The 68,890-nt window shown below is 43.3% G+C and overlaps 6 protein-coding genes and 1 non-coding gene across 14 annotated transcripts; 6 read left to right on the top strand and 1 right to left on the bottom strand.

The window, feature by feature from the left end:
* The first annotated feature begins 6,079 nt into the window (after positions 1–6,079).
* On the top strand, positions 6,080–10,947 carry LOC121175835 (interferon gamma-like). The gene is made up of 4 exons (XM_041029654.1): positions 6,080–6,596; positions 7,432–7,503; positions 9,370–9,657; positions 9,922–10,947. Exons 1-4 carry the CDS (start codon positions 6,477–6,479, stop codon positions 10,066–10,068), a joined length of 627 nt encoding a protein of 208 aa, XP_040885588.1. The 5' UTR covers positions 6,080–6,476; the 3' UTR covers positions 10,069–10,947.
* Positions 10,948–23,702: 12,755 nt separating this feature from the next.
* Positions 23,703–35,931, bottom strand: dyrk2 (dual-specificity tyrosine-(Y)-phosphorylation regulated kinase 2). 2 transcript variants are annotated; one of them, XM_041030124.1, is made up of 7 exons: positions 35,810–35,931; positions 30,373–30,476; positions 28,376–28,718; positions 28,081–28,244; positions 27,423–27,812; positions 27,233–27,323; positions 23,703–27,053 (listed from the first exon to the last, which is right to left on the bottom strand). In XM_041030124.1, exons 3-7 carry the CDS (start codon positions 28,698–28,700, stop codon positions 26,404–26,406), a joined length of 1,620 nt encoding a protein of 539 aa, XP_040886058.1. In that variant the 5' UTR covers positions 28,701–28,718; positions 30,373–30,476; positions 35,810–35,931; the 3' UTR covers positions 23,703–26,403. The 2 variants fall into 2 exon arrangements, with proteins under 2 accessions (XP_040886058.1, XP_040886057.1); XM_041030123.1 differs by lacking the exon at positions 35,810–35,931 and adding an exon at positions 35,221–35,296.
* A 743-nt stretch (positions 35,932–36,674) lies between these two features.
* Positions 36,675–40,535, top strand: LOC121176303 (F-box only protein 15-like). Of its 2 annotated transcripts, none has more exons than XM_041030352.1 (10): positions 36,675–36,898; positions 36,988–37,035; positions 37,526–37,630; positions 37,726–37,962; positions 38,091–38,291; positions 38,385–38,511; positions 38,710–38,792; positions 38,940–39,085; positions 39,244–39,368; positions 39,870–40,535. In XM_041030352.1, the coding sequence occupies exons 1-10, from the start codon at positions 36,681–36,683 to the stop codon at positions 40,140–40,142; spliced, it is 1,563 nt and encodes a 520-aa protein (XP_040886286.1). In that variant the 5' UTR covers positions 36,675–36,680; the 3' UTR covers positions 40,143–40,535. The 2 variants fall into 2 exon arrangements, with proteins under 2 accessions (XP_040886286.1, XP_040886287.1); XM_041030353.1 differs by having other exon boundaries at positions 38,388–38,511.
* A 1,015-nt stretch (positions 40,536–41,550) lies between these two features.
* Positions 41,551–49,771, top strand: tspan9b (tetraspanin 9b). Its single transcript, XM_041030528.1, has 8 exons — positions 41,551–41,823; positions 46,606–46,668; positions 46,775–46,894; positions 47,081–47,155; positions 47,274–47,369; positions 47,946–48,056; positions 48,165–48,248; positions 48,360–49,771. Exons 1-8 carry the CDS (start codon positions 41,767–41,769, stop codon positions 48,438–48,440), a joined length of 687 nt encoding a protein of 228 aa, XP_040886462.1. The 5' UTR covers positions 41,551–41,766; the 3' UTR covers positions 48,441–49,771.
* Positions 49,772–49,912: 141 nt separating this feature from the next.
* On the top strand, positions 49,913–49,984 carry trnae-uuc. Its single transcript has one exon. It is a non-coding gene; the product is annotated as a tRNA-Glu (tRNA).
* Positions 49,985–50,412: 428 nt separating this feature from the next.
* LOC121175848 (tetraspanin-10-like) lies at positions 50,413–56,952 on the top strand. 5 transcript variants are annotated; one of them, XM_041029687.1, is made up of 10 exons: positions 50,413–50,657; positions 52,033–52,235; positions 53,770–53,835; positions 54,182–54,307; positions 54,381–54,455; positions 54,820–54,915; positions 55,200–55,285; positions 55,427–55,520; positions 55,657–55,740; positions 55,974–56,952. In XM_041029687.1, exons 3-10 carry the CDS (start codon positions 53,785–53,787, stop codon positions 56,094–56,096), a joined length of 735 nt encoding a protein of 244 aa, XP_040885621.1. In that variant the 5' UTR covers positions 50,413–50,657; positions 52,033–52,235; positions 53,770–53,784; the 3' UTR covers positions 56,097–56,952. The 5 variants fall into 5 exon arrangements, with proteins under 5 accessions (XP_040885621.1, XP_040885620.1, XP_040885618.1 ...); XM_041029686.1 differs by lacking the exon at positions 52,033–52,235; XM_041029684.1 differs by lacking the exons at positions 50,413–50,657; positions 52,033–52,235 and adding an exon at positions 52,324–52,705.
* Positions 56,953–61,678: 4,726 nt separating this feature from the next.
* Positions 61,679–66,866, top strand: LOC121176500 (tetraspanin-7-like). 2 transcript variants are annotated; one of them, XM_041030568.1, is made up of 9 exons: positions 61,679–61,866; positions 63,041–63,097; positions 63,473–63,592; positions 63,756–63,830; positions 64,273–64,368; positions 64,661–64,792; positions 64,927–64,959; positions 65,057–65,140; positions 65,534–66,866. In XM_041030568.1, exons 1-9 carry the CDS (start codon positions 61,807–61,809, stop codon positions 65,624–65,626), a joined length of 750 nt encoding a protein of 249 aa, XP_040886502.1. In that variant the 5' UTR covers positions 61,679–61,806; the 3' UTR covers positions 65,627–66,866. The 2 variants fall into 2 exon arrangements, with proteins under 2 accessions (XP_040886502.1, XP_040886503.1); XM_041030569.1 differs by having other exon boundaries at positions 61,793–61,866; positions 63,427–63,592.
* The last annotated feature ends 2,024 nt before the right edge of the window (positions 66,867–68,890 follow it).

The following is a 68,890-nucleotide window of genomic DNA, read 5'->3' on the forward strand; positions in this document are numbered from 1 at the left end:
GTCTGTGGTTACACTTCTGGTTTGAGTCAGTAACGCCCACTCAAACCATCCACACCTACAGGTATGTTAATCCGCCTCGGACCGAACAGCTCAGAGCCGCGTCGCCAACACCACTGAAACTTATCACTTTAAGAACACAGGCAGAGTAAAAGGCTTCTTGTCTGAGGGAGATACAGAAAAGACAAGAAGTAAGAAGTTCTCCAACCTCCACCCTCTGACACCACTTCAGTAAAGTTTGTTTAGCTTCAGGTGTTTAGGTTCAGAAACAGCCTGATCAGGTTTGGGGGAGGATCAGGGTTTGGGTTAAAGCCAGTGCTTTGTTACAGTCAGCGAACCTTCATGGTCACTGATACATCAATAAACATGTGCTTAAGACAGTGATAGTGGTTATATGTGTTAAAGTCCTTCTGTTAAAGGACAGGGACAGTGAAATGTGTCTCTGAAAGGATTTAAATGATATTTTAAACCACAGTTTTTGTCAGGTGTGATGTGTGAAGGGGTTTCCCCTCAGAATAAATCAGAGATGGGACTTTTCTCACTCAGACAGAAACGGTGACGACAGCTGAAGAAAAAGGTCCATGTTGCTCCAAAGTTTAGAAAAACTGAATCATCGTCCTCGCAGACGAACATGGACAACGTGAGGTTCAGAGAAACCAGTCTGTGCTCCCCCTTTGAGTCAGTGTGCATTCCTCTGTGCTCCACACCTGGAAGCCAACGCATTCAAAAAACAGCTTCAGTCTATTCTGTCCACAGCAGCTCAGAGTCTGTCGTCCATCATGAGACTCAGCTGAAGCAGATACGTGAACATCCTCACGCTGACGTCATCAACCCATCGCTGAAAGCCTTCACAGGGTCCAGATCTCAACCTGACTGAAGAGCAGAGGGACGTTTGGCCTGATGTGTTGGACAAAGCTCTGCTCCACCATCTGCAAGACGCCAACTGAGTCACAGTCCAGAGTCACAGTCCAGAGTCCAGAGTCAGAGTCCAGAGTCCAGAGTTCAGGGTCCAGAGTCACAGTCCAGAGTCCAGAGTCAGAGTCCAGAGTTCAGGGTCCAGAGTCACAGTCCAGAGTCCAGAGTCAGAGTCCAGAGTTCAGAGTCCAGAGTCACAGTCCAGAGTCCAGAGTCAGAGTTCAGAGTCCAGAGTCAGAGTCCAGAGTTCAGGGTCCAGAGTCACAGTCCAGAGTCCAGAGTCAGAGTCCAGAGTTCAGAGTCCAGAGTCACAGTCCAGAGTCCAGAGTCAGAGTTCAGAGTCCAGAGTCAGAGTTCAGAGTCCAGAGTCACAGTCTAGAGTCACAGTCCAGAGTCCAGAGTCACAGTCCAGAGTTCAGGGTCCAGAGTTCAGAGTCCAGAGTCAGAGTCCAGAGTCCAGAGTCACAGTCTAGAGTCACAGTCCAGAGTCCAGAGTTCAGAGTCACAGTCCAGAGTCCAGGGTCCAGAGTACAAGGCTTCTTGTCTGGAGCTGAAAAATTGTGTTTTTCTATTCGTTATTCTCTGTGTGATGTTAACTGACAAATAAAAATGATTCGCGAACACTGTGGAAAATATATTCCTCATATCCACCGCGTTAGTTCACGCAGAGCTCTGATGTCGCGCTCCTATTGGTTGATTGCAGCCAGGTACGCGATGATTGGCTCACTCACAACAGCCGTATCATTCAGGTGTATGTCGCGGTCATTGTGACCTGTAGCTGCAGCTGCGTTTTTCAGCCCTGACCTGAGAAAGGAGTAAGAGGGTCGGCGTCCTCTGCTGCCCGTGGACAGACCGTGGACAGCCCGTGGACAGACCGTGGACAGCCCGTGGACACCCCGTCTCCGGTTTATGACTCCAGTCGGGCGGAAGCCGAGTGTACCTGTGTTTTCCTGTCGGACCGAGTCCGCTCCGTCAGAGGCCTGTTCACCGGATTTCAGTTCAGCGCCTGGGTCCAAGCTAAGTACCTGCCTGTGCTTTCAGTCTTTGCTGGTGATGTTGTTGTTGTTGTTGTTGTTGTTGTTTTGGTTTATATGGGCTGTGTTTCATTGGCAGAGTCAGTAACGTGATTACATGGTGCTGGCTATTTCCTGGTTGAGCCTCAGGTTGCGTTGCTGGTGGATGTTGCTGTTGTTGTGGGCGACGTTGCTGTTGTTGCTGTTGGTGGTGTTGTTGGTGTTGTTGTGCTGGTTGCTGCTCACTTTTCTTTTATGCTGTTGAATTTCTGTGTTTTCATTTGCATGTTGTGGCGTCTGTACTGCAGACCTGCAGGGCCCCGCAGCAGACCTGCAGGCCCCGCAGCAGACCTGCAGGCCCCCGCAGACCGGCGGGGCTGCACTAAACCTCCACACAAAACTAAATGAAACAGTGATCCGAGCCGCGGGAGTCACTGTAGAATAAAAAGTATAATTACAAAATCAAAGTTTTAAACCACAGTAAACCTGACGAATAGCATGAACTCTGTTCACAGTCTATAAGAAGGTTTTATTTTTAAATAACAGGAAGCTCAGCAGAGATTCAGGGCTTCTGCAGAAATTCAGGTAAAAGACCATTAACGTTCACTCTGATATCTGGAAAGAAACGGCTGCGAATTCCTCCAAACAGAGACAAACTTCACCTGTCAAACCTCTTCCTGTGTTTGTGTCTGTGTGTGTGAGCAGGGGATACCCACACACACCCACACACACACGTATATCTTTAACACCTGAACGTCAACAACAAAATCCACCTGTCTCTCTTCCTGTTTCCTGCATTGCTTTGTGTCTTTCGTGCTGAGGTCGACACTTGATTCGACTTCCTGTCTGAGCTCGACGCCGGCAGCCAGGCGCTGGGCAGGTCAGAGGTCACCGTGTGCCTGTGGCATTCCTGACAGAGTGAGCGGTGAGGATGTTTGGATCCTCTCAGTTTGTAACTGTGGACTGAAGCAACCGAAGCCAAAACACAAACACAGTGTGAACTCTGATTGGATCACCTGAGACTCGTGTTCAGACCAGGTCAGAACAGGGCCTCTGTTCTGCCTTGTGGGACTTGTACGTCCTGCAGAGGTCTCTCGTGCTCTCGGGTCACAGGTCTGCAGTTTGCTGTGAACTGTGAAACTGTTGCACAGATGGTTGTGGATTATTTAAAGCAGCTGATAAACTGTACGGTTAAACGGAGCAGGTCAGCGCTGGAGGACGGCTTTTCAGTGCTCCGTGACGTTTACGTTAAAGTCTGTGGATCTGTAGTGATCACATCGAGCTTTTTACTGTTCGACCTTCTTGAAAAATATTTAGGCTGAATGACATTTGTCTGTGGGTCATTCCCATTAAGCTCCTGAGCATCACTACATCACCACAGCTGCTTCTCATTTACAATAAAAGATTCTCTCTGATGCTCAGACCTTCCTCTGGTTTCACTTTTCTTTTGTGCGTTTCCTGTGATGCAGTTTGCTGCAGGTCTCTGCTCACCTCTGTGTGCTGTGCTGATGTTTTCAGTGTTAATGCTACTCAGGAATTACTCTGTGTGTTTCCAGATAATTCTCTCACTGTGTGTGTGTGTGTGTGTGTGTGTGTGTGTGTGTGTGTGTATAAAAAAGGCGTGTAGTTGAAAAGAAAAAACATTTTGTCAGTTTCCTTTCAACTAAATGAGGCACAGCTCAGTCTGTGCATCACTCACTTCAAACACCTCACGCCCAGGCGGGGTATCTGCATCATGACATTATTTCCTGTCTTCATATTGCCCGTCCATATCCAGTTACACCATCTAGTACGATATTATCTACGATACTATGCTGGGTCTTTGAGGTTTTTGCATCATACAAAGTGTGAAATGCTTTGTCAGGAATCTTTATTCTCACAAACCGTCGCAGCCTTGCAGAGAAGCTCGACCCCTCCACCCTCCACCACCCGAGTATACTCTTGTAAACTGCTCATAAAGTGGATGCTAACGTGATGAACAGTGGATAATGTATATTTTCATATCACTGATTCTTGTCCAGCTGTTACAGGTGTTCATCCCATACAGGTGCTTTTAGCTGACGTGCAGCTGTTTCAGTTATTCATTCATTTCATTTCATTTCGTGACTCAGCTTCGTGCTTGTCCTAAATTTACTTGAAACTGGATTCATCGTGTTTGGCTGTTAATTTTCCTCCGTAACATGAACATGTTGGTCTGTTTTTCTTTAAAATCAGTTGGAGACACATGTCCACATGTTTCAGGCTCAGATTACAGAAAACATCAGACAGCTCACAGACATTTATCAGTGCCACCGGGTGACGATGGTCCCGTACAAGCACTGAGAAGTTGCGCTCAGTAAATCAATAACTGGAGTTTATCTCCTCCAGTTAAACGAAGGTAAAACAACCAGAAATCAGGGCTGAAGACTTTATTCTTTGCTGCTGCGTTGAGTTGAGTTGAACGCGGACTCTTTGGTTGCCTCTTGCACAGGCCTGCACTGTTGTTCAGTTTTAGCTTGTTTGATCTTCTACTTTATGTTAATCTTTTAAATCCTATTTGTCTTTATCTTTTATATGATCCGACGTTTCTTTTCTTAATGCCTTCTGAGTTTTGAGTTGTCTCTCCTCATGGATAAAATCAGTGGTGGAAGTAAATGTTCGGATCATGTGAAAGTAACTTACCGCCCTATAACAATACTCCAAGTTCTGCACTGTGTAAAAAAGAACAAAATGCACTTAAAATATAAAAGTACTGATGGTGCAGAATGTTGTAGTATTATGCTTTTATTTGATGGTAACTGTGAAAGCTGTGCTTCATTAGTCAAATGGCTTCAGCTGGACCACAAGCGGAGTTACGTGCAGCAGAAACAGGTTCTGTGCAAAACCTGTCGCGCTGAAGCTGAAAGTGTGAAAATGATGCTCAGGCCCGAAGAAGCGAACAGACAATTCCAGCATGTTTTACCAGCGTCACTCCGGATGATAAGAGCAGCCGAAGACTCCGGGACTTCAGCCAGGTTTCCATCCCACAGCTGTCCGTGTGAGTGGAAAGAAAAAGTGCTAACAGAGCTGAAAGATGTGGAGTATTATGCCACAGCTGCTGATATGTGGTCACGCACAGCGACCGAGCCGTATCTTAGTCTGACTGTGCATTTCGTAAATCCCAACTCTGAGTATGAAAGTCTCTGCCTGCAGACAGCAGACTTTCCCACTGACCACACCGGAGAGAATATTTATTATTTATTTATTTATTTCCCCCCCCATACATAACAGTTTTTTTTTTCACTACTTTAAGACAGTCAAAGATGCTGTTTTAGTTCATTTGTAGTAACTGCCGTTGGTCAAGGACTTTATAGAATGTACCTGCATGTTTCTTCTTAACAAACACATTTGAAATCGGTTCTTAACGTTAGTTTTCATTCTTGCATTAGAGTAATGGCATTTAATGTTTTAATGGTATGATTTAGTTTTCTGTCATGTCTGTAAATGTTACTATACATGGTGAATATTGCACTGAAGCTTGATTCGGAAAAAATTGTGAATCAAATCGTAATCACAATATCTGCCAGAAAAACAAAATCTAAAATTGTTCAGCCCTAATTTAGAGCAGCTTTACTTTAAAAGATAAAAATGATAAAACTTCACCCACTGGTTTTCAGAGAACGTCACACTCTGATGAAACCACAGATGAAGCAGATTCTCAGTTTTTTAACTGAATCTTTTCCTTGACGTTCGTGCAGTTTTATTTGACAGACTCATCGTTCCGTCCTGATTCCAGCTGTGAAACCATATATTTGTGAAATGTTTTTAAAGATTTGCGTCTTCAGAGAAAACCAGTGAGCTGACCGTGTCCCCGATGGTTTGAAAAATACGTAACACCAACAGAAACCTTTGGAGTTCCCAGTGAAACCACAGGTGATTGCTCAGGGTTTGTAATGGTTTCCACTGCAGTTCTACTGGATCTGATGATTTCCGACGCAGGCTGCAGCCTAACCGCTTCAGGTGGCGTTCTTTCCAATAAGTTCTACTCAAACCTAGATATGCTCCACTGGTTTGCGCGCGAACGTAGTCTTCTATCAGAAAACATTAGATTTCCCACTATGACCAGTAAAGCCATTAATTCGAATAAAGCCACTGTGGGATGTGAATTTCAGCAGTGTGCTGATGTTTTGTGTTTGACATGCATGAGTGGGAGACCCCTCACCCACTTCTATGAAGTTTGGTGATTTAAAGGAAACTGCACAACCACACTTTTCACACCTAGATCATTGCTGCTTCGCGCTCTCTCTCTCCCCCATGTGTGTCTATGTCTCTCTGTCACTTGCCTTGCTCTCTCTCTCTGAGTTATAAATAAAAGCTTTCATGACAAGTCAAACAGTTTGAGCAAACTTCAGGGCAAGAGACACAGGGCTGTCAGTCAGTCAGAGCATCAGTCACAGAGGTCTGCGCTCGGCCAGTTCTCCGACTTCGGCTTCACAGCGACAGGGATTGAGAACCGGCACTCATACCAGGCACGGACCGGCTTGGGAATCGAACCGACAACTTGCGCGTAACATTATTTCAAGCGGTGCCACGATGGTTGCAGCGGCGAAGGTGGCGGTCTGTCTGGCCGTCTGGCTTTCTGTGTGTCAGGTCAGAGGCTCCCACATCTCAGACGGGATGAACAGAACCATCCAGAACCTCCTGCAGCACTATGTGAGTACTACTGACACTGCAGGTGCTGCTTCAGCTGGTGCTGCTGAGGCTCGTGCGTCTGTATTGTTCTCTGTAACACCACAGACACTGCTACTGGATTTCTGTTTCCTGCTCTTGTTTCTTTCTCACTCTGATGCTCTCACCACAAACACGCAGACAAACACACACATGCGCACACACTTGGTTGCACTTACTGTGTGGACTGCTGTGGTGTTGTGTGTGTGTACATTAGCCCATTAACCACTATATGTTTTACTCTCAATTCCTTATTTAGTAAACTTAATGTAAATTCTTTTATAGTCATACGGTAACTCACTGAACAGCAGGCCTTGATGGTGGTGCATTCAAGGACACATTGACATGAGATTTAAACGGAGTGTCCTTGAACGCATCAACAAGATAGTTCTCATATAGAATTCTGGGAAACTACAACTGTAAGAAAAGTTGTGTTCATTTTTTTCACAGCTTGTTCGATTGTGTTTTGTTTGATATTTAATTAAATAGCTCATCAACAACAGCTGACTCAGATAAGCCTCAGATGTCAGGCTGTCCTTGAATGCACCACCAACAGGGAGAGTTTGCAGTCCAGTTTAGGAAAGTGTGAATGTTCCATATTTAGTTCAGATTCAGTTTTCTAGTGAAATACTGGAGCTCATCAACGATACTTTACGCCTCTGAAATCTCACGTCTCATTGTTCTTGGCTGTTCTTGAATGCACCACCGGTTCAGTTTTTGAACCGGTGTCATAGAGTTAATGTGATTTGAATTTATTCAGCTAAAACCTGAAGGAACTTGATGTTTTCTGAAAAACCTTTGTCTCTGTTGTTTTTTGCAGAGGATTTCACAGAAAGACAGATTTAACGGGAAGCCCGTGTTCTCCAAGGAGCCATTGTCTGGCAGAATTGAGGTAAATAAAAATCCAAATTTCTCTTCTGCTCGTCTACAGATAGGAACATGAAGTCTCTGTGGTCAGGTAGTGTTAGGGTTGTCCTGAGTTGGGCCTGTCAGGCTCACCGTTTCCAGACTCCGACCATGTTCTTCTCCAAACGGGTTCTTTCTTTCCGAGGTTTGAAGCACAGGGCTGGAGTTTGCCCGGCTCTGTCCAGGAAAACCTAAAACATCTTTACAGCTCGTTAACACACTGTATCAGGTGCATTCGGTCCTCACACAAACTGAAATGTAAAGATGAAAACGTGGATTTGGGGGCAGTTACACACTTGGTAGTTACTGTTTCTTCTGTGCAGCATCCTCAGCTATCGCACAGGTTGTGGCTCAGCCTCAGCGGTACCAAACCTGGCAACCTCACAGACTTTTGGAAGTTCCCCTCCACTCAGTTTGTAATTCTTACACTTGTGTTAGTGTAGGGAATATTCAGCGTATGTATGCATCGCTTGTGTTGAGGCTTTTGTGGGTTTTTTTCCTGCTGGCTCTGCATTGTGCAACCTTTGTGCAGCTATTATCAGACTCCAGATGAAACTTTCACTCTTCACCAATGATACAAAGCCGTATCATGTTGGTTTTGAGCACCAAGTGCCAACTCAGCAAAGTCGAACCGCTAAACACCGACCTGAGAATCTTTACAGGCTGCAGCCTTTCACTTGCTGCTCTTTGTGTGGTTTACAGTGTAATATCTAGGGAAGATGAGATCGAGGGACAGACACTGCAAATTAGCACAGGGTATAAATGCCCCGGTGTGGAGGCCTGGTTCATGCTACAGATTAATGAACATAAAATAGAATAAAGAAATAGGATAGAAACTGGTTTAGCTTTAGAAGTGATAGATGTTTATTTGGTTTTCTGAGTGAGTTTCAAAGAAATTTCATGTCATGATGAATTTTTCTGATATTTTCTGCCACGAACAGGTTTTTGTGTAGAAAGTGTTATTTAGCATTGACTCAAAGGCCAGACACCACACACCCCTCTGGGTTTTCCCATTGTGTTTTGCTCTCACCACAGCAGCACAGGTGTTTCATTACACTTCATCGTTTTTGAATTTGTTCCAGTCCAGACACCTCATGTGACTCATCAGAGCTGAAACACCATTTTAGGAAATAATTAGCCATTCTAATGTAAAGGACAGTATCTGCTGTGCCTCAGGAAATTCAGATTGTTGCTGAGCGGACGGACGTTACCGGGCTTCACACGTTTCATTTCATTTCACAAGGTTCTGACAAAAATCAGCACAGACTGATGAATATTTATCAAGCGAGTCTTTAGAATGGGGAATAAAATGAAACGTCAGACTTTCTTGACCTGTGACCTGTTTGAGTTCTTGCATCCAAATGAGCATCAAACCTGACAGCACTGTTGGAATATGACTTTCATGTTTCACCGTCACTGAGTGGTATTCCCCTTTAAGGCCTACTCTTCATTTGTACTCTTAATTTAACTGTTGTGTGGGGGACCACAGAGTTTTTCCACTGTGTGAAACATTTTCAGCGCACCAGGGCTGGTATGAGTCTGCCAAGCCAGAGACGTCCAGCTTACGTTTAATTTAAATGACTGAACCACCGTGTTCATGTGTGAATGTGTTCTTTCAAATTTCATTTCCTGCTTTTTCAGGCAGGCTTTGGTTTCATGTCATTTCTCCAAAAAGCATCTTGCAGAGACTCAACATTTACAGCAGAAAGCTGCATCTGTGGCGCGGACAGATTCAGGATATGTAGCTCAAACATGCAGAAACCATCAGTGTTGTTTCAGAAGTTTAAATCAATTTAAACATCACCCACCAGAAACAATGTTTTATTTCATTACCTCTGCATTTCTCCCTCAGGCTAAGATGGTGATTTTTGGTGGCATTTTGGAGACGTACGAAAAGCTGATCAACCGGATGTTGAAGCAGCTGCCTACCCCGAGCCCCCAGACAGCCGGGAGCGTAGAGGGCCTCACCTCTGCCATCACCGCGGCCCCCGGCACGGCCAGCGATGCCAAGTCGGCATCTGGCATGAGTGTCAGGTCGGAGCTCAGCTTCATCCTGGAGAAGGTCCAGGAGCTGAAGAAAAACTATTACCAGGAGGAAGACAAGCTTCTGAAGGGACTGCAGACCATCAGGCACATCCAGGTAGAGAGACATAGACTCACACTGAGAGAGAGAGAGTGAAGTTTATGGAAGGTCGATGCAGCAGCTGAAGTCACAAACGCTCCGCAGGTCTTATGTAGTTCAAAGCTTTACTGGAGGTTATACGGGGCTTTTAATGTGGCAGTGTGGTGTGTTATCCTTTTCACTGTGGCTGTTGTTGTGGGAGCAGTGTTACTGTACTAAAACTGCACCTTTTGCCTGTGTGGTCATTATGATTAGTGTAAAATTTCCGTCTTTCACCTCCAGATGGATGACCCTGTCGTCCAGAGCAAAGCATTGTGGGAGCTGCCGAAGCTTTATCTGGAGGCGAGTTCCCTGCCTGAAAGCATCAGGCAGCAGAGGAGGCGGCGGCGCCGCCAAGCACGGAGGGTGAAAACTCATCAGAGAGCCTGAGACGCCGTGAAGCACGACAATGACAGCAACAAAGCTAAAAGGCAACAACAATGATGGTAAAACAAGGATTCAGGATATTTAATGACAAATATTAATATAGACAAACTAACATGAAAGACAGGACCAAAAATATCTAAACTTAAATCAGCGTGCCTACTTTTATTTTTTTTAGATTATTAAAGAGGTTTTTTCATAGCTATTTATTACTGTGTAAGCCTAATAAATATTGTTTTGTAAAACTTTTTTAATGTTGGTGTTCGATACTTGAAAGCAGTGTGGCGGTTTGAGCCTGTGAACAGTTTTCAACAGTTCGTGGTCTTTTTTTAATCTATATAAAATCTGCAGGTGATTTAATGTCCCAGAAAATCTGTGAAGAGCTGAAACGTGGCCAAACCAAAATCCAAAAGTCCAACAGCCTCTGACCTCAGTCTGCCATAAACCGCACGGCAACAGCATTTAGTGCTGAGTGGATTCTTTTTAAAAACGTATTTATTGCAAAGCTCTCTGGGACTTGTAGTCGATTTATCTGTGAAGGTTTAATAGTGGTACCTTTGACTTTTTAAAGATGAAACTGATTTTGTTTTTGGTAAAAATAAACTGGGCTGTCGCTGCCAGGACCCTCTACTGCCTCAGAGAACTGATGATGTTTACAGTACAAAGTACACCAGAGTACTACAAGTCCTCTGGACGTTCAGGTCCAGCACTGAAGTACGATACTCTTCAAGGATTTTTGTATTTTACTGACATATTGTGATTCTCTATATTTATTTTCATATTTAAGGTGTTTATTTAATATTGATTCGTATTGTTATGACTGATGGTTGATTATTTATTATGCATTTATTGATTGGCACATGGAGACAAATGCAACAGAATAAAACCGAATGAACTTCATCTCTGCTTCACTGTTGTTTGATTCATGCGCGTTGTTATGGATTTGATGGCTGACAGTTGTTTCAGTTTTGGCAGCGTATGACTGAAGGAGTTTCATGTCCACCCAGTCACCTAGAAGTCCATTTGGTAGCTGTTCTGGAGCTTTCGCTCATACTTCATGGTCATCGTCAGCAGACGAACTTTGCAGTTACTCAAATTTCAATTGTCAGGACCTCTCGTTTTCATGGCCTTCATCTGTGGAATAAAGTCCACAAGATGTGGCTGAAACGTCCTCTTCCAGTAAGAGGACGTTGTTCTACAGTTTCAAAACCTGAAATCATTCTTGTCTTGGATGTGGGACAGGAGCCGCTTTAGGACTATGAGAGTCCAACCCAGTTTTTCAGCCTGCCTTTATTCTGTCTTTATTCCTGTTTATTGTGAAATATCTGAGAGTTTTACCTCTTTGGGTCTTGAAACAGTTGTTTGAATGAATGAATGAGAAGTTTAGAGTGGAAGCGTCTGTGGTGGAGCTGCTCACAGCTCACTGACGTCTGAAACATGGCGAGGAGCCTCCACTGGACACTGATGCTTGTTAGAGGTTGGAAACCCCGTGTTTGAGCTTTAACAGTGTGTTGTTTTATAAAACCCTGTGTGACAACTACAGGTGTCAAACGCAGAGGAGCAGAATCAGAAGAAGAAAATGGAAACACTGGAGTAAATACACCTGCTTACTTTCCACTGTTGCTTGTTGATACTGCTGCAAAGAAAAATCAGACGAAGTGTTGCTGGTCTGTGCTGCAGCTCAGAGACCATGCTCCCCCGCTGACACACAGACGGGTCGGGGTGTTTCTGCAGCTACATAAACTCAGACCCCCACCCTCCCTCCAACCCACAGCTGTGATGTCACTTCCTGTGACATCACTTCTGGTAAACGGCAGGTAGTCTTCTTTTACAGTAACTGCTGCCCTTACCCACAATGCACCCTAGGTGCTCTGAGTGTTTGTGTGTGAGGCTGTGACTTCTAAGAACCAGAGCTGTGGGGAAGCACAGTGTGTGTGTGTGTGTGTGTGTGTGTGTGTGTGTGTGTGTGTGTGTGTGTGTGTGTGTGTGTGTGTGTGTGTGTGTGTGTGTGTGTGTGTGGTCAATAAAACAGCCTTAAAGCAACAGAGGCAAATAATCCAGTTTTCATTATTTCCTCAGAGGAATCTTGGTTTTTAGTTGGTTGTTTTTGGACACAGAGAGATGTAAACTCCTCAGTGGTGATGTGAGACATCAGGACCAAAATGTGTATCCTGACTCTGAAGATTGTTCTTTATGACTCTGGCTTTAAGTTTGGACTCACTGTCCTGCTGCAGAATGAATGTGGGGACTGATGAGACGCCTCCCTGATGGTGTCCCTGATATACAGGGACACACAAACTGCAGTCACAGACTCCACCTGGGTATCAGCTGACCCTTGGACTCGACACGACTGGTCTTATTTCATATTTTCTCCTCCGTCTGTGGCTCTCAGCTCAGAGTCTGTTGTTTCCTAAATATATAGTTTTATATTGAGATAAGGTTCAGTAGTTTGGTGAAACTGTTGCTAACAGCACAGCAGCTTTGACTTCAAATGAAGAAATAATAGCAGAAAGAAGGAAGGAAGAAATAGTGGCAGTGGCTCAGACTCCTTGTGTTTCTGCTGTCGCTGGGTGAGGGTGGGGGGCGCTGAGGGGGTGGTCTGCTGCAGTAGTAAAGGGCATTTCAGCAGTAAAGCAATGGAAACCATGACAACACAGAGAGAAACACACTGGGAGTCAACTTTCAACCCCCCCCACCCCACACCTCCCACATGTTTCTGTGGTTTGTTCTGTGAGTGTGTTTCTGTGTGTGTGTTTCAGTGTGAGTCAGCATGTTGCAGATGCTATTGCAGTCGAGAGGAAATTAGCTTTTGCATGCCTTTAGATGACAGATGATTCTGCTGCTGCTGCTCGGGCTGCAGGAGGCAGGACGGAGAGTGGACGCATCAGTCCTGTGGCAGCCGCGTCGCTGCAAATACAAGTTTGTCTTGTGGGACAAAAAAGACCTGAAATGAAAGAAATGTCTGTAAGAAGACAGTTTGAACACGAGTCTGCAGCCTGACAGCAGCTAAACTAACATTCTCACAATGACAGTGCTAAGATGCTGGTGATTAGCAAGTATATTTACCATGCTCCCCATTATTTTAGCTTGTTAGCATGCTAACATTTGCTAATTAGAAGTAAACATAAAGAACAGCTGAGGATGATGGGAATGTCATCAGCTGCTGGACAAATTAGATTAGGACCCCGATGAAGAGTCAGAGGATTATTATGAAGGTCTGAACCAAATTTCATGGTAACTGAGCGAATTCACTGTGGGCCAATGGAATGACTGAGTAATACCCTCAGTGCTGGAGCCAGGCTGCTAACACAGCTAAAAGTCAAAATGAAAGTACTGCTGACATAACCCCCCCCCCCCCCCCCCGAGTTCGTCTGCCCACTCATTTGGTCCACAATTAAATATCTCAACAACTGAGGTGCAGGTGATCAGCAGTGTGATCAGCAGTGTGATCAGCAGTGTGATCAGTACTGTGCACATTTGTTGTTTGTTTTTTTCCTCACATTTTAATTTTTCGTGAAAAGGGTCAGAGAGAAACTCAGATTTACTCAGGACAAATTCAGGACGGCTTCACCTGAGGACATGGCTTTGTTCTCTGTGTTTGCCGAATCGGTAGGAAACACCAGTCTCACACAGACACATGCTCAGATCACAATCTAACCACTGAAACAAGATTAAATGATGAGGAGATAAAGTGAGAAACAGAAATACTTGAGAAATTACGCAGAAAACCAGAGCCGATATTTCAGTGCAGGCGAGCTGCAGAGCTGCTCACACCAGAGGACGGCCTGCTGTCGGCCAGCGGTGTCAGTTCAGAGGTCAATGTTCACCAAAGTGGAACATGACATGAAAAATTTTGTGGAATTGAGCAAATCCATTACTTGTAAAACAGTTGAGCAAGAATGATAAAACCCCTGCATCACTTACAGTGTCATGGCTGCACATCGTGTTCTGCATACTGATGCAAATACACACGATGAAATACATGAACAAGAGCGGCGACAGTGGCTGTCTCGTGTCATCATGTCAAACCAGTAATGGCAGATGCTGAGTCAGTTTTCCAGAATACATTATGGTTTGCATGTGGTGAATAATCCAGATCAGCTCTTTAAAAAAACCATGACACATAAAGATTAGAAACACAAAAATGGCCGTACACCTGAAAACACTGACGCTGGCGTATTTCCAGTGTCAAAGCCGCAGTTTGACAACTGTCTCTGAAAGTTGTCTCTGCGGCGATCGGGCCCTCAGGGGCCTCGAGAGTTTAATCCTTAAGAGAGCAAAGTGAAGCTCTGAATGTAGCTCAGTTCTACAGGAAGAACCTAAAGAGAAAACTGGGTTTTAATTTTTTAATTTTTTATTTTTTTGGGTGAACTGGCCCTTTAAGGACACCTGAGTTTAAATGAAAGTATTTTTTGTTTGTGAATAAAAAGATGATTAAGGCATTTTTCTCATAGTTTCAGTGAAAGTGCTGACTGTTCAAAAGAAAAAAAAAGAATCATGGTTCAGTGTCATGAGGCACATAAACACACACACACACACACACACACACACACACACACACACAGCTCATTAACATATCAGACAGAATCTCACTGTGGCATTTCCATGAAGTTACGTGTTGTTTCCTGTTGCAAAGGAAGCTCTGAGTGGGTTAACAGCAACCACACACACACACACACACACACACACACACACACACACACACACACACACACACACACACACACACACACAACACAGCTGTTTCGTATCACACTAATTTTAACAAGCAGAAATAGGAGCAGGAGACACTGCCGTTAGAGACAAAAGAAAACAAAAAATATCTTAACTCAAGGTCCACTTACAAGCTGTTATCCTGGAGCTTTCACCCTTCATCTCACTGGCTTCCTCAGTGTGTGTGTGTGTGTGTGTATACAGTGGAGCAGCCGCTCATGGAAGCAGTGTTTGTTAAGCTGCAGTTCCAGTGATGACCAGTAGATGCTGTTCTAAAGAAGCTGAGACTGTCTACGACTCTGCTGCAGACTCTCAGTCGCTAATTTTACTTCTTCTGATGTTTGTCTGTTGTGGGATTTGAGTTTAGGAAAAAGGAGTTTCAGCTGCAGCGGTTTGCTTTCCCTTGGTCGCTTCAGCTGGGATTTTCAGGCTCCAGTAACAAGCGAGCGGTAAACTCGCGAGAGGCAAACACTGTACGTTTTACTGCATCACATATCTGACATCTATACTTACTAATTAGCTTTCTGATTACAATTTTTCAGAGTTTGATTTCCTCTGAAAAACATGAGAGTGAAATGCTCCTTTATAGGTTCTGAATGTTTCTTCCACCAATGCAGGTTTTAAAACCTCCCCACAGAAACCTTACAGACTGTGGGAGCATCAGGTGGATAAATCTGATGAACTGTGGACGCTAAGAAAAAGTATCCTCACAGCTCGTTTGGTTTTAGTGTCAGACCTGAAGCCAAACAGGAGCAAGTCTTTGCTGGGAAACTAGTTGAAAGGAGTCCAATATTCTTAGATGGTGCGATAATATACTGTAAGGTATGAAATGTGACTGATAGTCCCTGCGAGAGTCACTTAGAGGCTGAACGCCCCAACGCTGAACGACTCACTGAGGATTTAACTGTTCACAGAGGCTGAGTGTAGTTTAAAAGTTTGTCCTGAGGGTGGCACCAGAGGAAAGGTCATGGGGTCATCAAAACAAAATAATGTTTGAGTAAATTTTTAAAAATATATTTGTTATATTGATATATTTGGTGAGAGCATGTTGAAACGTGGTGCTCTGGGCTGAGACACTCAGACATTTGTTGACATGAATCTTATTCCCGGTGAGAAATGACTCTGAAACACGTTTGAGACCAGACTGACCTTGATAATGAACCTGATGCTGTGTGACTGGATTGTGTGTTGTGGTGCTGTGTGTGTTGATGTGTTAACATGAAGCCTTTGCTGACATCTAGTGGACAAAGCTGCAGCCACACAGAGGCTGAATCGGGTTGTTGAACAGTTCTTGTTCTCTGTATTTGTTCTGTGTTGACCCACAGTAACCACAGCTGCTGCTGGTACCTCGACTGTTCTGAGCAATGATTCTGTTCCCTGTGATGATCCTGCTGCTCCAATGTGTTTTCCAAATATATTAATGAAAATACTAGTAGTTCAAATTAGTTGAATGCAGTTCAGCATCTTTTTAACTGTGAGCTGTCCTCGAGTGGTTTGAACAAAAGTGTCTGAAAATGATAAAACATGATGTGTTGTAATCAGTCACACAGGGTGCAGTGCTTTCAGCCAGTAGGGGGCAGCAGAGTATGAGTTTGAAACGAAGTGCTGCACTTAAACTTTTACACCTCAGCTCCTAAACATTTTCCTGCTTCCCTGCTGCAGATTCCAGTGTCTGTGAATGGATCAGTGATCTGGTCGTAACGTCTGTGAGTCCTGCAGAAGGTCGTCGTTTGGCATCAGTAATGTTTCTCTGAGCCTCGGCAGCAGTATTAATACACACTGCTTATTGTTATTCACAGCTCGATCAACAGTATTCACATCAGGGAGCGAATAACGGGCAGATCAGGCAGAGCGTGTGTGACAGACGGTTGTATGATGAAGAGAGACGCTGAAAATAAACTGACCTCCGGCCTGACAAATCTGACACCATCTGAACACACACACACACACACACACACACAGTTTTCCATTTGTCCTGAACTCAGAGACCCTCAGTGCAGATCAGTGAGCGGCTGCTCGAGTCTATATTCAATTATACAGACAGAGGGTGAGAGAGAGGGAGAGGCAGGTACAGAGACAGTTTCCATGACTAGTTTTATATTTAGAGTTTCAAACTGTCGGCAGAAGGTGAAACGTGTGACTGAGACTCAAAAAGACAAAGTAGTAACTGATGTGACAAACTCTCTGGGTTAGAATGTGCTTAAATGGGTTTAGCATGGGTTAAAACCGGTTTAGAAGGGGTCTGAATGAGATTAAAATTGGCTCTAACAGCCAGTTTTTAGACTGGGTTGTACTGTGACTGGGTTAAATCCCTTTAGGTTTAGTTTCACAACAGGATAAACAGGTTTAGATTGGGTTTAGATGGGACAAAGACTGGTAAGAATGGGTTTGTCATTGGGATATCGAATTTTTGGGTTATTGTTGGTTTAGAATTGGTTGTGGAAAAATAATAACTAATAATTAAATTAAATAATTAAATTAATGTGGTTGCGGGTTTCAATTGGGGTTAGGATGAGTTAGAGGGGTCAGAGTCTTCTGGGGTTCAGTGGTTTTATAGTGGGTTAGAATGAGTTCAGATCTCAGTTGGTGTATAGGGTTATGATGTGGAGAAAATTAAAAGACAGGGAGACAAAGATTCTTCCATTTCTAGTTAAATGGATTTAGAAAAAATTATGAAGGGATAGAAATGGGCCACACTGGGGTTTGGATGGACAAGAAAGATTTTAGAATGGGTTTTAATGAATGTGGACAGGATTATAATGGAGTATGACGGGGTATAATGGGATCTTGTTTTACAAAAGCTAAAGATGGCTTTAGATCATTGTTATAGTGCAGAGGGAACAGAATGGGTCAAACCCACTGTCAGACTGGTTTAACTGGATGTTGGAGGTTTTGGGTCGAGTTTCAGATGTACGCAGGTTTATATCAGTTTGATGATGGATTAGAATGGGCTATATGAGATGTAGCATGGGTAAGATTTGGATTAAATGGGTTTATCTTGGGTTAGAATCAGTTTAGAGTCGGTGTCCGTGGAAACAATAACCAGGTTTATCATGAATAAATGAATGTGTGTAAATGAGACCAGGTGTGAATGAAACTCATCCAGTATTAAAATGTAAAACAGCAAAGAGCAATACAGTCCCATAGTTTGGTCAAAACGTCACCAATGTAAGCCAGTCACCAGCAACCAGTTACCATGGCAACAGCCTCACAACAGGACAGTGGAGCCAGTGTAACATCTGCTGCTAATTCATCTCTGCTCTCATCAGCTGACTCGACCTCGCTCTGTCACTCTTCTCTCTCCTTTCTCTTCGTTATGTGGGTCTGTAGGTCAGGGTCCTCCTCCACCTGCTCAGGTGACAGCCAAATGCATGCTGGGAGAGCTGGTGGGGGGTGCAGAGTCAGCTCTCTGTCATCCACTGTCTGTCTCCTGACCTTCTTGACAGCCAGGGGGTCTCTTTGCCCTCAGTCAGGCTTCTCAGGCATTTCTGCGATTGTGATTAGCAAGACGCAACAAGGAATTATTGGAAGGTGTATTTTTTACACATATGATAGAGCTAAGCTGGGATTTCCCTCCAATTCCAAATCCCAGTACCATTGCTCTAAATAGCAGAAAGACAGGGGAGTCAAATCCAGAACTCAGAATCCAGAACTTCCAAGAACAGTTCAGAACTGGGTGGATGACATGGGTGAAGTTATACAGTTCAGTCTCACCACACAGTGTCAGACACAGTTTCCACAGCTTCTGGAAATAGTTTTGTGATTTCCCTTTGCTATAACAAATCTGCTCCATCTTGGCAACAGAGAGCATCATGTTGAGCCACCTCCGGAAACACAGAGACTGTGGAGACTTCCAAATATTCATCTTTTTAGCTGCAGCCATGCAGCCTGCTTTGAAAGCCTACTTTTGATGGGAGGGGAGGGGCCCCTGTCCTGTCAGAGCAACCAGATATTGCCAAAATACAGTTTGTTTGAATGTTAGTTCAACATCGTTTGGAAAACCAATTAAATACGTCCCAAAAGAAATGACCCAGTAGTGGACAGTGCCAGAGTAAGAGTGACAGTGATCCCTCAGCAGGGGCACATCTATCACACATGGAAGAAACAGATTCAAATATCTTACTAAGTTTAGTTTTAGAGTAATGTAAGACTTTGAATTAGTCTGGTCTCTGTATACTGGGCAGACCTTCCTCCTACAGTTCATCTGTCACTGGAAAGTTAACAGTGTTTTTAAATACCTTAAATTTGACAGACATCGCCATCCCTAGACCCACAGGAAGCAGGACTACGAATAAAACCAAATAAAACCAAACAAGAAATATGAATAAACAGTTTATCAGAGTTAACCACGTATGGAAATAATTTATGGTAAACAATAAATGTCATGTAGAGGCTGCTAAATGAACAGCTGCTACATTTTAAAGTATACAGCATGTGTGTGCAGCCTGTGTTGTCAGTGAAGGTGGTTTAACATTTGTACAGTAAGTGGATATTAATTTGGACCCATAATCCCTTGCAGCAAGTCACACTCTATCAGGTTACCAGTGTGTGTGTGTCCTATTTAAAACTGGATGTAACTCAGAGCTCAGCAGGAGATCATGACGGCTGCACACACACACACACACACACACGCTCTCAGGTCCATGTGTCTGAGGTGAATCTCATTTGTTTGACACTGGAAACAGCCCAGACCGAAGAGTCCAGATAAACCGTGTTCAGCGTTCACCAGCTCAGAGACGTTTACTGACTCAGCAGCAGCTCAGGACACGGTGTTACTCACGTTCATGCTGTGGTGGAGGTTTCAGCTTTGTCGTTTTGAAAAACCATGAGACCCCTCTTACTAAAATTTCATCTCAAGGTCCCTTTAGTAGCTGCTCTGGAGCTTTTGATCACGTGTACCAGATCATATTTCCTACTCACTTTAATCGCATATTTAGCTGAACACCATGACGCAGCTACGGGATGTACTCCACCCGCCTAACACAAACACCTGCTTACTCACCTGTAACTCTCCTGGTTCTCTCCCTCACTCTGATTGGCTGACCTGGCTGGGTGGGCGGAGCTAGGTAAACAATGTGGAGTTTATTTTGGAGATTAATCCAATAGTGAGAGCTGAGAAGCTGAGTCATTTCCTCTTCTCCAAACAACTGTGGACGCAAGCTGAGAGACATTTGTCACTGTTGATGCTTTGAAACTCAACTGTGAACTGTGAAAAGATTTTCAAGATACCAAATATGTGGCTTGCTCCAGAACAGATACTAAATGGACCCTGAGGTAAAAATTTGTTCACTGATTAGTCTTCATGTGTAAAATCAATGGAGTCCCGCGTTAAACAGGTAAATAAGTAAATTAGTTTTCAGTTGACTCTGAATCTAATGACCAGCTGTCAGTCAGCACACACTCTGCTGGACTGATGCATTATGAGTAGGAGCCTCTGACCACCTGCCCTTGAGCCAGGCAGCAGCTGCTCCTGCAGAGCTGCTCTGAGCAGTTAGCCCGTTAGCCACATGCTAGCTTCTATAATTAGCAGCCATGTCCTTCCTGCTAATCTCCCTGCTGCCTAATATGGAACACAGCTGCTCCAATCACATGGCTGCTCCTCGTTACCATGGCGAAATAATTATCTTGTCAATGACGGGACAGGAAGAAAAAAAGTGTGTGAAAGAGAAAATGTGAATGTATGAGAGCAGATGTGCATGGGTGACAAACTGTGTGTGTGTGTGCTGACAGACTGACATCTCTATGTAAAGAAACCAGTGGGAGCTGACAGCAGCACGAGGTCTCAGAGCCTGCATGTGTGTGCGTGCATGTGTGTGTGTTAACACCTCTGCAATGCTCAGAGCTCTGCAGACTCTCTGGTAAATATTCATGCTTTAATCAGAGCATCAGATGAAGTAGCAACATATTTGTGTTTGTTGGAGATCATGGCCACAACAGTCCACTTAAAGTTATAATTTGATAAAACATTTATTTTTTTATGTGTACACACACACTCTTTTGCACTTTTACATTTAATACTTTAAGAAAACTGAAAAGTAAGTTTCATGACAATCCATCCAATATTTGCCCTTATTTTTCAGTTTGAGCTAAAGCTGTGGAGTCAGGGTTTAAAATCATGTCAAACTCACTCACTGGTTGAGCTGCATGACTGAAATTCTTTTAAATCAATGTTATTTTTACTGAGCATCCTGTGTGTCTGTGTGTGTTCATTAGTGTTGGATGTAGCACCTTCTGTTCTGTGTACTAAACAGTGCTATTTACTGTGCGTGAGAGAGAGTGAGTGCTGGTTGCCATGACAGCATCCCTTGCCGTTTCCTGTCTCTTTGTCACAGAGCTGTGATGTCACATCCTCCTCCTTGACAACACCGCATTCATTAGCACCCCCATGTTGTCATGGTATCCCTGATCTCATCCTCCAACATCCTCAGAGCCCATTTCAACTCGGTCCCTCTGTGTGCAGATGTTTGATGGAATTTGATATATTTCTGCCTTGGATGGGAGAAGGAGAGAAAGTAAAATCACAGATTCCATATTACTGTGTGCCCCATTCAATCATTGAATGCTTGCATAAATACTGACTGATGCTACATGCTACTTGTGAAATATGAAATTAAAACAGCATTATGATTATTATGATTCACTGTTGACTTGTATTCAAACACTGACTTAGTGGGAGAACAAAACAGAGATGGACAATAAAACTGTTTTATTAATAATAATAATAATAATCATCATCATCATCTTTTTCCACCACAATAAAATTTAACAAAGGCTCACTAGAAAAGTGTCAACTTCTGTGTTCTGTACAGTAGATACAGTACGTTGTAAAACTGGCCGCAGTGTGGCACAGCAGCGCATTCAACCCCCCCACCCCCAAAAAAATGTATTCAAACATTTTTGCACATTATTTACAGATAAAATACACAATAAAATGTAGCTGGCAAACATCACAGAAATATAGCGCAGCTTCACGCTAACAGCGGCTAACCTCTGGCTGCAGAGACCTCCTGACACAACCTAAATGGCTAACGAGCTAGTAAGCTAACTGGCTAGCACGGTAACGAGCTAGCAGGCTAGCTAGGCTACAGCTGCTTTCACACATGCTACCAAGAGGTCAATTAAACCAGACTTCATGTTCCTGTGTGACGGCAGTCTGTTAATATGATCTTTTAAAAAAACAAAACAAAAACATAACACTATCACGTGTTCTTCTTCCTCCTTATTGTCTGAAAGCCGTAGCTGCTTCTCCTCTGATTACCCCTCAATTCACTTACTTTTTGTCATACTTTCTATCTACTTGCTTGCCCGTCTGTTTGAGCAGCTAGCTCAAAGCTAGCTTTGTAAAGGAATGCACTTTGGTAGATTCAACCAAATGCCCTGGGTGTTAGTCACAACAATGACAACAGTAATAATCATAATAATAATGATAACTGAGCAATCTGAGGTACCAACATGAAAAACGAACGCTTTAAAACCACATTAATGCTAACACTAACAGTTTGCGTGAGCACATCTGTGAGGAGCTCAATGCGACCATACCTAGCAGGTAGAAACTTGCTATGTGCTACTAGCAATCAGTTAGCAGTGGGCTTGTGTTAGCTTCACTGTCAAGAAAATAATTCAGTGCAGCGGCTAGCGGCTGGATGCTAGCAGTCAATCGGCTAGTGTTAGCTTAGCCCTGCCGTCAGCAGGCGTTGCCCGTCTGTGTCGAGGCGACGAGTGGCGACAGTTGGCTGATATGTGTCTGTACATTGTGCAGCCATGTTATACAACCCCCCTTCACCCAAACACACATACACAAACACGTATAGATGTCAGTGCTGATCATTTTAAAGCTACAGTCTGTGGTTCGTGTGTTGGCTTGTTTTACTGGCTCTGTAAACAGAAACAAGTTCTTTGGGAGCCTATTTCCGCCTGGAAACAAGGATTTAAAATTTCAAATTTTATCTATTTCATAATTTTGACTGTAAAAAAATCTATATTCGTCCTTCATTAATTTTCTTTTCTTGGCAGGAATGGCCATCCATAAAAACGCTCCACCTTTTAGCATCAGCTGTTTATGCTCCATTCAAGACACCTAGGATAGTTTAGTATCCAACATCCTGCTAAGAAAATATCCTCAGCCCTGATATAAAATATACTTTGCAGAATGCATCTAATTGGTGGAGCTTTCCGGGGAATGTTTGGGATAACATCAAGAGTTGCACCAAAATTTGTGATTGCTTAGATGACATCGCCACCATAAATGTGTGTGTGTGCGCGCGCTGGGTGGGCTTGGCATGGCAATGAGATACTGAAGGCACAAAGTTACGACTCCCAGCACTCCTTCTCACTAAAAAACATAAAAAATTAAAAAAAAAAAAAAATCAACCACTCAACCAATCAAATCTTTAGAAAACAAACAAAAACATCAAAGAGGACTGCCCCCCCACTTCCTCCTCCTCCTTCAAGAGGGGCAGAGCTTCCCCTGAGATGGGCGGAGCAGGTAGTGTCTGTGTTTTACATTATAAGTTCCTTCTGTGCATCACGCCATTGTCGTCCACTTCTTGTGTGCTACATTACAACACAATTGCCAGGCTGACAGGTTCACATGTCCAACCCTGGGATCTTCCTCCTCCTCCTGCTCCTCCTCCTCCTCCTCCTCCACCACCTCCCAGTGTGACACGATTTTCAGAGTTGTGTTCAGATACAATTGCGTGTTTATATAGATATATGTGTGTTTGTGTGAGGGAACAAGCTTTAAGAAAATCTCTTATAACATTGCACATACACACTGCTACATACACTCCACACACACACATTCAAGTATACGGTATGAACTGCACATCATAGTAAATATGTAGATTAGATTAATAAATATTAATTAAAGTGTAGTAAATAAATAAGAAGCATCTTCTAACCCCCCCCCCCCCCCTCCCCTACCCTAATCACAATCAGTCAGTTTGACTGATAGCACTGGACAACCCTGAATTAACTCTGGAGCTATCTTCCATCCAGCACTGTCATGTCCTAACATGATGTTAGTTACTGTTTCAGCTGAAGTGCTTCTACCTCTCTGAGAGCGCTTTTATTCCAAATTCATTGCAATTTCTTGTCTTAATTTTCAGCACTTGATCAGTGTAGAAATTAAAATCTTGGTTGACTGTTGCATTGTTCACACTGAAACCAGAAGAATGTATCATGTATATAAAAAGCTGACCTCTTCAGACTAACTGCACAGTAACGCAGTGCTACAGTCTGTAGTCCTAAAATACAACTGAAGACTCACATTTCTCCATATGGGGCCTATATGTGGGGTTCCTTCAGGCTACCGCTACTGCTGTTGAGCTCAAGTTACAGAAAAGTTTAAGAACTGTGAAAAGCATCTTTATTATTCTAGACATACCGGCTTTTCTATCCCTTAGGCTTCATACAGACTATCTTCTTAATTGAGGATTTAAAGCTGTGAAATCCTTGGAGCTGCTTTGTTTTCCAAACAGCCAAAAGGAAGAAACATTCAGTTCTCTATGCCGTCTTGGCTGTCAGTCCAAATCCAACAGTCATCTAAACAAATACTGCTCTATGCTGTGACATTATGGAAGATATTTTGGTGCCATGTGATTTCGGTGTGGCTTTTCATAAAGCCTGGAATTTGGTTAGAATGCTAAAAATGATTTTGCCCTCATATTTGGAATAATTTAAAGTGGTGATTCCTAAAATATAGTCCTTAAAACTACTAAAATTCAGAAGCGGTCTGCCAGTGGCATAGACTGTAAAGTTGTCATTTTATCCAGGCAATCCGACATTTTTTTTAATCTTGTCCTTTAATGCTGGCTGATCAAATATAAAGTATATTAAATAAATGCTAGTCTGCAGCCACAGTTTCATGTTTCTCCGTATAAACAAGACTTTGGTTTCTAAGATGTCATTTTTTAAAAATATCAGAGCCCTTTGACTTTGAAATGATTTATAACTTGTCCCTAAAACCACCTTCAGTCTACTTTCCTCTCTCCCTTCACAGCTCTTTCAGCAGCCATTTCGTTTGACTAATAATCAAATGGTGCTGATTAACCCACACGCCTATTCCTTTTCTGTTTTTTTTTATCCTTCTTTTACTCTGTCTACTAACCTTCACAAAACTAAAAATACTTAAAAAATCTAAAACGGAGGAGTTAAAAAAACATTTAGTCATTCTGTCTGCTTTGTAAGGCTGGGCAGTGGAGAGCTAACAGGCTATGGCTAAAAGAGGCTAAGGCTAGCCACCAGACTGCCAAAAAAGGCAAATAGTGAGGCAGCTATAGCTAGCTGACTGATTTAAATTTTGCTAGACTAACTGCTAGCCAGTTAAAAGGTGTAAATTGTTAGCAATGTGACAGCTAAACACAAACAAAATAGCTGTCTAACAACTAACCAGAGACAGTTAACAGTTAGCTAGCTAGGCACAAGGCTAGCAGGGTAACATGCTGTAAAACAACAGCTCGCTAAGAAAGTTAGCCAGCTAACAGGTAGATGGTTCAGTTAGGGTTGCTGGATTATTTTTTTCCCATTGTGTAGATATTTAAGTAAAAAATAATGACAAATGATCACTAATGTTCCCGAACAGAAACACAACACAAAATTAGTTATTTCATAGAGATATGAAAGAAAGACTAGCAAGCTAATCATTGCATTTTTTTCAGCTGTAACCTTAGTATCAGGGCTCTCAAGTTTTGAATGCAGGCAAGAGTGACACCCCCCCCCCCACGTAATCACGTGATAACAATGCTTTTTTTCATTGGTTGTTGCATTATCTTAGCCCGCCCCTTTCCTTTTTGTGATTGACTGGTAAGTGACAGGCTCGACTCGTGCCCACGTGCTTGGTTCCTCCCGGTTCCATAGCAACGGCGCACCAGAGAAATTTACCGGTATTTTTTTTCAGCATGAGAAATACAATGTGTGGCGGGAGTGCGTGACAAAAGAACGAAAAGCATGACTGTCACGCTCAATGCGTGATACTTGAGAGCCCTGTTAGTATTATAAGGCTTTATCTGACTTTTTTTTTTCAGTTAACCACATATTTATTTTCTATGAGGCCCTACTGTTGTCTGCCAGATAAAACCTTGTAAGACTAAAATCAATAAAGGTTGTTTTTTGGTGTGTAATCGATTAATCGACTATAATCTCAGCTAAATAGATTTTGCGCTAAAAAAATTAAAAAGCCTTGTTCCCTCCATCAGCACCATGTTTTTCTGAGTATGTTGTGTTTGTGTGTTTGGAGCTACAGAGTGGTGTGTGTTTTGATTGTCTGAGCAGCCCCACAATTGTTTCAAACACGTCTCGCTGCTCACAAGGTAAAACAACAAACTGTCTTTTTCAGTCAAGACTGAGAACTTGAGGAATCTGAACGCACCCCACTTAATCAATCAAGTTTCCTTCAGCTTATATCCCAGCCTAGCCATTCTGCACATTTTAGCAATCCAACACCAAGCTTCCATGACTGTATTTGTCCTGAACGCACCCCAACAACGCTGTGAAAACCAGTGTGAAAAAACCAAACGCTCTTCAAAACTGGACAAAACAGTTTTTTTTTTTCAGATGCAGCTTGTTGCTTGTGCCTGCTCAAGAGCACAGCTTCCACCTCCCGCCACAGCGAGTGGGGTGCATTCACTCTCAGCTGACTAGTTTGGGCAGAACTGTCCTAGGCTGGATGTTTCCATTGGCGTCAGTGATTGCTGCCAAGTTAGTCCTGGTTTTGGAAGAGGAGGACGTGGTGGTTGAGGACGTGGTAGCGAGTTTGGAGATGGAGGTGATGGCACCATCAGAGGTGGCGGTACCCCGTTTGGACGAGGTCTTCTCCCCTGTTGCAGTAGTTCCTGCTGGTGGCTTGGGAAGTCGCCTCCTCAGCCACGGGTGGCGCAGCGCCTGGCTGGGCGTCATCCTGAGTGCTGGGTCCCACTCTAGACACTGTTTGAGGAAGTCCAGGAACAGTGGGTCATCGCAGCCCTTCAGCGCTGCGCTCCAGTCTTTGCTACCTGGCGGTCCACGTACCTTTCCCCGCCGTGATCGCCCACCATTCAGCACAGTGGTGCCATCAGGTAGCGTAGTGACGGTGCAGTACCGCGGGTAGCCTTTGGACGACACAAAGTTCTTGGCTCGTTTGGAGACATCAAGGAGTTTCTGGCTAGGCATGCCCAGTAGTTCGATGATGCAGGCCAGCTGGTCGGCTTCATCTTCACCCGGTAACAGCGGGTAACCGGTCAGCAGCTCAGCCAGAATGCAGCCCAGGGACCACATGTCAATAGGCATCCCATACCTGGACCCTGAAGGAAAGGGCAGAGGTCAACCAATCAAAAAGCTTCAAAATTACCTTGAGGGTAGGCAGACTACCTTTACATACTGCATGCTGATAATATCATTTTGACAAAAACATAAAGCTAACTCATTAGCTTAGTGTTGACCAGTGGCTGCTTTCATTTTTTAAATTTTTTTTTCTTCTTACCTAAAATGACCTCTGGTGCTCGGTAGAACCTGGACTGGATGTAGGTGTAAACTCTCTGATGTTCATAACAGCTAGAACCAAAATCTATGACCTGGAGACAGACAGGGACAGAAAGAAAGAATGTTTTATAGATGAATGATCCCGCCTTTAATGGCTAAAACTGGGAACACATCACTTTTTGCTGTCTTACTTTGATGCCGCTGCGTCCCTGCTGCTTGAGTAAAATGTTCTCAGGCTTGAGGTCGCAGTGGATGATGCGGTTCTTGTGCAGCAAGTCCAGACACTGCAGGATGGAGTGGGCGAACTTCCTGACCAGCGGGAGGCTGAAACCCTGGAACTTGTTCTTCTTGATAAGCTCGTACAGGTTCATACTGAGCAGCTCGAAGGTCATGCAGATGTGGTTTCGGAAGGTGAAGTTCTCCAGCATGTGGATGACGTTCATGTTCAAGTCCTTGTCCTGCTTCCTCAGGTGCTCCAGGATGCGGATCTCCTCCGCTGCCTGCCGGTGGAAGCGCTTCTCATTTCGGACCATCTTCAGAGCCACGTGGGTCTGCGACTTGTGGTCGAACGCCTTCACCACCTGCAGGGGGAGGAGAAACACGATGCCCTCATTAACCTTTACTCCACTAGACCAGAAAAGAAGCGGCAATTCATGGTAAATAAAGCTCGTGACAGGAGTCGAGTATTTTCAGTGTTTGTTGGACAAATAACATTATACCTATATTATATTCCAACTAAACAACAATTAGCTGATTACACTTAATTGACAATAATTTTTTTTCCACAGGACTCCACATTTGATTGTATTCTAACTGTAGGAGTAGTAACAGTAGCAGCAGTTATCTTACCTGTCCAAAGCTGCCCTTGCCGATGACTTTCAGGACTTCGTAGCGGTACGCGATGTGGTCATGTGGGACATGGATGTAGGATCCCTGATCATCATCATAGCCACCATTGTTGGCTCCGCCCATGACCCCTGACCTCTTCTTAGCATTCGGACCAAGAAAAAACACTGGAGAGAAAGGAGGAAATACAGGACTAATAAATGATCCGTTATTCTCGTTCTCATTCCTACCAATCAAGGTTAATGATCGTAATGATCTTTTATCTCGGGTGTTAGAGGGACTGGTTAAACCTGCTCACCCTCAGGGTAGTTGAAAACTTCGTGATGTTCAAATGAGGACAATTTGGACATGAACTGCTTCATGGTCTGCTCCGGAGTCAGGTGGTTGGGCTTTGGCTTGCTGTCTGTCGACTTATTGGAGGCGGCGCTGCTCTGGCGGCAGTGGTGGGTGGGCTCTGATGCCGAGGTCTGCCGATCAGGCAGCGGCAGGCCCGGCCGGGTGGAGCTGAGCGGAGCCAGGCCGTTGGGTTGGGAGGTCAGGACCGGACGCTTGTTGGTGTTCTCCTCGTACAGCTGGGTGATGTGGACCTGCGACTGTGACGATAGCTGGACAGCGTCCGACATGGTGGCTTTAGAACCTCCCTGATGAGAGACACATAGAACCATCAGATCAGGTTTAAGGATGGTCGGGACAACAAGAAAAGGCCAACAAACTCTGAGGTGCCTCTCTGTGCTGCAAAGATGGTGCATGACAGATGAACTCTGTAAGAGGAAGTTACTGTAGTTTTGCTGCTGATTTGAACTGCTCCCAAACAGAGTTAGCATTAGCAGCAACAGTGGCTCATGGAGGCCATAAAAAACGGTAATTCCCTTGAATGAAGAATTCATATGAAGAATTGAAGAATTCATAGTCTAATAACCTAATTCTGATTAATGGACAGCTCCCTCTCTCTCTATTATTCTCTTTCTTTGTCTCTTGCTCACTCCCTGTTGCCGTGGTGACCAGCACACCTGGGTCCTTTCAGATAACAGAGGGACATTTGGTTTCAGTTCACTGTTTCATACACAGACACACACAAGCACAAAGGTGGCAACGTGGCTCAGTTCAAAGACCTGGTGTTTATCACACCATAATTATGTGTGTGTGTGTGTGTGTGTGCGCGCACTCTTGTGATCTGGCCAGTGAGAGGACTTAGGGATAAAAATAAGGAAGTAAAAAAAGACATGAAATCGAAACAAAAACACAGACACACACACACAGCAGTCAGGCTGGTGTGTGTGTGTGTGCCAGGACTGCAACAAGGTATTATTCTAATTATTAACCAATCAGATTAATAATTACCACAGCAGATTATTTCCTAAATTAAATAAACCAAACTATTAATTGATAATAGTTTGGATAAGCGGTTGAAGATGGATGGATGGATGAAAAAGATTAACTTTTAGATGAAGTCATGTGTTGTAGCCTTCAGTACAGTGTCTATATTTTCCAGTAGGGTGTCATAAAGCTGCATTTTAGTTATAACATAAACCCCTGCAGGGTTTGCTGCTCACCACCTTGCCTGAAGAAAGAAAACTGGTCTAAACCGGCCTCAGTCCTTACACAGATGTTTTGTGCTAAGTGATATAGAGCCTCTGATCTGTTTCCCTGTGAGTTAATATCATATTTCATAAAAGCCTGTGCTATAACGAGCTAATGCTAATGCATTATAATGCTAATGTTAATAGGTCAAGTGATACAGTGATCAGCAATGACATCAATTAATGGCGGAAATAAATGCTGCATCAGATCCTTTATACCATTAGTCCGGTGTGTGTGTGTGTGTGTGTGTGTGTGTGTGTGTGTGTGTGTGTGTGTGTGTGTCTGCCCTTCACACCGGCCTATAAACCAATCAGCTGTTTAAAGCGTCCTGGAGCAGAGGGCTATTATTAGTCGCGTGGCCACAGCTGACTGTTGCACAGAACTGCTGCCCAGGCTCATTGCTTTACAAAGCTAACAGCAGGTAACCACATGCTAACAGCATGCTAACACGCTACCTGCAGCTAGCTAGTAAAATTACAACCTTGTAAAGCGGCGACGGGCTGGTGTCAGGACCAGACTGAATTTCAACTGAATTCTTTATTCTCACTTTTTAAATCTATCTTCTCAAAAAATAAATAGATTGTATAGAAAATTCTTTATTACAGTAAATGGCAAAATATTCTGTACATCACCATTTAGTTCATCAAAAATATGATGAACTGTGGATAACGAACCCAGCAGTGACACGAGTAATGTGGTAAACTGGTAATGTACCGTCAGGGGGTTGTGGTTGTTGTTTCGAAGCGGCGGCAGGGTGACGGGTGACGTTGTCTGGGAGCCGCTGTGACCAGGAGAGTAGATCGGCTCGCCCACTTTGCCTGGAAAGACACAAAGAGAAAAACAATGAGTTTCACCATTTCTATTTTTTGTTGTGATTGTTTGGGTGATAAGATGGATTTAACTTTGGTCTCTGTGAGTCCAGGACAGAAACAGGCCCAGCTACAGCGAGCTTAGCGCCATAACTGGGAGCAGGAGGAAATTTTGGCGTTTGATAATTTTGTCTCAAAAGTCTGGAAAAATGCAAGATGAACAATTTCATTAGTATTTCCTTTGATTTCTCCAGCACTGTTTGTCAGCGATTCATCTGATGACTGTGAAAGCTTCTTCTTGTCATTTGAAAATGTATCTGCAGCACGAGGGCTGCATCATGAATTAATCTGCCAAATATTTCCTTGATTAATCAATGTATTATTTATAAAATATTAGATTCGAGTCATTCACTCATGCCAGCTTGTCCAGCTTCATCTAAAGAGAAACTCCAGGTGTGTCTGATTAACGTGCTGCATCTTGCTCATTAAACAGGTGCAGAGACAGAAATGTGGTGAATTCAGCAGCAGTTAGCGCTGGAGCATCTCAAACGTCCTGTCCTCAGAGAGCGGTTTCCAGGATGGAGCTCCGACTAATTAGCGATGTTACATTCAAGGCAGACTACTAGACACAGGATCAGCCTTTCAAAGTACAAGATGTATCGCCGACTCCCAAATATCACATGACCTGACCACCACCTAAAGCGTCTCTTAGGTCACACGTGTATCTGGCACATGTTTGTCAAATTCCTAAAATATTAGAAAGTGGTCTGGATGCCTCTGACACTTGTGGCTTATTTGAACTGAAATCAGATACAGACCAGCAGGTCACAGCTTCTTCTGAATTAGCTGAACTGTCTGTTTCTGCCATTCTTTGAGCTAAACTAGGTTAAACACAGATCTCTAAACTGAAACCTACAATTTATTACTGATTAATTATTATTATTGTGTAATGTAATGAAATGTTCAAGTCAGACAAAACCTTCAGATATTCGATTTATTCTCAGATATGACAAAGAAACACAGGAAAAATTAACCTCTAAATCTACTGGAACCAAAAGCTGCCTGAAATGTAGGAAGTGACGTTTAAAAGCTGATGGTCTGTTTTGGATAATGGTCTAGGAGCAGAGTGATCCAGGACCAGATCACTTTAAGAGTCTGGAGTCTGTGTGGGTCCTGCAGGTTGATTCAGTCTAAGGAGGATGAAGGTTTTAATATAGCCTGATAATCCCAGATACACTGCCTACGTCTACCTCTCTCTCTCTCTCTGTGCAGCTTCACCTCCTTCAGTTCCGATAACTCTCAGAGCAGAGCAGAGTGCATCAACAAGCAGAGCTGCAGCTAACAGTTCTTTTCAGTATTGATAAATAATTTAACTGTTTGGTCAATAAATGTCCAAAGAAATGCCAATCTCACTTTTCCAAAGCCCAAAGTGATGTGTTACCTGTCCCACAGCTGGCAATATCAAGACTGCAGCTGACGGTTAGTCGACTAAATGAACAGCATTCCTGATAATTGATTAATCAATTAATTTATAAAGCTAAGATGCTTCTTCTAGAGTTTCTGACTGTTGGACAAAAACAAAAATCTGAGGACTTCATCCTGAGGTCTGGGAAACTGATGGATTTTTTTTTTTTTTTTACATTTTTCAGAGAAAATCAATCAACTGAGAAAATCATCTGCAGATTAATCGATAATGAAAATCGTGGTCAGTTGCAGCCTTAATCAGGACTCAGTCATGGAATCAGATATCAAAGCAGCTGCACATCTGGAGCCCTGATCAACCTTTTGACATGCAGACCCTCGCAGGCCACCGTCCGGCTCTCTGCAGCTCTCAGTGTTACAGCAGACAGATGGTCTCTGCCTTTAATCTGAACGCTCACTGTAATCCTGCTAATGAGGACGACTCAGAGAGAAACACCAGCACTGCGCACTGCCAACATGCTGTAGAACAACTACATGGCAAAGCACAGGCAAACAATACACCATGCTAATACTGCTGATGACCACAACAGCAACCACACAACACAACAACCACAATCAGAGGCACAATAAATTCTGATATCATTATCAAACACAGGCATTTTCATCGTGATTAAGGACTTGACCTGTTCTGTTGTGATCCTGAATCAGAGGAGCGTCCTTCCTCTCCTGCAGATCACTGCTCAGTTAATTAGTTGAACTGATTACTGGATATTTAGTGGATTTCTTCTATGTGAAGCATCTTTGAGAACCTTTATAATGAAAACATGCCAATAACACAGTATCGATCAGGGACTAACTCAGACCGTTTCCCAGAGGCCTCTGGGCGCTCGTCGGCTCCATGAGGCCTTCGCCTCTACAGTGTATGATGATACCGTGCTCTGCCTGTGCAGTACATACTGATAATGTACCAGGGATCTATACTGGAGAGCACGTACAGTGTCCCTTGCTGCGAGCCTGACAGTTGCACGCTAACAGAGTTGAACAGCAGCGTGCTGAATGTGAACTCGACACCGAGCTGGAAATGCCAGAGCGCCGGCGAGCACGCTCGGCATGCTGCTCGACAGGACGAGTGGGAAACTCTGCAGCAACGTGACCACATGCATGCGGCACCAAGAAGCTCAGAAAGTGACCTGGAAATCACAGATGAGGAACAAAGCGTCTGTTTTATCATTTAAAACTGCTGACATTTTATTTCCGTCCCTCACTGGCCACTGTAGATGGATCACAGGCATTTATCTGATTCCAAGCTGCAACAACATTATCAATAGAAATGGATTGTTTGTGTACAGAGCTGCAACAATTAGTCGATTAACTGATTAGTTGATTGACGGAAACTTAAATAGTAGAATATTTTACTTATCAGTTATTTTCTGAGCAAACAGGATGAACACTCGCTGCCTCAGCTTCTCAAATGTGATGACTGTCTAAACTGGATCTCTGTGGATTTTGGACTGTTGGTGGAACAGAACAAGACATCTGACGACGTCAGCTGTGAGAAACTATAATGGCCATTTTTCACTGTTTTGTGTCATTTTATAGACAAAAAATTGATCAATCAGTCTGAGAAAAAATCAGCAGATCAATCAATAAGTGCTTTAAAGTGAGCTAAAAGTGATCACGTGGAAAAATCTGGAGTCGTTTGTATTATTAATACTAGAATAAATAACCTACAAGCTACACTTGTATTAACATTACATAACAGGCTAGGTGCCAGTGTTTTCATTCATGTAACTACATCTGTGTCAACACAATGACATTACTGTGCAAATACTTGACTGGTAACCACAAGGCTACCTGAGGATCCTGTGTTTACATTACGATAATCAGTGTCCAAACTACAATAACACTGATATTACCAAGCAAGCTAACGGTGAGCTGGTGGTGGTCACATGGTTACTTAGCTCGTGTTTACAATAGAATAAAAGCTACTACTATTAACGCACAAAACTACATGTTTAGCTTTAGTCTTCAGCTGCACGGTGTTCATTAAAAACATTATACATGTTGAAAATATTAGTGTCTAAAATCCTGCAGGAACACTAATGATTAAAACCGCAGTTTAAAAAAAGACAATTGTGCAGCCACAACTGCTGCTGGGAGAGAAGTCACCTTTCAGTTCACATAGATAACATTACAGAGATAAAACATTTAATGACTGTACATTTTTTAACATACCACTTCCTGTTATTAGTTGTCTTGAGCAGACATTTATGCTATGATACCTACAGCCTGACTGAAGAATGAAATGAAAACAAAGTCCTTTTCTGCAACAGTACACTGGCACCAAACTGGAAAACTTTAAATCTAAATAACCCCAAACAACAACAATGCTGTGCTACTAAAATGACAGGAACCTCTAAAGAACAGAGTACATGTCTTCTAATGGTGTAAACAGAGACATTAGCGGCTTATAAAGCTTTAAAACAAACAGTCCAGCAGCTTCAGACTGACTCTTTCACGAGTAAAAACCTGTAATAAACCCGGAACAGTCATAACAGCTTCAGCATGTGTTTGTCAAGCTGCTTAAATGTGATAAGGCGTCTGACTGTTGTGTATTTTAGAGGCTGACAGCTGTAAACAAACAAAGAAACAAAGGAGGGAAAAAAAGGCCAAAACAGCAAAGGGAAACCAAGTGACCTCTGACTGAACTGAACCGAAGCCTTATTTCTGTCTGTCGAGCTGGAGGCCAAAAATTACCCAGCAACCGAAAACACACACACACACACACACACACACACAGACACACACACACTAAACGCCACCAAACACCGAGTACAGTTAACACACACGAAGCTAAAACACGCCGAGAATCACGTTTACAGGCCGCGATGTTGTTATAAAGGCTTTATAACGCGGTGAGTAGCACAGCGGCAGTAAACAGCAGGGAAACGCACCGTGGACCTGTCTCTCTCTGCTGTTAGCTAGCTAAAAATAAACCTGACAGACAGGGAACAGAAACGTCTGGAGCAGCTTTTATTCATTTCTTTGTGTAATATTAATCTCTTTACTTCCTACATTTATAGCCCAGCTTCTCCTCTGTCTGGCTTTTATGAGATAACAGATAATTTAATAAACAGTGAAAGAAAGACTGGGTCTGTTTCTATTCCTGTCAGTTAGTTAGCTAACACAGCCCCCAGCTCCCCCCTCTCGTTTCTGACTCATTCATTTACACTGGATTAAACGGAGGTAACCACAGTACAATCAGCGGTGTGTCTCCACCACACTGGCCGGGCTCAGGCGCCCTCCGGCCGGCTACAGAGGCTGTGCTCACCCGTCGGAAGGACCGAGGCTCCGGGCTTCTTGGTTAACATGGCGGCCGCTCCTCTCCTCTGGACAGAGACGGGCAGGACGCCTCCTCTTCCTCCATCTGCAGCTCCTCCTCTTCCTCCTCCTACTCCCCCTCTCTCTAATCCCTCCTTTCGCACCCTCAAACTCAGGAATAACACTGTAATAACTTTACTGTACTATACTGTACTGTAATAACTGTCCTTAAATTCACTGTATTTAACAGGCAGTTCCTCTCCCTCACTCCCGCCTCTCACTCACTTTTATAAAAAAAGCATTTTTTAAATGTAAATCTCATTTTTGTCTCACTTCTCGAGCTTGGAAGCAGTAATTTGACCACAGAATAAATAATGAACAAAAACACAAAGAAACAGAAGCAGCCCTGAAGTTTTACTTATCAGCTTTTTCTGTAGATAGTAAGTGGACCTTTAATTTACTTTTTCTTAATTTTTTCAAACTAATTTTACATCAGCACTGAAGTGTGACCAAACTGCCGGTAACCATAGAAACCATACTGATGCTCCACAACACGTTACCGGTTAAACAACGTAGTGATAAAAACCAGTGATACTCACCACAAAAGCCATAAGAAGTTTAAACCACGTTGGACGAATTTTCCTGTTTGGAGGAAAAATACGTTTAAACCACAGATTTTTTCTGCGCTTCGAGTCCCAGCAAACTAAAAACGATGCTGAAGGTGTAGCAGAGCACAGCGGTGCTTCTCATGTCCACCTCGTCCTCTGTTTTCCATATGAGGACATCATCACTTTACACAGCGTGTGATTGTTTATCAAGCTGCTTGGAGACCCACAACATGTTTACATCAGAGCTCTGTCGTGTTTCTTCTGGGTAGTGTTGCGTTGACAATAAAGGTTGTTCAATCAATGGGTGTGTGTGTGTGTGGTCTCAGGTTTCATAGCTTTTAGTTAAATTGTGGACAGGAGCACACTTATGCAACACTTACACAGACACACATAAGAGCAGAACTGCCCATGTCAGCAGAAAACACACGACCACACCTTCTTTTTGACTGATTTTACAGGTTCAGTAACAGATAACTTCACAGGTGAGTCACAGAACATGAAGTCCGGACCCGCCTGTAGTCCGGCCGAACCGGGCTTTGTGTTACAAAAGACATCTATAAATAAACTCAACAAAACATTTCTCACAGCTTTAGAGAACGTAGTAAACAAAACAATAAATAAATAATACAGGAAAGCAGAACAAAAAAACCCAACAACAATAAACAAAGAAGTACACAAGAACACTGTTAAATGGTAACATCAATATTATGACGTAAACAGACCTTCTGTGTCAAACAAATAAAACACGGCTGCCATCTAGTGGCTTGGCTGCGCAGTTGCCCGCACACTGAGGCTTTTGTTGTGAAAAATAAACCTGACCGGAAGTAAAGACTGGCGGCAAAAATCAAACAACGCCGCGGTGATGGCGGCGGGACGAGGGGAGTTTTTTCGAAGTTTCCTGGAGGGTTTGGAGAGGCAGCTCGCCCAGCAGGGTCCAGGGAGACGGCCGCCGGTTCGTGGCAGAGGAAAGCCCGGTTCGGGCGGACTACAGGCGGGTCCGGACCATAGACGTGCGGGCGGCAGAAGGCAGAAGAGACGGCCAACGGCCGCACCGAGCCCGGCCAGCGGGAGTGATCACAGGTGAGCCGTGTGCTATGCTAAAGCTTTGTTAAAGGAGCGAAGAATAAAATTACACTGTTAAGTTAGTAATGTTTTTATTTGTGTTCCAGCCGCTTAGAACCAAGGACAGAGGAAAAGGAAACAGATTTTCTCCAAAGGTGAGTTAGCTAAACCACAACCACGACCAACGACCTATGCCGCCACCTGTGCTTTAGCGTGTATGATCGTGTTGTTAATTTAAGATAAAACATTTTCTTTTATTTTCATTCTGACTTTTTTTTATGTTGAGGTCGCTTTTTATCGTTTGTCAGTTTTACTTGTGTTGGAACAGCAGGTGGAAATTAGCTGCTGAACTAAAGCCCACACGTTTAACCTGATGCATCAAACAAATCAAATACACTGAATTTTAGCCACTTTAGCAAATATGATGATTGATTAAACTGAACCGTTCATGAATCAGTAAGACAATAGATGATCCAGTGCAATGAAATGTTTTTTCTAGATCTACTAAATACCTGTAAACCATAGGTGTGTTCTGCAGGAAGTGGATGTAGTTGTAAAATAACCGTATCATGTTCAGCGATGCTGTGGACAGACGACTGATCTGTGGTGTCAGTGTTTTGCTTTAAGGCCTTGTGTCTTCTTCAGGCTCCCGTCTGAGATTCTGGTTAAGATTCTGTCGTACCTGGACGCCGCCTCGCTGTTTTGCATCAGCCATGTCAGCAAACTCTTCCAACAGCTTGCCAATGATGAGTAAGTCAGTCAGTCAAAAATGAACAGTAGGATTTCATTACACAGTGTGTAGTACTTCTCTGCAGCCAGTGTCCTGTGACCTTCTTTCACTCTAGTGTCATGTGGCATAAGATTTACATGTCAGAGTTTGGGAGTCAAACGTGGAAGCCAAAGTCGTTGGATGATGCAGCGGTGCAGAGGGGCCCGGCGGGGGCGGGGGATCAGTCAGTGGGCCACTGGAAGAAAATGTACTTCAAGACTGTGGCAGGACAAGAGATGAGCAAGTGGAGGAGAAAGCTGAGAGACATCAGCCCATACACTGGGTTACCCAGACAGACGGAGTGGGTCCTCAGGTACGACAAGAAAACTGGATTTTAAATTCACAAAAAAATCAGAGAATACTGAGAGATTTTCAGGAACTGGAAAATGTTGAATATCAGTCGTATCATCTTGTTTAAGCCTCGTGTTGTGTTTTTTCCAGGAACCTGAATGTGAGCTGGGAGTTGATGGTGTGTGATTGCTGGGGACAGGAGCACCGGATGGAGCAGAGCCGAGCCTACTTCTTCGAGTCCTCTGTGATCATCCGCTGGAGCGGAGGCAGCTTCACCAGCTACCATCACATCAGCAGCATCCAGCTGCACGGAGTGAGGAAGGAGACACTGAGGAGCCCCGATGTCAGGAAGTAAGATGCGTTTCCTCCACCTCTTCCACACTACCTTTAATACCCTTCCTCTCCTCCACCACACCTCCATCTGTCCTCCTTCTTCTCCCTCAGCAGGCCTGACTGGCGGTCTCTGATTTTAAAGCTGGACATGAGGACTCAGCCTGGTCGCTTCATCGGCAAAGACAGACTGATCAAACTGATGTACCTGTCCCCAGGTGTCATCATCGGCGTATGGAGGGTAAGTGTCTGTCTGTATTGACGTGACAGTGAGTGCATTAAAACATCTAAATTTAAAAAAATGTGCGTCCACATTAGTGTTTGCAGCTTTTTTTTGCAGAGACCTCCGTCTCTGACCTCCGTCTCTGACCTCTGTCTCTGACCTCCGTCTCTGTCCTTCGTCTCTGACCTCTGTCTGAATGTGTGTTTGTGTGTGCAGGGTCAGAGCAGCGTTGCCTTCATCATGGTCAGCCTACACTTCCACAAGCTGGTGGAGAAGAGTCTGCTGGGATCTCCAGTCTGGTTGGTTCTCCTCTCATCAGACTCACAAACGTCCAGTTCGTAGAATCTTTTCCATCAGAGTCATGATCAGTTCCTGAGGTGTATGATTCTTCTTCGCTCTGTTCAGGTTTTTCCTTTGCTTTTCATCCCGTTTGTCCTTTCCTGCAGCCCGTACTCTGAACCTCTGGACCGACCGCCTGCGTACAACTTGGACCCTGAGTTTGGTCTGCACGGCTACACTCTGCACTTTGTCCTGCATAACACCGGCACTGAGATCATGTCAGGACTCTTCCACCAGCTCTCCTGTCGCACAGGTAATCTGATTACATGATCATGATAAAGTTTATTTGCATATGGAGCAGGGAAGTGAGATCCAATCACAGGTGACGCACTTCGAGCTGTCCACCTGCCAACACGTCGTCTGAGACTGTTGTGATTGTGGTGTTGAAATCTGTTGTGTTGCTGTGGTCAGCTCAGATCCAGCAGGGACTGGTGGAGCTGAAGGTCATCAGCAGGAACGACTTGTCCCAACACCGATCGCTGTCTGGAAACGTCAAGCTGCCGTGGAAAAGCGATGCTCTGGAGGGCTCAGTGGAGGTACAGCTGTCCCGTAAACACTCAGCACACAGCACACCCTGTGCCTGTAACACTGAGGGCTCATCATTTTCCCCTTTTCCCGCCATATTTTGACAAATGTGAAGAATGTTTTGAACTTTGACCTTTACTTTACAAGGTGATGCACTTCAGAAACACTGAGCTCAGGTCAAGTAAAATCAAGCGTCAGCCTCAGCCAACAGTCTGACTGATACAGTGATGCTCAAGGGTCCAGCGGATTAACACATCGCATCTCTCTGGTTTAATCCGTAAATAATCCGATAGTGATGGTGTTAGTGAAACCGTTCCGCAACCGTTCCCTGACACAGACCGACACGGGCTTGCTTCTCAAGGCCGTGTGTTATGTGAAGTCCTGCGCAGCAGGCGGTGTCCTGATGCATGTGTGGTAGGATTTTTATCACTGTGGCATCTTTCATTTGCACCGCGGTGCAAAGGCTCACGTCCGTTTTTTCCGCTCTGACCGTTCTGTCTTACGTCGTGTAGAACTGCTGCATCATGACGCTGACTCTGCTGGATGAGTTCCAGAAACCCTTCTGGTGTGTCAGCTCACCCATTTTCATCACGATGGCGAAGAGGCCGCTGTCCTTCGACTACGGCGGCGAGCACTTTCTGATGGAGTACGGGAACTCGGACGGTAAGGTGAAGATGATGCTGGTCTGGTTAAAGGAGCAGAAGCAGTTTTTCCTCATCAGCCTCACCGTTTACGTTTCTGTTTTCAAAGTCAACGCACATTTCAGCAGAGACTACGGAAGCTGAACTGGAACATTTTGGTTTATGATCTTTACAGTTCCGATGCAGAGGCTTCGAGTTTTTCGTGTATTTAATCAGTTGTTTACAAAATGTCTCTTCTTTGTGGTTTTTGTTGATGAATTTATTATTTAAAAATTGATTCTGTAAAGAAAAGAGAATATATCAGAAGCTAATGCTGGTGAAGCTTTGTTTGTTTGTTTGGGCTGTTTTTCACCAGAAAAATAAACAAATTTCATTTTCCATTTTGTTCCTGGTGTCGGTCCTGAAAATGCAAAGCAGAAAGGACTAAACATTAAGTTAAACTTAATTTGGCTAATCAGTAATTTTAGTTTCGATCACAAACACATGGATCGAATTCACAGGTGAATAATACATTTCTCTTTAAAGATTCTATACAAGTCGAACATGTTTTACCTACAATACTGAGAAAATAAATCGTTTTGTCATCAAGATTTTTTTCCATGATTTATTAAATTCTTCTCATCTGTGACAACAAGTTCAAGTTAAGCAGAGTTTTGGTTGTGAATTACTTTTGATGTGGGACAGAAAATGATGGATCTAATCAGTGTAACATCACATCTTTCATTTAGCTCTTCTTCCTTTAAAAGTGTGTGATCCATTGTTTCCTCCAGCTGCCGCTGGATGGCAGTGATGAGTCACAGCTCGCTGATTGTACCTGTGATGAACCCGTCATCGTGTTGATGCTGTTTTAATGTGAAATATCAGAGATAATATTTCATCTTCTGTGACAAGAATGAAGAGTAGCTTTATAATCTGAGGTTATAAAGGTTTTTAAACGTTAAAATGTTAAAAGTCAGTTACTCACTTTTTCTTATTGCTAATTTAATTTTTTAATTTTAGGATAAACCTTACTGGTTTTTCCTCCAACGCCACCGTGAGGTGAAATATCTCCACACCTGTTGGATAGATACACGTGGGATGAAGTGTAATAGCTTCGGTGATGCTGCGTGTTTTTCTTTATCATCAGGTGTAAAATTGTATTTGTGAAGGTTTATGATCAAATTCATGCAAAACTGACGGCAGCTTGTTCATCGTGAGCCTGTTAGCAGTTGTCCAGACTTAGTCCTGATCTGTTTTACCAGGAAAAGCCACAGTTAGAACTCACGTTGAGAGAACTGTATCCCAACTAATGTGGCTGATAAGTCAAAGAGATTTCAGACAAGAAGTTACTCTGCTGGGGTTCACACATCTTCAGGTACGCTAAAGTTTACTCTCACCTCCGTTTCTAAAGACAAACTTTCAACACTCAGAGCAATCATCCATCTCAATCAAGGCTTTGAAAAGGTTTTATCTCGAGGCCCACAGGCTCCTCCCTGCTTCAATTGTTAATGCCTCTGGAAAGAAGTAAGGTGGGAAGGAAAGAAAGGAAAGGAAAAGCCAAAGAAGGAAGGAAGCAGGTAGTGACAGAAAAAGTAGGTGGCAGGAAAGAAAAGGGGGAAAAGACAAAAAGGGGACGTACCATCAGTGAGAGGGAACGGGTAGAGCAGGCTGGTCTGTTTACAGTCCTGAGGACGTCTCTGTCTCTGCCTTCATTCATTAGGAAGCCTGTGTCTGTCGAGAGCAGCGAGTCCTGACTGAGCCGCTGAGGACGAACCAGTGAAGGAAAACCATGGCCGTGAACAAATGCATCAAGTACCTGCTCTTCTTCTTCAACCTTCTTTTCTGGGTGAGTCTGGAAAACAAAACGCAGCGTGATCACATCATTTTAAACTTGTCAACTCTTTGACTTCACTGGTGATCTACTAGACAAGTGTTGTTATTCCAAAGAAATGTTGTTAGAGATGAGGAACCATGTTGATGTGTCACTCTGGTCCTGGAAGCTGAGATGTAGCTTTTAATCAGAAAAAGTAGAGATTATCATCATGACTCCATTTTTGGTTTTGACTTTGTTTTTGTTTTTTTTCCAACAATTTTCAACCAGTTTTCTGTTTTTGTTTAACAGATATCGGACGTTTTTATTTTGGTCTTTTATATTTAATCTTTTTTTTCTTCCTGTTTCAAGCAGAAACTTTATTATTTGGTCTTTCTCAGTTTCGTACAACTCCGTGGTGTGTAGCAGTTTCTGTGTGGAGCTGCTCTGTTGTCTGTCCTTTGTGTTTCCGTCCTATCAGCAGCGTAGAACAGGTTGTGTCGGCTCCGGATTATCTCTCTGCCTCTCCCTCCACAAACAAACACTTGCTCGGTTTCAGGGCGTGGTCCTGCCGCTCGGCCTCTCATCATCACGTCTGTGTAAAGGCTTCGTAGTGACTGCGCTCAGCCCACTCCCTGTTTCCTCATCCTCTCTGGGAGGTTCCCCATTAGAACCACACGCTCCATGATGGTTAATCTGTAGCTCCACGCAGTCGTTTGGGATTAAGTTCTTGCTCAACGCAAACCTGATGCTGTTTGTTGTTGTTGGTTGGTTTGAACGGCGCCATAGAGACGCACACGGTGGAGATATAAAAGGCAAAGCACATTTCATTGTCCTGAGACTCAGTGTGCTTTGCCCTGAAACGTGATGTGAAGGAATCTGCGGTGGTTTGCTTCTGTCACGTGTTTCATGTGAACACCTGAACACACCAGCAGCTGCAGCGACGTGTTTCTGTGTAAAAGCATCGAATCTGCTTCTCATTCAGTAAATCCTCAGAAACTTCACAACCAATGATGTGAAGCCGATAGTTCAGACGGACTCTAACACCACAGAGTCTTTGGAGGAGAGACTGAGCGTTTCCACCGTTACATGAATCGCAGTGAAATTTAAAGTGCTGCTGTGAAAAGGCCTTCAGAGGAATATTTCATATTTCCTTGACTGACAGGCGTCTCAGCCTATCCCACACAGCCGTGTTAATGTCTTACTCTCAGCATTTTCTGGCTCCAGTATCTAACAAAGATGGAGGTGAAGGCTGAACTTCAGATATTCCCACCGTGAGCTCAGCGTCCTGATGTGTGAACATCAGCCCTGCTGCTGCCTGCTGAGGTTATTTCAGTCTGTCTCTCATGTTCCCAGAAACAACGTTAAATCAATGTTAACTTGATTCGAACAGCACAGTGGACATAGTGGACATGATGTGTTTAGCTAATGATGGTGAGGGTGGGGTTATTTACTGTAAAACCTATTTGCTGCAGTTTTTTCTAACTTGTGGCAGATGTGATGTTGTAAAGAGGTCAGCCGTCTGACACTGTGGAAAAGATCGTGTGTGTTTTCTCTCCACTCGTTTGTGTTTGTAGGCCTTGCGACTCGACTTGGTTGTGAGTTGTGTCGGACGCCCTGAGCCTCTCCGTCAGTGGACGGTCACTTTACGGACAAACTTCTCCTGAGACGCAAACATCTGTCCAGAAGAGGAGCGAGCAGTTATCTGCAGCTCTGTGTCTGTCCATCAGCGCCTGTTAGCAGAGTGCAGAGTGCTCATATCCTCCATGAATAATAGATGCTGCGTTCAGGGACCGTTCCTGCAGAGGAAAGAGATGAGGCGAACAGAAAGAAAGCATGTTGTAGCTCTACAGGAAACCACAGGTGCACAGTAAAAACATACACTTAGATCAGGTAGCATCACTGTCTGATTATGAAGTGGTTGTTGGATTTTTACTTTGATAAACCAGTTGAAATTTGGAAAAAGAGCCGACTATATTAAATTCCTTTTAGGTACAACAACAACAACAAAGCTGGTTTTAAGGTTTTCAAAAAAATCAGCAGACAGGGTTCATGTGCTGTACTTGAGTATTTCCATCTCATCCTACTTTGTACTGCTCCTCTGTATTATTGTGTCACTCCTGTAATTGTCAGTGTGTGTGTGTGTGTGTGTGTGGTAATTGTGTTACGAAAGCGTCTCTTCTGCCCACTGGTCTGGTGGATCTGCCACAGAACAGTTTGTACAGTGTCTCAGTTACGCAGTGACTCACTACGGCTGCTGAGTGCCTGTGAGTCACTGCTGAGGAATGAGCCGCCACAACTCCTCAGGTTTGAATGACTGAATGAGCATCACTTCAGTTGATTGACCCCGTAATTATTATTATTATTGTTGTTGTTGTTGTTGTTATCACTGTGCTTACTAGCTGTTTCCCAACAAGGACAAACACTCGATGAGCGGCTAACAATGATCTCAACATCCAGTCTGACGGATGTACAGGAGCCCAGCAGGGACATAACTGCCATGAACTGCTATCTTAATTGGATGTAAACTGATTAACTTTAATCCTGATCAAGTGTAATACAAGTCAGGTTTAATCCTAATTAACTTTAATTCTGATCAACTTTAATTATGAACAGATGTAACCCTGATAAACTGGGACTGTGATTAACTTTATTCCTTTAATCTGTTATTTTTATCCTGGTGAATCAGGATGGGATCCGGCTGTGATCCTGATCAGATGTAATCCCTTTGATAAGGATCTTCATCATGTGTAATCCTGATCCGTTTTCATTTGATGCCGGTTTCTAAGCGTTTCCTCTGATCTGGGTTCAGTCTTTCAGACCTGCTGAGCCTGTGATCACTATGTTGCTCGGCAGGTTTTCCCTGTGTTCTTATCACTGAGCCATGACGCAGGTTTGAATCCCTCTGGTTTGATTTTGTGATAACAAAGAGCTGCGACTGTACAGCAGCTCTTTCTTTGCATGTTCGTACAGGTTTTTTTCTGTAATGTTGAAATCCGCCTGGAAAGGACAAATCTTTGTGCGGGTGTTTTTTTTTTTTTCAGGTTAAAACAGTGGAAAAGCGGAAAATCCCTCCTCCACATCACAGGTTTAAGCACCGGTTTCCCATTAATGCTGTGCTCACTCTTCCACCATTTTACAGCAAGTCGATGATCCTACTCTCACCTGGCAGTTGGAGCAGTTTTAGTTTTTCTCATCTTCAAACGTTTGAACAACAAACCGATGGAGGTTTTTTCCCTCGGGCCATGTTGGCACCAGCAGCTCGTCTGTCTCTGTTTGTCGTTCAACTAATCTGAACTTTAGTTTGCTCTCAGTAACTTCTGAGTTTCAAAATCCCAAATGTTAAAGTTTGGAAAAAACATCGTTTGGTTTTATGCGTGAATAATAGAAAATGAAGCTCAGCTCTGACTTATTGCTGCTGCTTCATCAGGACTGTGTGGGCGTGATTTGATCAGATTTGATTGACAGCGCCATGGCAACACAGCGCTGTGCAGTCATTACAGTGAGGAAGTTTATGTATAATTTTTATTTCTCAGTGAAGAGAAAAAACCTAAATCAGATCAGGATTTGCTGTGGCCTCTCTTTGCCTTCAGCAGTGTTCACCTGAGGCCGCTGCTGATTGGTCAGGAACATCTTCAGACAGTGGTTTTACTGGTTTCACTGGTCAGGTGTGTGTGGTGACTCAGAAGGAGCCATAGTTATAGCCAAGTGATTTAAAGCTGTTATTTATTCAGCCTTCCTGAATAAAGAGCACTGTACAAATAGGCTGAGGGTGTGGTGGCCTCACGTGTGTGTGTGTGTGTGTGTGTGTGTGTGTGTGTGTGTGTGTGTGTTTGCAGCTCAGGGGTCGTGACCTTAACAGAAGTTTGTCTCTTCTGTTTCCGTTCATTCATAAATGCAGTGAATGATCCATCATTTTTTCTGTAAACAGAAACGATGTCAGAAAACAAAGAAAATGCTCGTTTGTTTTAACAGTTCTGGTTTATATTATATGTACAAACGAATGCAGCTGGTGCTGACTTTAAATGCAGCGGTTATTTAAAACAAGTGAAACGCTGGAACTAGAGATTTATGTTTGTAAACAGAGGAAAATGCACCTTGTCTGTCTGTGTGTCTCTCTGTCTGTCTTCATTTACATCCATTTCATCCACTTCATCCTGTAATTAGCTGCTGCGTATTGGTCTCCATAGAAACGCGGTGGACTTGTCCCCTGACTGGTCTGTGTTTTCGGGCTCTGTCCTCCATCTCCCGCCTGCTGAAATATTGATCCTGGATCATTACTCACAGTAGCGTGTAGCCGCTAATTGTATGAGAGCTAAATAATACATGTCACTCACCAGTCCCGAGCCCCGCCCCACGAAGGAGCTGCCGTCATGCAGTCCTCTCCCTGACAGAGTCCGGATCCTGACTGAGGGTCCACTGACTGAGGGTCCACTGGGTGTCCTGTCTTTGGTCCAGTTTTGTGAACTTTGTGTGTCATAGTTTTCCATGTGCTCCACAAACATGTGAAGAAGCTCTGCAGGTTTTCTTTTGTCCAGTAGTGATCATAGTTTCGTGGTCAGTGTGGTCAGTGGGTGTGGGCTCAGCACAGTGCTGCCATGTGATGCTTTACTCGTCTATTTCAAATATTTGAACACGTACATTCCAAAATGTTTGTTTTTGTGGTTTTTGGAGTTTCAGTTGCAGGTTTTCTCCACCAGGTGTCGCCAGAGTTTCTCCAATTAACTCTTCACTGAGACGCAGCTTGTTCCTCTGTAATTTAAAACGAATCTCTCTCTCTCTCTCTCTCTCTCTCTCTCTCTCTCTCTCTCCATACAGCTGAGTGGTTGCATCATCCTGGGCGTGTCCATCTACCTGAAAGTCAGCAAGGATGGAAACCTGGTGAGTTTAATCATGAATCAATCAGCTCTGCTTTTTGCCACCTGAACCCGAGCTCATCCAGAAATCTGCCCAGCGACCAAATCTCGAAACTTTTACTCGTCTTCAGATCACCAATGAATCTCTTCCTGGCATCGACCTGATGATCGCCATCGGAGTGATCATCATGGTGCTCGGGTTCCTCGGCTGCTGCGGAGCCATCAGAGAGAACCGCTGCATGCTGCTGCTGGTGAGCATCATCGCGTGGTTCTTCACAAATGATTTTTCATTTCATTGGAGAAAAACTTTCTCTTTGTTCAGCCAAAGCACCGTTCATTTTTAGAAATGTTTTCTGGTGCGATATTTTCTCAGCTGTTCACTGAAACGTTATTCTGCCTTAAAAGTCGTCCCTCTTCCTCCTCCTGTGTCCTCTCAGTTCTTCATCACCCTCCTCCTCATCTTCATCCTCCTGCTGGCGGCGGGCATCCTGGGAGCTGTGGGCGAGACAAAGGTAAAGCTGGATGTGACCGCGATCTCACGTCTGTGCTCTCATCACTTTGTTGGGAGAATCAAACTTTCCTTTGTTCTATTTGTTTATTTATTTGTGTTTTCGTTGTGTGTCTGTAAAGGTGAAGGACTGGGTGAAGCAGCGTCTGGAAAAACTCACCCCGCTGTCAAACCAACCCCAGAATGTGAGGGACGACCTGGAGAAGCTGCAGCGGGAGGTAACACACACACACACACACACACACACACCACACACACACACACACACACCACACACACACACACACATCACACTGACGCAGTCTGTCATTAATCCTCCGACATGAACGTTCACACGGTTTCAGAGGAGCTGATTCGCCTGAGATCATGTGATCATGGTGGATGCTGAGGACTGGTCTGTGATATCAGCTTTTATCTATTGAAGAAATTGATCTACCCATGTACCAGTCAGGCTGCAGTTACCATGGAAACCCACTGGAGGGTGCAAACCTGGTTTATCCAGGTTTCACAGATGCTGTTAAAATAAATCCTTGTTCAGTTTACTGTCATGTGACAAAGAAAAGCAGCAAATCCTCACAACTGAGAATCAATCGATCAGTCAATCGATCACTCAATCAATCATCAAAGTGTTTTCTGTCTCTAAATCAGTCTTTTGGCAACTTCTCTGGAAAATGAAATTCTGAAGCCGATCATGGTTCGTCCTGCTAACGTCCTGCTAACGTCCTGCTAACGTCCTGCTAACGTCCTGCTAACGTCCTGCTAACAGTCTGGTCTCACCTGTTGTGTCCTTACAGCTGAAGTGTTGTGGTCTCCTGAAGGGACCAGCAGACTGGGAGAAGGTCCCTGACTCCTGTCGCTGCAACGCCACCGACCCGGAATGCAAGTCCGCCGGCACCTACCAGGAGGTGAGACCAGAACAGAGGAACCTGCCTGACGACTCGTCTTTATGTTTAAATCAGTGCCTCAGTCAGAAATGATCGAATTGTAAAACTATGTGACCTCACCCTCTGCAGCCCTGCGCCGATAGAATCATCAGCCTGATGGAGAAGCACATGGAGGTGGTGCTGGGAATCGCCTTCGCCATCGCCATCCTGCTGGTCAGTACACACACACACACACCATGTGGGAAAAGAACATTCTTTTAAACCAAATCTCAGTTAATTCTGCATTTTTCTGCATCTAAAGTTCGGCGTCTGTTCTCTCTGCAGATTTTCGGCATGGTCTTCTCCATGATTCTCTACTGTCAGATCGGCAGGAAGGAGTCTGCCACTAACACGGCTAACGCCTGAACCCCCCCACCCCTCGCTGCCTCGCAACAGCCAATCAGCAGTGCCCAAATGACCCGTGCGACATCTACCTGCTCTCAGTGCTACTCTAATTTAACCTGTGCTTTTATTGTGAAGGAACACGCTGATATTTGTTGTGGTTAATGCAGCCTGAGATGTTTCTGTGCTGAGATGTGACAAACTAATGATTAAAAAAAAAAAAAAAATTAAATGAGATTTAAACGAACCAATTAAAGAGAAACATGAGAGAAAAATCTAGTTTTGATTTTCTGACTCAGATCAGTTAAAGCTTTGATTTCCCACAGTATCAGTGTTCCTTTAACTCTGCAGAGAAACGCTCATCACTCACCTTGTGGACATGTCCAACAGGAAGTCTTCCACGTTTCTGTTCACACTTGGCCTCAAAAAACAAAACTCAGACAAATGGCTGAAAAAACAAAACACAAATGGTCAAACTGTCTTGATCATATTTTCTATGGAAGCCCAGAAAGAATTGAGGTTGCATTTAATAAAAAATATAAAATTCAATTAGTTTCTCATTAGAAGGAACTTATCATTTACACATAAGTAAAAATCCAGACTCATCTTTATATGTGATTTGAATTTATTAGAATCATAGTGTTGTGATTCCTCTGAGAGCTGAACTGTCATTTCTGCCTTTATTTTATTTTATTTTGGGAGGAATGGGCTTTCATAGATTTATGTCTGAGCGCATATTCTGATAAAACTGCTGCCATTTGTTTTTTTTATTATTATTTCAAAATAATCCTCAGGAAGTTTAAGTGCTGCTTCTGTGCTGCTGTAAATTAATAAACCTTTCAGAAATAAAAGCTATGGTAACAATACTGCTGCACACATTTAATATTTTAAAACCACATTGTTACAGAATATCACTCATTAACCTTTGATTTTTATTATATTTACTTTGTGGTTAAAATCTTGTGAAGCTGAACTTGATTTTCTTAGTCTCATCTCTTTTCACTCTGAATCTTGTTGCATTGTTTTTCTGTTTTTTTAAGGATTATTTTATTTTTGTGTGTTTTTAATCACCTGTCTGGATTAACTGTGGAACATCGAGTGTCATAATGTGTGAGAGGATCTCCAACATTTGCTCAGCTTTTATTTCTCGGTCTGCTCCCAGCACGGGAATAAAACTAGGAAAGATTATGATTGAAATAAAATCCCAATGAGCATCTCTGAATTATTAGTAAGTAAATGTAAAGTCATTTTAAGTTGCTGAGTCATGATTACGTGATGCTTAACAATTTGTATTTTCTTGCAAGAAGAGGCTTCCAGAAAGTATGTGAAGTAAAAATAAAATACATATGAAAAGGAAACTCACCTTCTCTCCATGTTTTCTCTGGACCCCACTCGACTCGTCCGCAGGACCTCTGCTGGGCGCCGGACCACACGGACCAAAGCACCTGAAGTTCAGTCTGTTAGTTTTCTCATCACAGTCAGAGTTGTTTATCACATCCCATATGGTCTAGCGGTTAGGATTCCTGGTTTTCACCCAGGCGGCCCGGGTTCGACTCCCGGTATGGGAACTACAGATTACAGCGGACTTTGGAGATCAAAACTGTCACAGGGTGTTTTATTATGACTGTTAGTGAACAGCTCCGCCTTGCGGTTAAATCCTGTATGACAGTCAGTAACTGGAGAGTCACTGATGTGTATTATAAATAAATAAATAGCTAGCTAACTGCGGGTGCGTTTCCAATACCTCAGGTCTATAAAACAGCCTGTTACACAGCTGCTGGTCAGATTTCTGTTTTTATATTTGTGTGAGTATCAGACAAACGGAAACTCGATGCTCCGTTGCTTCACTGTTCACCGCCGCCGATGGACCGGCTCACCTGCGGCTCTGAGAAGAAGCTGCACACAAAAAGGTGGGTTTCACGTGACGTCACGACGCAGCGGCGCGAGGGCGCCAGATTCAGACGGTGGACAGGAAGTGTTTCAGCCGTCAGCTGACTGACACGCCGAGACTCTACCGTGAGGGGAAATGCCGATGTTTTCTGTAGCTTACCGGTGCTCAGATCGTTCCAATAGAGAAAAAGACAAAAAGCTATTACAGGGTACCAAGAGTAGTCACCCACAAAGGTGATAAATATAAAAAACATAGAGAACAACGCTGTAAAAGGTGGATCTTAAACCTCCGTCTGCGGTCGGGAGGAGCAGTCTGCTAACGCCGTGTCTGCAGCGACCACTTCCTCAAAGGTATGTTAGCTAGCTAACTTTTTAACGTTTTTGTGGCTGTGTTTATATCATTACGTTGTCGCTTAATGCTCATTTACATAGTAATAATTATTAAGTTGCCGGTAGTCTAATATGGACTTCATTGGGACTTTTCAGGCTGCCCTACCGTGTTAGGGGACGTTGGCTCAGCAGACCAAATGCTATTTCGCTGTCATGTCATACATTAGTATTTCTATGTAACTGACAAATAAACCCCCTTGTATCCCTGTAAGATGTGTTTGTTGACATTATAGCTGCTGTTGCTAGCTGCTAGCTTATACATCACCAGTATAAGAATAAACACCAAACCATAATCGTCTTGGAGCCGTTTGGTACCAAAGCTGTGGACCCACCCGCTCACAAGAAGTTATATGCCTCCAGGCTTTTGTAGGCTTTCATTTGCTGTTTCGTATATTAAGAGGTCTGAAGTAGGAGTCTCTGAGGATTACTATGATACTGAAGAAAACTTAAAAACATGATTATTCTCAGTCAGGTTCTGAAGCTGCTTTTTCATGGTTTCTTAGTGGATTTATGGACATTTGTTCACAATGGAAAGCTTTTGGCAGCTTCTGGTGTCTTTGACTTTCCTTAGATCCAGCGATTCTTCCAGAAGAATCCTGGTCACTGCTCTGATTTTTGGGAGCCGCTGAGGAAACCAAAGAATACTCAGAGAACGAGAGTTACACCGGGTGTGTAACGGCTGTACTGGATGTTTCCCCTGCACATGTCAGGCAGTGATGGATGATAATGTTCCACTTGGCCTCCATCACACGTGACTGCAGCTGAAGTGTTTTTCATCATTATCACGGCGTGGGCCGGTCCAGCTGATCCCGACACACACCAGCAGGATCTCTGTTTATGACTGCCTCTCACACACACTCATGCATGGACATAAACACACACACCCAGACAGTCAGGCCTTCCCCTTCAGTTATTTTTAGTCTAAAGTCAACACAGCGCTGTGTTTAATGACTCCACTGAATTCCATTCGGTTTTATTCTATTCAACAGGCTTCACTGGCATTTTCCATTAAAGAGAACTGATAAGCAGATTTTGTTGTTGTTGTTGTTGTTGTACTGTGTCCAAAACTTTCAGTCTCACGGTTTTCTAAACTTCTTTTTTTCTTATTTTGAAAAGTCTGTCATTCTGTTCTATTCTACTTACTTTTATTTACCTAAAGGAGGTCTGGCTTCCTGAACGATAAATAATAAATAGATAATAAAAATTCTCTCCTCTTGATTTTATTACAGTCGGACTTCCTCTGTGTTGTGTATGTTTTTGGGTTCTTTTTACCGTGTGTAGCATGGATTCACTGAAACCTTCCTCTGAGGTTCTGCTCCATGTTGACATCCCACAGGTGTTCTACTGGATCCAGATCTGGAGACGCTGAACTCACTGTCATGTCCATGAAACCAGTTTGAGACGACTTCAGCTTTGTGGAGCATTAAACTGTGTCATGGACATGAACATGGTCAGAGACAATACTCAGACAGACTGTGACATTCAGACCATGACGAGAAAACATCGCCCACACCATCACACCACCAGCAGCCCCGACAGGTGACCGGAGGCAGGCTGGATCCAAGGATCCAGATCCATCAGACCAGACCCTCACACACATCTTTCATCTGCATCAAACTTTCACTTTCTTTTTCTTCTGTGTTTCCGTTCCTGTTTTTCTTTCCTCCATATTTCTGTTTCAATCTCTCCTCCTCCTTCTCCTCCTCCTCTTAATTAAATCTAATTTGGTGGAGTAAACTCTCCTCTCCTTGTTCCCTCCTCTCCTTGTTCCCTCCTCTCCTTTTTCCCTCCTCTCCTCTCCTCTCCAGCTGATCTTCCAAACTTGGTCATGTTCTTCGTTCAGCAGCCAAACACTCCTGAGGTTTAAACAACATCCATCACACACACACACAGTCGGCTCTGGTCTTTACTCTGTTTCTATTCTAGCTCGACTCTCTCAGGCAGCAGTCATGGCTCGCTGCAGGAGTTACTTGCGAGGACTCTCTATCTGTGTCACTGTGTTGCTACTGGTAAGCTAACTGCTAACCGCTAACTGCTAACGGCATGTTTGTGTTTGGTTTTGATGGATGTGATGATGAGCAGCTGGAATCTTTAGCAGCAGAGAAGTGAGATTTATCACAGAGGTAAAAACGCGTGGGGTTCCTCAGGGATCAGTCTCAGGACCTCCCACTTTCAATCGACATGTCTTTTGTTGTCTAATTAGTAATTCTATGTTTACCTTTCTCCCTAACCACTGTTTCTGTGTATTTCCTCTCCTCACTTCCTCCCTTCAGTCCTTTCCTCACCTCTCCTTTCCTTCTCATTCGTCTCTTTAATAACCACCTTCGGGTTCACTTTGTGTCTTAAAATCTTCTTCATCCTCAGTAACTGTGTGTATTTCTGATATTTTGCGTCTCAGTAAAACACAAACTGAAACATTCCTCTGAGCTGCCTCTGTTTACTGGCTTCTGTTTTCCTGCTTCCTGTTTTGGCTGCTGTGTTGTCATTGTTTACCCTCCATCAGCTGATTAAAGTAATTAGAGTGCATGTTTCAGTTTAACCCAGCTGTAGCATGACATGAGACTTTCACTTTGTTGTTGTTGTTGTTGTTGTTGTTGTTGTTGTTGTTGGGAGCAGTCTGGACCACTATGGACACTTGTTTATTGACTTTGTTGGATTTAAGTTTTTTGTCATGTTTTTCTTTCATATATTTGTTTTAAGTGAATGTTGAAATAAAACCAAGTCATATCAGTGCATTGAACTCAGTAGCAACACAAACAGAGCTTCAGATAAAGCCAAGCTGCAGGAAAAGGTCTCAGTGTGAGAAACAGAGGCTGGAAGCTTTAAACTGGGGGAATGGGAGTTTCTCTGTGCGGCGGGAGAGTTTGTGGAAGTTTAAACTCTGGCTGAGATTCAGAGCCGTCAGAGTCCACAGCTGATGGGAGTCTGATGAGCGTCTCTCTGGGGAGGCAGAGCAGTTTCTGAGGAATGTGGCTGCTGGTAAAGATTTCCTCCTCTGTGAAACCCAGCACACACTCAGCCGCTCTCATCTGCAGATGTTTTCTTTTAATGCTTCCCTTCGTTATCTCGGCAGGTGTCTGGTGTGGTGATGATCGGCGTCGGCTTCTCCTCCACCGACCGCAGCAATCTGGTTGCTGAGGTAACGCTGCTGCCTGCTGCTGTTTTCCTTCACAGCGTCTTCACGGAGAGGAAATCAAACAAATGAGTGATTAACTATATAAACAAGAAATGAAACAGATGAATGATGTGATACCTCTGCAAACATTTAATGAAATGCATAATAAAATAACAGAATATGGAATGAAATACTATAGATTTATACACATGAAATAAAGAGATCTCAGACGGACTCAGGAAGCTTTACTGTTCCCAGGAAAAGCATGAGTGTTCAGCCTTTTCATTATTTTCATGTATGTTTGTGCTTTTCCAAACGTCCCGATCGTTTCTACTGAATCACAGAGGACAAAACTCTGTCTGTCCCCCAGCTGTTTGAGGACTTGTCCAGTGCGGATGGTTTACTGGTCCTGCAGGTGTTTGGTCCAATCACAGTGGTTTTGTCTGTTCTGGGCATCTGTGCTGCATCTTTGGACCTCAAGCCTCTGCTGCTGGTGGTGAGACACACACACACAGCTACACACACACAGACACACACACACACAGCTAACCTGTCATTGTCTTCTTCAGTTCTCTGCTCTGATCTTCGTGGAGTTTGTGGCTCTGATGGTTGTTGCCTCTCCGCTGGTCCAGGTCCAAGCTCAGGTATCAGGTATCCCTGTAAAATCCACTCTTCTCTGCCACTGGCGCCTCCTACAGGCCGGGGTGCTCATCACAGTCCACAGTGTGATGGTTTGGGACAGATCTCATTTTCTCAGGTCACAGCTTCTCGACCTTTTCAGGCCTGTGATCATATTTTTATCTGCCGAGTGAATCTGAAGTTAGCTTCATATTCATGATACAGAAATGCCTGCAATAATGATTTCAGTATAAAGAAGTGAAGCCTTAAAGGCTGCTGAGCTCTTCGTCTCCACCTCCTCCTCCAAACGTTTTCGTCTCACACTCACAGAATGACTGGTATTTTGTCTGGTATCAGTTTTCTCTGTGCTGTTTTGCCTGTGTCCTGCAGATGGACAGTGAAGTGGACAACGTGTTTCTGAACGTGACTCCTCTTCACAGAGCAGAGGAATACATCCAGAAGGAACTGAGCACACTCCAGACCTCAGTAAGACACATGACGAAACAATTAAATCACAGTATTGAAATGAATCTGATTCATTGCAGAAGGAGTCACAGCAAAGAAAGAAAAGAAAGAAAGAAAGAAAAACCGTCTTTTACCACGTGTGAAAAACCTGTTTTTCACACGTGGTAACAAACAGGATGTGACAGACACGACACCTGGTAAAAGATGGTTTCTTTTCTTTCTCAGTTTGCTGAATTCAGTTTGACTCGTCAGAGATGGACTGAACCTTTGGTTTCAGACAGTCCGACTGTTTCTGTGTTTGTCAGGACTCCTGCTGTGGTCTGAGGAGTTTTGAAGACTGGGAGAATCAACTTCCTGAGTCCTGCTTCTGCACGTCTCCTGCCCAGCTCAGGTAACTCAGCAAAGATATTTTGAGTTATACAACGAGCTCTGAGCTTCCAGATGTTGTAGAAGTGTTGAGCTCCTGCAGCTCCTCGACTTCTTCCAGAAACCCTGCTCAGGTTTTGTCCTCCTTCTTCTCCTTGCCTCACAGCGCCCAGCCTGGTAACTCCGGAACCTGTGTGGTGGTCGGCAGTGACCCTTCCCCTTCGACCACACAGGTCACAGATAAACTGGTTCACTCTCAGGTAACCACATGGTCTCATTACTTTCTGTATTTCCACCATTCTTCCGTATGGAAGTTTTCCTAATGTACATCACAGGTAAGAAAAAGTAAAGTTTTATCAATGTTGAATTTTGACCTTTGACCTCTGTGTTTGGCAGCCCTGTGGTCCCATCCTGAAGAGCTACCTAAGCTTCCCCATCAAACTCAGGATAGGAATCATCTCGGCCGTTGCCACCATCACGGTAAACCAACACCGAGTTTCAAATGTTTGAGTTTCTGGACGTTAGCGTGAGTTTCTAACAGCGTTTCGAGATTCTGGATCAGACAAACACTCGTTTGTAACAGTGGAAGCGTTTGTACATTAAAGCAGGAGCTAAAAGCATCTCTCACAAAAATCAGCAGCTCTGCATTACACAGCACGTAGCATGTGATGATTCAGCAGAATGAATGTCATCATGCACTGTGTGTGCTGCAGATGGCGGCCATCGCTCTGTGTCTGGCACTGGGTCTGGAGGAATACTGGAAGAAGCCCCCCGTAGAAACCACAGTTGATGACTACAACAGAGTGAAGTATCAACCCAAACCCTCCCTCACCTGACCTCTGACCTCTGACCCCTCAGCCAAAACTGAGGCATCGACGCATCACGCTGGTGATGATCGCAAGAATTCAATAACAGCACATTATGCAGGTTTGCTGGAATCTGAAAATATTTTCAAAAATATGAAGTAAAACAGCGACACACAGGAAATTTCTAAAAATGGTTCAAAGCTGAAGCACAAACAAAATCATGTAAAGGAAAAAAGAAGAGCACCGCCTCACCGCCTTCTGTCGTTGTAGAATCACAGTCAGGGGTAGACAAGGACAAAGTGGGGCCCTGTGGGGCATCACTCGGCCCCTGAGGCCCCAGCGGCTGCCTGCTTTGCCTTCCCACAACTTCACTGCTTGCATCAGTCATGTTTGTGTGGTCGTTAGTTGTTGTAGTTTCCTCCTGCAGCCACAAGATGGCAGCAGTGTGATAAATAACATCCTGTGCATCGTATACATCTGGAGGCTGGGGAAGGTCACTGCGGTGGACGACCTCAGCTTTATGGAGCATGATCCCGCTGGAAGGATCCAGGCAGACTGTGTCATGGAGGGATGAACGTGCTCAGAGACAATACTCAGACAGACAGTGACAAGAAAACATCCCCCACGCCATCACACCACCACCACCACCAGCAGCAGCAGCAGCAGCAGCAGCTGCTGCCTGGGCAGGTGACCTGAGGCAGGCTGGATCCATGGACTCATGCTGCTGATGCCTCTGTCTTTTTGATTTGATTTTCTATATTTTGCTTATTGGTATCAAACCTCATTCAAAGGCCAAAGCAACAATAAATGTCTCCTACTAACAAGTACTGTGAGCGTATCTGATCCCTCTGAGCTCCAATGTTGTATTAAACTATTAAAACACATCAGTGAGTCAAACTCCGACGTTGGTGCTGTGTTTATCTGTGAGCAGCTCCACAGGCTCCTTGTTCAGAGAGGAAACGTCTGTGGAAAAAGCAAAAACGCTGAAAAACACCATGTTTAATAAGCTTATCACACGTTTTTAATCTAAACCAGTGGCGGCTCCTGACAAATCTCTCGGGGGGGGGGGCTCATGGGTACTGTAGTATTTGTGGTCATGTGGACCAAACTGATGGATAAAAACACGACTTCTCAGACACAACGTGATCTGATGTGAAGCTGTAACGGTTAAATTTCCAGGAAACTTCTGCAAGTTTCTGTTTTGAAGAAGCAAAAAAAAAAAAAAAATTCTGTTTTCACTTGCATCATTTACAAGTATGTTTCATAACAAGCATCGACCCTGATGCCAACAGGCAGCTTTGGTTCTGTGAAGATTAGATGATGGTGAATGTGAGAGTTAATCTGAATTAATCTGGATGATTTTCCTCTGTGAACAGTGTCTCACACGTCAGAGTACATGCTGGACCCTGAAGACCTTTCGTTCCCGGTTTCATTCCTTGTGCTCAGCTTTCGGCTGCAGGTGGGGTTTCACCCGTTTCTTTTTGGAGCTGACTTTGTGACATTTCCATGTTTAAGCCGGAAAGGGCTTTTCAACTGTGACCACAGCCAGAAAAGTCGGAAACAAACCATTGTGTAAAATAGAATGACGCGCTGTAGCTTTAAACTTCCTGTCATCTGAACTGAGAGGCCTCTTCTGGACCTGAACCAAATCTCTGTCCATCGGCCTCTGTGGACTGTGGCTCACTTCACATTGTCCCCACGGGTGTTTATTTGGGTGGAGTCCATAACATATAATTGATTTTTAAACCACACAGAACATTATAGGATGTTAACTGCCTAATTCTATCACGCTGTGCACCTGTGTGGGAGAATCTATGCTCATTACAGTTCTCATTTATTCCTGTTGTTCCTCCCTTTCATTTCCTGATTAGTGCGCTTTGCTGAAACGAGCGCGTTAATGATGGAATTAACCCCGGCTGTGTGTGAGTGGGACCAGATGGAGGCACAACGCAGAGGCGCAGCAGCAGCGAGCAGCGAGCAGCTAATGTGATCGTGGTTATCAGTCACCTGCAGGTCAGTCTGAGAGATGATAGAACAGTTACAGAGGATGGTTTTCTGCTCGTAACACTTTGGTTCACAGTGGGACTGATGATACTGACTCCAAATGCCAATTTATCATATCGTCATATTTTCTCAAAAACTCATATATTCAATTCTGTGTGAAGTACAACTTGACCTGTAGTGACCTACAGGTCAAGTTGTAAATGAATAAACATACACACACGCCCCCTCCTGTGGGGGTGTTTATGCAGCAGCTCCCCCGGCAGCACCAAGCCTCTGTGACCTCTGACCCTGACACCGGCTGCAGGTTTCTGGGAAGATGGTGATGTTCCCCTGTTGATGCAGAGCAGCAGCAGAAGTTGCTTTCTGTTCCAGTTTGAACAGAGCAACATCCTGAGAGTGAGTGTGAAAACCACATCGAAACAACAGTCAGACCAGTGAACGTCGGCTGCATCACATTTATCTGTTTAAAGTTTCAAATCAGCATCTGGAAACCTGGCCCAGACGTTCTGACAGTTTATCTTTGGACTAATGATTCAACCAGCAGAGATTAATGATGCAGCTGAGATGTGTAATAAGATGCACAGACCGCTGACGGGCTCACACACAGATTTGCGTCTCATTTTCCGCTGAATGGCGCGATGGGTGTGACCATGACTGTGGTTGCAGTCAAATTTGTTTTGTTCCCGAAAAACTCGATTTTCACTTCTCCTTTAAAAATCTAAACCAAACCACCTGCTGCTGGCGATGCTGACATATTCACCTTATGTCAGCCTGATTTACATGCTGCAGCTGGTAAACGCTCTGAGGTCTGGACTCCTGAGATGCTGCGTCCAGTCACTGTCTCCAGTCGCTGCTAAAACCTCATCATTACGCTTCTGGTCCTACGTGCACATCAGGCAGGTTCTTCACACAGATCTGAGCAGGAATTCCAAATGTTTCTCATCAAAGATCATTTTCATTTACAAATAAACAGCCTCAGATTAGTCTCAAATTCTTATTTTACTCACAAGAAGATGAGATTTAAACGTATGTGTAGTGTCCTCACTGTGACATCTTACTGTAATTTTCACTTTCACTTATTCTCCGAAATATTTTCCTGTTTGTCTTTGAGGTTTCTTTCACCGTAACCCAACCCTGTCAAACTGATTTTCTCACAGACGGTTAGCGGCTAACCTGTTTCACTGCAGGGGAAGTCACACATGTGGCCAACGATGCACATGTTTGAAGCCAGTGGGCTGGATGAATGTTTTGTATTTTGCAATCATTGTGCAACTATGTCTGTTTCTGTCTCTCTCATGAGCCAAACGTGTAAAATCTGTGTCACATTATATAAACTACGTTTCTGCTTCCACTGAACTTTTAATCGATGCCTTTCTCCGGACGACCTTCCCTCTGTCAGACGGTCTGAACTCTTTCAGCGCCCGACGACTGTGAATGTAGCTTTGTCCCTTATAAACATTTTCACAATAAGACTCGTAAATCGTAACAGACCTGCACATTCCTGAACACGGAGACAAACTCCAGACTCCAGGGCCCTGATTGGTTGACAGGTATCACATATTAGTTGCATGTTTATGTAGTTTTTTATTTGTCTTTTGTCCTAAGAACCAAGTGTGTTTCAGTTTCTGTGTCATAATAATGCTGGTTGTGTAAACTTGAACATACAGGTCTGTGTCTGTAACACAGGTAAGCTACAAGTAAGGTTCAGTTGCTGTAGTTTGAGTTTCCAACTCTCAGTTTTCAGCTGTGTAGGTTTCTGTTTTTGAGAACCTGCAGAAGAAAGAAAACAGAAACTCGTCCACGCATCAGAACATGACGTCTCCCTCACTCTCTTTCACAAAGGAAAACATTCAGTGGTGAACATTCAGGGCCGAGGCTCAGGGCACCAGCCCTGTAGACTTCCTGTGCTCAGAGATCCTTCGTACCACACAGTGCAGCCCTGGTACTTGGGCGTGGATGGTGGCTCAGGTTCAGAATCAGAATCAGAATAACTTTATTAATCCCCGTAGAAGTAGAAACATAGAAATTCTTGCTGTTACTTTAACTCCCAGTTGAAAAAGAAGAAAAGAGGAAAATTGCACATAGTGTGTGGTAAGAGAAAAATTTCTAGAATAAATAAGTGAAATGAAAAACAGAATAAGAGTATAGTATAATGAAAATCAAGTAAAAATATTGCAATAACTCCAATATCAAACAGAACAATATATACAACTAATATAAAAATAGAAAAGATAAGACATATTTTAATAATTGCAATATGTACATGAGGTTTGTGGTTGATAGTTTAAAAATGAAGTATACACAGTTTACATGAGTCCGTGATTCTTACAGTTCAGAGTTGTATAGTTTGATTGCGACAGGCAGGAATGATTTCCTGTGTCGCTCTGTTGTGCAGCGTGGAACAATAAGTCTGTTGCTGAACGAGCTTCTGTGACGTGTGAACATTCTCCTCTCCAACACTGTATTCAGGTCAGCCTCACTTCTCTGACCTTTGGTGTTACTTTGAACGTGGCACTGACATTTTGATGCTCATGATGTTTAAGAGCCCTCCAGCTCCAGCCCACAACAGAGCAACACCCAGCACCCCCACCCACGCCTCCACTTTTTTTATCTTAGAGCAGAAGTTGGTGGGAAAAAGACATAACTGTTCTCTGACACACACACACACACACTTCCTCCATCAGAGCTGTTGTAAACACTTGATAGATGTAGAGCAGTTAGAGAGGACACAAAGAGCCTCAAACAGGGTCAATAACAGAACTTTAACTCTGTTTTCATCAAAATAACTTTTCTTCTTCTTCTTCTTTCTTTGCAGCAGCAGTTCTCAGTCCTATGCTCTGTTTGTTTGGACTTGTTCCTGTCATGACTAGCCTCTGAGGGGGCTGTTTTCAGAACCCTTTTGTTATGTTTTGAACTCTTCTGTGAACTTTTGGACTCTTTAGACTAGTTTATTAAGTTCTGTTAATAGTTCCTGTTTTATTTTGAAATCATAGCCCTTGTGTATCTTGTCTTGTTCTACTTCCTGTCTTTGTCTTGTTTCCCGTCTTTGTGATTGTCTGCCCCGCCCTAATTGGTTTCACCTGTTGCCCATGGCCTTGTGTATTTAAGTCTCGTTGTTTGCCTGTGTCCTTGTCATTCTTGTTTTACTGTTTGTAACTGACAGGACTCAAATAAGAAAATGTAGAGTCTTGGTTGAGGAAGTGCAGCAGGCACCAAATCTTTTCCTGTCACTCTCGCTGCCGCGCTCTCTTAACTCTCAGATTTCTCAGTGCGTGATTTCACCTGTGTAGCTCAGGTGTGCAAAACATAAAGACCAGCAGCAAACAGCTCAGCGCCCTCTGACATCTGCAAGCTTTTATTTCAAGGCCTTGAAGTTTTCTCTTTTTACTGCCTGCAGCACCATCTCACGTTAGAGGAGCTGAATGATAAACAACTTTGTTTAAAGTTTAAAATGAGGTTTTAGTGTTTTTCTAAGTTTTGCTGGGGCTCTTTAAGCTGCAGCTCGTGTGAAAGTTTATCCTCCTTTCACGTCCTCAGTCATGTTTTCCTGTAAATTGATTCGAATGTGTGGCTGCAGATCAGATCTGTGTGTTGTAGTTCTGTGTTCAACCTCAGACACATTCACGCTGTCAGCAGTTGATCACAGCACACACTGCTGCACATCATCACACACACTGTGTTTCACGCACACCTCCTCACACCTTCATCTCCTGAGTGCAAATCATAAAAACTGAAGATGGGAAAAATTAATGGATGCCTCAAATGCCTCTTCATCTTCTTCAATGTGCTGTTTGCAGTAAGTAGAAAAACTTTTTATTTATTTCATTGAAAATTATCTTTCATTTTTAATTATTTTACCTCTAGGTTATTTATCATCAGTATAATATTATAAATTATGTTAAAATCTGCCACAGAAGTATTTATGTTTCTTTTTTTTTGGTCTGTCCGTGGTTAAAAATATCAGTTTCACTTTTACATGTTCACAAACAGACGGTTGCACAAGCAACGTGAAAAAATGGGAAAAAACTTGTAAAATATTGGTTTTACTAAACAAAAAAAAATAAATAATGTGATACACAGGATACATATTTACTCACAAATAAGAGAAAATAACTGGTTTTAAATCAAAAAGTCGAATTCAATATATACATCAAATATAACAAATTAAAAGTAAAGTGATTAAACATCAAACAAATGTGTGATATCACGTTTCAATGTTTCAATAAATCCAGATTTTTATTTTTATTTGTTTGGCTCATGTTCAGTAAGAGGGAGACAAAAAACAAATAAATCAATAAAAATTTGAAAAAGGACAGAGCAGGAAGAAGAAGAAGAGAAAACCTCTGCAGCAGAGGACCATGTTTCCTGCCCTGCTCCTTTTCTTCTCTATGGTTTAATTTCTTTCCAAACAGAAACCAGTTTCAGTTCAGTTAAATATGAAAACATATTATAATATGTTTTATTATTATGTTATATTATTATATCTTTTATTAAATTATTATTTGAGGCTGTATAGATTAGAATCTTAGATTTAATCTATCACTAGATAATACTGTGAGTTCTCGCTCCATCCTTCAGGTGAGATCATCAGGTTTGACAAAGTTCAGTTTTTCCATCTCTGTCTCCCTCTAGTGTCTCAGAGCAGAAACTCCACCAGGAGACCACTGAGGCCAGCTCAACACAATAAACATGAATACATTAAATAGAATAAACAGCATCAACTAGTGCAAGTAAAATGCCTGGATAAGGAGAAATCACTCAGAGAGTAAACATATGTTTGATGCTGTAAAAACCACATATTCACTGTCTTATAATATATATATATGTAATATGTCTTCTCATTTCTGTTTACAGCCTCTGATTTGGATTTTTCTTTCGTAGGAATCAGTATTGTGGTGGCACACTCCCGCCTCCATACACTAAGCTTTTACTTGGTTAAACACAAGCTAACTGATGTGATGTGTCTTCAGATCATTGGATGTTTCCTGATCATTGGGTTGGTGAAGGTCTCCGCCCTCGGCTTCCAGGTAAACAACAGCAGCAGCTATAGTTTTGTTGAATCCACTTCATGTTTTTCAATGCCATGCATCAAAATTCAGCAAACTTAAAAACAGTCATCATATTTGTATTTTATGTCATAATAATAACATTTTGTTAGTGTTAACATCAAATCTCTGATGTGCCTGCTGACCGTTTCAAAGAGTAGCTGTTTGTTTATTATTTATTTAATGCGTAAACACAGTATAAAGGTTCACCTTTGTTGTTGCACAGAACAAATTCATTAAAAAAACTGGTTTCATGTTGTGTGTCTGTTGTGTGTCCGGCCTTGTTTGATGCACTGTTTGTATCTGTGCAGTAATTCAGTGTTTGTGTTGTGTCTTTGTCCTGCCACGCCGGGGCAGATGTCGGAGTTTGGGGGTCCAAGCCTGGGCTGGGCGTGGCTGTTTGTCATCTGCAGCCTTGGCATCTCCTGCCTGGGAATCTACGCAGGCTGCTCAGAGAAAATCCTCGCCCTGAAAATAGTACGTACAGGAGCTCATGTTAAACAAAAGGCAGAACTAATGAGAATCGGCTTCTCAACTGAGTCATGATATCTGCTTTGTTGACTTGATAATTTTGTTTTGAAATCAAACAACACGAGTCATGCTACCTGTGAAAACTGTTCCTGTTGTTTCATGCACACAGTTTGCAGGATTCATGGCGACTGGATTGATCATCACGATGATCTTTGGCATTGTTATGGTTGTCGCAAGAAACCAGGTCAACTCTCTCTCGTACAGATCTCCTTAATCCTGCTGTTCTCTCTTCCTTTCTATCTAATGTGCTAAGGTTCCCTCGTTATATCTGTTTAGACTCTAAATGACTGTTACGCTCTGCTTCTGTTGCCTCAATGCTAATCCTTGTCTTTCCTGTCTGTCCAGAACTGTTGTAACCAAAGCTTGAGCACCATTGTTAGCTAAAAATCCCAACACGTGTTGAAATGCAAAAACTACGATCATGTGACACTACACCTGTCAGTTACAGCGTCATGAACAGTGGAGTGATTTCAGACATGTTTCAGAGTCTGTCCGCCTTCAAGCTAACGTTTCTATCAGCCTGTCGTGATGCTAACACGAGGTCTCTCTCATCTATCGGCCATAATGTTTTCGGTTTCTGCTTCTCTCCCAGTCTGATGCTAACGTTATTCTCTCTCTCCTTACAGATCAGAGATGCCCTTCAGAACTCCGACTCTGAAGCTGTAAAGCCTTTCATGGAAGACAACGAAATGAGAAAAGCTCTTGAACACCTGCAGAGCACTGTAATGTTCCCTGTGTATTAATGTGCTGTAGCTCTGTAGACACAGAACATTTTAGGATAGACTGTTTAAGCATAGCTTTAAAACAAGGGGAATTAAATAATGAAAACTAAATATAACCCGTACTCACTATGTGAAGATAATACACTAATTAGAATTTTATTCTGTGATTGTGTGATTGTAATTATTTCTTAAATTGTCTTCAGTTCTGTTTCTTCCCATTATCTCCTGCAGCAAAGGTGCAGGTTCCTGTCGAAGACCAGCTGTTAAAACTCACTCTGTCATGTGGTTGCAGGTCGGGTGCTGTGGACTGGTGAGCGCCAGTGACTGGGGTAGAAGAATCCCTGACTCCTGTGACTGCCAGTCACACGGAAGTCAGAGTATTCTAACCTTCATATCACCTGGCCGTTGTATACCCAGCCCTCAGGTTAGTTTTGTAAAGTGACAGTGGAATGTCAGATGTTGAAATAAAGGACCACAGAGAGTGTGCTCAAACTGACAGTCACAGACAGTCAGTTTGAGCTACCATGGTGACCATATTTTGTCGTTGTTTACTTGCAGGGAACCACGGGCCCAAGCAAAGTTTATGAAGAGGTATTTAATCAGTCAATCGATCAATGAAAACAGCAGCTATTCTACAAATCAGTGATGTTTCCAGATAATGACCCTTTCTCCATCTCCTTGCCTGCAGACCTGCGGTGGTTACATCTATATGGTAATAGACATCATCTTCAAGATCGCCATGGCTTTCTTCTTTGGATGTGCTGTTCTTGCAGTAAGTTCTATCATTTTCCTTTGTTGTTGTTGTCATTGTTGCATTCTTGTATACTGTTAACAATCTACAGTAAAATCTCAAGATCCTTTTTCACTATGGCCATATAAAACTTCAGAAAAGGGAAAATAAACCAATAAAAACTCTGTGTTCAAAACTCTCTCTGTACACTGAACCAACTAATGTGGAGCTACTTGACATGTTTATGGCTCCCAGGAATAAAAATCAGATGTCAGATACAGATGAGCATCTGTGTTAGAAAATATCTGGTCTACATAGAACTATAAGATTTATCAAGTACCGCAAAACCTGTAAGTACTGAGATTTAACTCCACGGTGTCTAACAGTTTGTCCTCTGAACTTGTCTGTTTTTGTAACTGACACCTGTCTTTACAGCTGCTGGGCCTGATGGTCTCCCTCCTGATGATCTGTCAGGTCAAACGTCATGACAGCGCAGGGGAGCCCAACATTGCCATGAAGAGCTATTAAAGGGAGCCACCCTTGACCCCTGACATTCAGCATCTGCACTGCAGCAAACATTTATTCTGTTTTATTTTGTTTTGCAAATTATATATCTCTTTCTCGTTATTTGAAAAATGTAGTGGTTTTACATCTGACTTAAGCTCTACAACCCCAAGGAAGTCATAACACCAGAGTTACCAGTGATTTTAAAAGCAGTGAAGATCCTTGTTTACGTCTTATGTCCTGGTCACAAAATTCAAAAAGTCAAATTACTAACACACTTACCAGCCATGAACATGCCAGCACTAGTCTGTCAGCATAGTTCTTCCACCTTAATGTCTGGCTTGCTAACTGTCATTTAGCTTTGAGGTTCTAAGGTCAGTTATCAAGCTGGCTAACTGCTTTGCTAACGGGCTTATTGATAAGATATTTCTGGATTTACTTTGTTACTGCAAGTAAATCCAGTGCCAACTTTAGCTGTTTAAAGAGCTGGTGAGTCAAGTGAGATTATCCAAATCAGTTTTATTGGCCCAAGACAGAAATAGTTCCTGGAATTATTTAGCTTAACTTGGCACAAAAGCGGGTGGGAAAGTGCCAGCCTAGCTTTGAAGCTGCTCACAATCTGCACTGATAACAGCAAGTTTACATGATTGCTCTTAGCATTTCTGCCGAGGCCTGGAGACGCGGGTTCTCCTTCCGTCAGTAATCTGGACAGTACGTACCAAATTACCAGTAAAAATTTCAGAACGTCCTTCGGTCAGAGGAGAACTTAAGCTGTATGACAGTGAATCTGCATATTTTCCAAACTATGTGTTTGTCCTTATAAAGCGCTTAAATCGTGTGAAAGTGGAACAGTCCAATGGCTTTCTGTCAGTACGACCATAACATTTTTCCATGTGGTTAAATGGTAAATCCTGATCTGGCCTTTTCAAAATCAGGAATATAAATCTATTTTTGTATGAAGCAGGTAATATTGGGAAAATGGAGATCAGAGCAACACGTGCGGCACTGAGAACAAAAATTACAGCAAATACCTACTAGAAAAAGCAATGTCTCACCTGTATTGGTACAATTATTGATGTAGACGCCAATTTAAGTTTTGTTGAAGACAAAGCCATGCGACCAAAACAGACAACAATAATAACAACAACAACAACTCATATAAAAAGGGGCCCAGGATTTAAACAGAAGACAAATACTGTGACTGTGACTGTTTTATTGTGAAATCTGCATTCACATCATTTTGAAATAAACTTTAGAGACTGAATACCGACAGTCTCTTGTGTGCTACTGTCACCTCTAACAGTTATTTTCTCAGCTTTGGTTGAGTTTGATCTGCCTCATACATGAAAGGCTGATGGAGACTAATGACAAGGTTGATGGAAGATGTGGGGTTATAAGGGACAACAGGGGATGCAGAGAAAAATATAGTTTTGAGGAGATGATGGCAGGGTGAGGGGGTGAGAGAGGGGTAAAGGTTGATAGGAGCTCTTGATCAAGTGGTACTGAGGGGTTTAGAGAGGCATAGAGTCTGGTGCAGGAACACAGAGGGCGAGGTGGGAACAGGAGTCAAGACCCATCGTCATCATGGCTGCTACTGTCATGACAGAGCGGGAAGAGATTTTTTGGAATATACTATAACTTGTCTTGATGTTTTGCCAACAACATCTTCAGCTTGGATTCCACTGCAGGGTCAGTGAGCCTGGTTATCATTCAGCACAGTGTTAGTGGGAATCCCCCTGAAGGTTATTGTCAGCATAAAAGTTTTAACAGTACTGAGCTGGTACAGTACAGCTGTACAGTCTGTTCACTTTTTCAAGGAGCTTTCAGAGTTCAGAGGTCATGTTCTGTCCATAGTAAGGTTATTTTTCTTCTTGAGATCTGTCATCAGACCGGAGAATCTGGCTGCTCCACCATAAAGGCCTGATGGATGGAGCTCTGCTGAGATGGTGCACCTGGGAGCACTCACAGCTCACAGGATACCTGTGTGGGTAAAACCTCTGAAAAAAAAAAAAGTTTGGAAGTGCTTCCTGATGATAAGCAGTCAGAACAGTGGAGGCTGTTATAGCAGCACATTAATGCCTCAGGTGTCCATATACATTTGGCCATATAGTGTACCTAATGACAGAACGAACCACCAGCAGCCTTTAGATGGCAGTACACACCAGAGAACAGTCAAAGCAAACCGGCTCACATGGCTGCATGTGCTGAGGATCAGTTCACACTGTACCTCTCTGATCCAGACTCAGACGTGAGAGGAAGATAAACGACGTGGTTTGTTTTCAAGCCCATTTTACTGACAGATGTCGAAGGCCTGTTCAGTGTTTGTCCTTCTGCTGCCGTGATGGCGTCTCAGCAGATTAACGCTTTGCATTCACATCTTTCTTATCGTTTTCAGTCGCGCTGCTCGGTCAACATTCAGGCGAAGTGAACGCACCGCTGTTCAATCACTGCGGGTCTATTTATGGCAGTTAAACACAGCCATAACAAAAGAATGAGATATGGTTTGAGTTGCTGACGGCCTGCTCTTTTAAAAGCTGTGAGAAAAGCACAGAGCGAAAACACAAGCTGTGCAGGTGACAAAGATTCAGTTCCCTGATTCTTTTTCTCTGACAGATGAATTCGTGTCTGAGTGCCTCCTCTGGTGCTTCAGTCTTCCATTTTCCAAACATAATAAACTTAAGGAAATGAAAGCACATTTTCAAATGTACTTCTGAAGTACGCTAATCTGATGTGGTGATTAGAAGAAAGCAGCGTTAGGTGGTATTACAGTATTTTACTGTTCAACTCTCAACACAGAATTCTGGGTCTCATTATTCTGTGGTCTGGGTGGAAGTTTCTGGAGTTTATTTTGGATCTGGTCCAAAAGACCTCTGGTCTCATTTAGGAGAGGTATGGTTTTATTGCCACAGCAGTGGACGGCAGCGAGTTCCTGTTTTATTTTGAAATCATAGCCCTTGTGTATCTTGTACTTCCTGTCTTTGTCTTGTTTCCCGCCTTTGTGATTGTCTGCCCCGCCCTAATTGGTTTCACCTGCTGCCCATTGCCTTGTGTATTTAAGTCTCCTTGTTTCCCTATGTTCTTGTCAGTTTGTCAGTGTCTGTGTCCGAGTCTGTGTCCGTGTCCAAGTCTGCTCCACGTCAAGTCCCTGTGTTTGTCCATGTTCCTGTGTCTTGCGTTTCCCCCCTCATGGACTTACCTTGGTTTCCTTTGTTTCTATTGTATTTTTGTTTAGTTTCGATTACCTGGTTAGCATGTTAGCATGATAACATCACCATGTTAGCATTGTCA

Source organism: Toxotes jaculatrix, chromosome 22, assembly GCF_017976425.1.
Source record: "Toxotes jaculatrix isolate fToxJac2 chromosome 22, fToxJac2.pri, whole genome shotgun sequence".
NCBI classification, from domain to species: Eukaryota; Metazoa; Chordata; class Actinopteri; family Toxotidae; genus Toxotes; species Toxotes jaculatrix.

Coding starts and splice junctions, on each gene's coding strand:
- tspan9b (XM_041030528.1), top strand. CDS start 41,767: ATGGCCGTGAACAAATGCATCAAGTACCTGCTCTTCTTCTTCAACCTT. Junction 46,669..46,774: donor TCAGCAAGGATGGAAACCTG/GTGAGTTTAATC, acceptor ACTCGTCTTCAG/ATCACCAATGAATCTCTTCC. Junction 47,156..47,273: donor GAGCTGTGGGCGAGACAAAG/GTAAAGCTGGAT, acceptor GTGTCTGTAAAG/GTGAAGGACTGGGTGAAGCA.
- LOC121175848 (XM_041029684.1), top strand. CDS start 52,646: ATGGCTCGCTGCAGGAGTTACTTGCGAGGACTCTCTATCTGTGTCACT. Junction 54,308..54,380: donor TCAAGCCTCTGCTGCTGGTG/GTGAGACACACA, acceptor TGTCTTCTTCAG/TTCTCTGCTCTGATCTTCGT. Junction 54,456..54,819: donor TGGTCCAGGTCCAAGCTCAG/GTATCAGGTATC, acceptor TGTGTCCTGCAG/ATGGACAGTGAAGTGGACAA.
- LOC121175835 (XM_041029654.1), top strand. CDS start 6,477: ATGGTTGCAGCGGCGAAGGTGGCGGTCTGTCTGGCCGTCTGGCTTTCT. Junction 6,597..7,431: donor AGAACCTCCTGCAGCACTAT/GTGAGTACTACT, acceptor TGTTTTTTGCAG/AGGATTTCACAGAAAGACAG. Junction 9,658..9,921: donor AGACCATCAGGCACATCCAG/GTAGAGAGACAT, acceptor TTTCACCTCCAG/ATGGATGACCCTGTCGTCCA.
- LOC121176500 (XM_041030568.1), top strand. CDS start 61,807: ATGGGAAAAATTAATGGATGCCTCAAATGCCTCTTCATCTTCTTCAAT. Junction 63,098..63,472: donor TCTCCGCCCTCGGCTTCCAG/GTAAACAACAGC, acceptor ACGCCGGGGCAG/ATGTCGGAGTTTGGGGGTCC. Junction 63,831..64,272: donor TGGTTGTCGCAAGAAACCAG/GTCAACTCTCTC, acceptor CTCTCCTTACAG/ATCAGAGATGCCCTTCAGAA.
- dyrk2 (XM_041030123.1), bottom strand. CDS start 35,260: ATGTTAACCAAGAAGCCCGGAGCCTCGGTCCTTCCGACGG. Junction 30,477..35,220: donor AGCCTCGGTCCTTCCGACGG/GTGAGCACAGCC, acceptor GTGTCTTTCCAG/GCAAAGTGGGCGAGCCGATC. Junction 27,813..28,080: donor GCAAGGGCAGCTTTGGACAG/GTAAGATAACTG, acceptor CTCCCCCTGCAG/GTGGTGAAGGCGTTCGACCA.
- LOC121176303 (XM_041030352.1), top strand. CDS start 36,681: ATGGCGGCGGGACGAGGGGAGTTTTTTCGAAGTTTCCTGGAGGGTTTG. Junction 37,631..37,725: donor CAACAGCTTGCCAATGATGA/GTAAGTCAGTCA, acceptor CTTTCACTCTAG/TGTCATGTGGCATAAGATTT. Junction 37,963..38,090: donor CAGACGGAGTGGGTCCTCAG/GTACGACAAGAA, acceptor TGTTTTTTCCAG/GAACCTGAATGTGAGCTGGG.